The following is a 72,089-nucleotide window of genomic DNA, read 5'->3' as shown; positions in this document are numbered from 1 at the left end:
TTTAGTACCCAAGAAGAGGTGGGAGATCAAGCAATAAGGAAGAAAAGGTCTTGTTATTTTGGTAGGTTGATCTGAAAAGAAAACTGCCAGGGTGGTAGCTTCTTATCTCTCAATCAAAATCCCAGGGAAAGAGAAAATTTCCCACCTATAGGGACTAAGAGCAAGAGATAAGTAAGTATGGCCTCAGAAAAGTGAAGGTCATGAGCCTAATGCGTTCATAACCAATGTTGCTATATTAGTCATAATAATATGACTAAAATGTCATGTGATGGAGAATGTATGACAAAGAAGACAGGTGTGATGACTAATTTTATGTGTCAACTTTATTGGGCCAAAGGATGCCTAGATTAAATATTATTTATGGGTGTGTCTGTGAGGGTGTTTCTGGATGTATTAGCATTTAGATCAGTGGACTCAGTAAAGTAAATTGCCCTTCTCAGTGTGGGTGGGCATCATCCGGTCCACTGAGGTCTTGAATAGGTCATTTTCTTCTGTACTTGGACTAGGATTTGCACCATTGACTTCCCTGATTCTCAGGGCTTTGGTCTTGGACTAAAATGACACCATCACTTTTCCTGGGTCTGTAGCTTTCAGATGGCAGATTTTGGGACTTATTTCCCATAGTCACATGCATCAGTTACTCATAATAAATGTCTTCCTATATATATAAATCGTATTGGTTCTGTTTCTCTGGAGAATGCTAATACACTGGGTAAACATGGCACTATTCTTAAAATCACTGGTTAGTCTGAGCTCTGCCCTTTGGAGCAGGTGGCTGAAGAGACAGTACAACCTTAAGCCTGGATGTAGAAGCTGCATAGGAAGAACTTAGGGCTTTTGTGTTCTTTGTTTCTGTTGCTTGGGATATTCTTCTTCCAGGCCTTTACATTTCTGGCTCCTTCTCATCATTCAGGTCTTCCCCAAAATGTCATCTCCTCAGAGGAGACTCTACTAATCTCTCAGCTTACAGGCGCAAGTCACTATCACATCACTCTGTTTTACTTACACCCCATCACTTCTCACTGATACTTTTCTTATTGGTTTATTTATTTATCATTTGTCTCCCCTTAGCAAGTGTCATGGGAGCAGAGATCTTAGTACATTCAACAAGAAACTCCCAGTGCCCAGCACAGTCTCAGACATCTAATAGAAGCTCAATAAGTATTTCAGAATGATTACTACATGGTTGAATTACTCAATGAATAACAAGTGCAACAGAAACTAATATAGCTTATACAGTGAAATATGCAGAAGATGGACAGAGAGAAACCCTAGGATGGTAGTATGTAACTAATAGCAGCAGGCAAAAGTAAAGAAGCATTCACTCTATGTCTATACATGGCCTAGGACAGGACCACAATTCAGGGTTTCTGGGTTGCTTTACTCTAGAAAGTACTCTTTCTACCTAACTCTATTAAGACTGGGTTTGTAGAACCTACTGGGTGCTTCCACATCCCCCATGGGTTAACTCTAGAAAAGTGCTTATAATTTAGGATTGTGATTGTTTTTTAACTTACCTACCTTGATAACTAACCCACAGACTCCCAAGAAAGACTGTCTTATTCATGACAGCGTTCAGCACATAGTGAGAATATTTAACAAAAATTTGTAGAGTGGGTAAAGAAGTAAATAATTAGACAGATAATCCCTTTATCACTCTAGCCCAATTGTTTACTCTCATAAGAATGTATACTACTTGCAGCTTGAATCTACCCCAGACTTTGGGTCCATCATAACAAATAGATTTCATCTCAATATACCATACTGGCTACTCTTAGTGGCTATTTACAGGACTTGAGAAGAATCTCAAGGCTGGTTCTAGTGTCAAGTGGGTATGGGTACCATGATTGATCAGTAATGTTTGCACCAGAAAAGGGACAGAGGGCTGGTATGAGTTCCATGTATTTTCTTTTTCTTTTTTCTTTTTTTTTATTTCCAGCATAACAGTATTCCATGTATTTTCTAATCCAAACTTGTAACCTCCTCATTAGTAAACAGTGACTACAACTTGACTCCACCTTGTGCAACCATCTCTTTGTAGTGAAACATATAGTCAAATGTTTCAACCAAATGCATACATCGTAGTTGCTGGTTTTCAAATTTTCCTCCCTTAATTATCTTCATTACTAAGGGGTATTTAACATTTTAAACCACAGGGACAACAGACATGCAGAAGAAAGAGGCATAGGGAGGAATGAAAAAGGGACAAATGACAGGAGGAGAAAGTAGATGCAAAGGGGAAAGAATAGGACAAGAGAAAAAAAAAGGACAAGAGAAAAAAGAGAACTCTCGAATGTTTCTAAGTTGTAAGGAGCACAACACAGGAGAGAAAGAGAAGGGAGTATAGATTAAGAGAATGGCCAAAGAAAAAGAAAGAATGGAAATAAATTCTTGGGTGCTAGTTCCAAACATGAAACTATAAAATAGGCCTAATAATACCCAGCCCCTCTGAAATGTGTTGCTGAAAACAAATGCTCAATTGAGATTGTGTTGGCTTCATAGGTTAATCAGTCTCTGGATTAATTTTTCTTTTTCTTGATTCTTATTTCCTCTCCTTTTCTGTTCTCTCCTCCTATTTCTTATTTTCTCTCTGTCCCTTTCCCCATCTTCTTCTTCCTTCATGCCTGCCTTCTTTTTTTCCTTTTCTTCCTTCTCTTCTTTTCTTCTCATCCTCTTTCTTCCCTCCCTCTGTCTGTTTTTCTACCTCCTTCTCATCCTTTCTTCCTTCCTCCCTTCTTTTTAAAATTTCTTTTCTTGATTCATCCATCTTATGAGAAGAATACTGTTCCATTGCTGAAAATAATATAGAAGAACAAGAAATCAATTTCTTAACTTCCACTAGTTCTCAGTTCCCTTGGGGGGACTTGATTAGAAGCAGTCTATAGCATAGAGCTTTAAGTGTTTTGGGGGTTAAAGAGACATTTTTAGCCCTGCTTCTGCCACTGGTTGTTTTGTGACTTTTTCATGAACCTTAGTTTCTTTATCTATAGGACAAGGGATAATAATAGTACCTTCTCCATGAGATAGCTGTGAGGAATGTATGAGATAATGTTATATATAAAATCTTAATGAATAAAAGGCAGTTATATTATTAAGTATTATAAAATGAAAACTTCTGGATGTCCACTACTAGAATGAGATGTTTCATCTTATGTCTGTTTAGAATACTCAGCTCATCCTCTTTACCTCTGCCACAACATCACATTAAAAAATAAAAAAAAAATTATTTTTAGATATTTATTTAAAATCAATTAATTAACATATAGCGTATTATTAGTTTCAGAGGTAGAGTTTAGTGATTTATCAGTTGCATATAATACCCAAGGCTTATTCCATCAAGTGCCCTCCTGAATGCCCATCACCCTGTTACCCCATCCACCACCCCCACCCCTCCAGCAACCCTCAGTTTGTTTCCTATGATTGAGTCTCTTATGTTTGTCTCCCACTCTGACTTCATCTTATTTTACTTTTCCTCCTTCCCCTATGTTCATCTATTTTGTTTCTTAAATTCCACATATGAGTGAAATAATATGACATTTTTCTTTCTCTGACTTATTTTGTTTAGCATAATACCCTCTCCTTTCAGCCATGTCATTGCAAATGGCAAGATTACAACATCACATTTTATCCTTGTATTCTCTTTTCCTGTATGTGCAATGAGTTATATTCTGCTTTAAGGAGACAATGTTTCATAATCATGTATTGATTAGGATACTCTTGGCTATAAAGTAAAAATAAAAATTCAAATGAAAGTAGTTTAAACATTGGTAAAGCGTCATTGTCCAACATAAAGAAGAGTTAGAAGGTACGAGTTTCCAGTTGCGTTAATCCAGTGGTGCAAGGTGTCAGTATGGACATAGATATTCCCATCACTTCTTGCCATTTGCAGCCTGTTGGCATCACCCAGGACATGTCCCTCATGATATCAAGATGGCTGCTATAATGCCAGGCCTCAAATTTTCATACAAGTGTTTCAAGAAGAAAACAAGTTTATTCTTACCTATCACTTTTTAAAGAAAGGAAAACCTTTTATAGAAACCTCCAATGGATTTCCCATTTTTGCCTCATGGGTCAGGTTTGCATATCCTTGCTTAAATCAAGGCTGGCAAAAGAATCGAATTGCCTCTATTGGCTTGGACTGATCAATATTCATTCCTTGGGCCTTGCCTGGAGCCATCTTCCTTGAGCACATTAGAAGATTAACATGAAAAAAAAAATCAGGAATTTCCCATTAATGATGAAGGAAACAGTGTTGGGGGGTTAGTTGTGCAATCAAGAATGCCTTCTATAATTCACATATATATCTCAAACTCCAGCAGACCACCAACCACTTAATAGGGCTTTTGAAATAGTTGTGGTAAGAAAACCTCATTATTTCTTGTACTTCCAGCTGCCTAGTCAGTACCTCCACTTGGATTTCCACCAAACAACCAAGAGCTAGGGAAGAGACATAGCACAGATTCTTCTTCAAAACTCTCATAAGGAAGCAACTCTACAGAAACCTGGATCCCATACTTCCTGCCTCCAGAGCTGTGAGACAATACATTTCTGCTGTTTAAGCCACTGGCTTGTGGTGCATTGTTGGAGTAATCCTAGCAAACTAACATACTTCCCATTGCTTACTAGGTAAAATACCTGTTCCTTATCATGATGTACAAGGTCATCCACGACCCAGTTCTGACCTGTTTTCAAGCATCTCCCACCATTCTGTTCTCTAGAGATACCTTATATAAGATCTAGACCCTTCTCAGAGTTCTTGGAATATGATTTTGGGTGTTGCATGTATTCCTTCATTTCTGGTTACATCACATTCTCCCTTTGAGAGTCAGCTCAACTGTCATCTTTTTGGAGAGGCCTTAGCAATCCTGTCTCTTAGAGGGAGTTTCCTCTCTTCTGTTTCCCCTTCATATTGTGTGCAAGACTGCACTAAAGCACTATTTCCATTGGATTATTTTGTCTTTGTTTTATGGCTGCGTCTCTCTGTCTAGATTGAAAGGACATTCAGAGAGGAAATGGCTTCCTATTCCCTTTTTTCCTTTGAGTTTCAAGCCCAGGGATGTGGCTTATGTGACCCAACAATCCTTGCTAGGATGTTACAAATCAACCGAGGACTTGAGTATGGCCCAGTGGAAAGTGGCTGGACCAGGGTTAGTAAGAACTTGGTTTTGTCTTTACTTCACTGCTTACTTGCTGGACTATCTTGGGCAGATTCCTTAACCATTCTGGGCCTCTGGATTCCTACCTTCAAAGTGAAGTGATTGGTTGGATACCCTCTAAGGAGTCCTTAATGGTGTCCCATGGGAATCTCCTCCCAAAGATATTCTTTTGTGGGATTCTCAAAAGGAAGCCAAATTGAAATTGTAAATGTTAAATGAAAGAATGTCAGGCAGATTTAAGTCAAAGAGCAATGTTTCCTAACTCAAGTATTTGCTCAAGTCTCCCACTTGTCCCCATGGAGCTATCCCCTTCTTTTGCCTCCTGGCAAGTCTGACTGTAACCCAAGGCCACAATGGTTGGGAATTAAGTTACAGGTATAGTTTTAAAAGGAAAGGCCATTAACTTGTGGTGACCAGACTTTTTAGGACCACCTTCCCTCTTTCTGGCTGGGATTTCAGAGGCAGTTAAAACGAGATTGCTTGGGGCGCCTGGGTGGCTCAGTGGGTTGGGCCGCTGCCTTCGGCTCAGGTCATGATCTCAGGGTCCTGGGATCGAGTCCCGCATCAGGCTCTCTGATCAGCAGGGAGCCTGCTTCCCTCTTTCTCTCTCTCTGCCTGCCTCTCCATCTACTTGTGATTTCTCTCTGTCAAATGGATAAATAAAATCTTAAAAAAAAATTAAAAAACAAACAAACAAACAAACAAACAAACAAAAAAACGAGATTGCTTAAGGAAATACACCGGCTTCCAAGGACTTACTGCAAGACCTGAATGGGAAAATGCCCCCAGGGTAGAAGGTGGAGATTCCAAGTGCACTCTGGTCCCTCCTCCTCTTTTCTCAGCATGTGAAATCTCTCCTGGAGCATTAAAAGGCTCATTTGAAGAGACAGAGGATCTAGTCATGGTGGAACAACCTGACCTGTCGTTCTCTAGTGGAGAAACAGGGTTGGACTGTTGGTGAGCTTAATTTTATGATAGAAAAAGACAAAAATCCTCTCCTCCTCCTCCTCCTCTTCCTCCTCCTTCTTTCTTCTTCTTCTTCTTCTTCTTCTTCTTCTTCTTCTTCTTCTTCTTCTTCTTCTTCTTCTTCTTCTCCTTTGCAATGGCACCAATTGTGCTAGTTACTGATTAGTTCGCAGATGGGAAATTCTTGGCTGGTTTTGACTTTTCTGAAAGCTCCCTTCATTTCAACACAATTCTTTGAGAGATCCCTATCTTCACATCCTGGAGTAGCTGTAGAAAATGTTCCCATGGTCTTTGTAACTAATTTGTCTGAGATATTTTGTATAATATTTGACTCACAACTTGTTACCTTGTACAAATTGCTAGGCCCCCATGGTACATGGTAGTCTTTCTATAAAATGGGTATAACCGTGCCTTTATTTCCTCCTGCATTTTATTTCTAAAAAAAGCATTCATTTATCTCATGTAAAGTCATAAGTCAGTGATGTTACCCCCAGTTTTAAGATAGACAATTTGTTCTCTTCGACATCGGCCACAGCAACTTCTCTCAAGATATGTCTCCAAAGATAAAGAAAACAAAAGTGAAAATGAACTTTTGGGACTTCATCAAGATCAAAAGCTTCTGCACAGCAAAGGAAACAGTCAAAAAAACAAAGAGGCAACCCACGTAATGGGAGAAGATATTCACAAATGACACTATAGACAAAGGGCAGTTATCCAAGATCTATGAAGAACTTCTCAAACTCAACATGCACAAAACAGATAATCATGTAAAAAAATGGACACAACACAGGAACAGACACTTCTCCAATAAACACATACAAATGGCTATCAGACACATGAAAAAATGTTCATCATCACTAGCCATTAGGGAGATTCAAATAAAAACCACAATGAGATACCACCTTACACCAGTTAGAATGGCCAAAATTAACAAGACAGTAAACAACAAGTGTTGGAGAGGATGTGGAAAAAGGGGAATCCTCTTATACTGTTGGTGGGAATGCAAATTTGTGAGCTACTTTGGAAAACAGTGTGGAGATTCCTCAAGAAATTAAAAATAGAGCTTCCTTCCCTGCAATTGCACTACTGGGTATTTACCCCAAAGATGCAGATGTAGTGAAAAGAAGGGCCATCTGTACCCCAATGTTCATAGCAGCAATGGCCACAGTCACCAAACTGTGGAAAGAACCAAGATATCCTTCAATGGAAGAATGGATAAAGAAGATGTGGTCCATATACGCTATGGAGTATTATGCCTCCATCAGAAAGGATGAATACCCAACTTTTGTATCAACATGGGCTGGACTGGAGGGGAGTGAAATAAGTCAAGCAGAGAGTCAATTATCATATGGTCTTGCTTATTTGTGGAGCATAAGGAGTAACACGGAGGACATGGGGAGATGAAAAGAAGAAGGGAGTTGGGGGAAATTGGAGGGGGAGATGAACCATGAGAGACTGTGGACTCTGAGGAACTAAATGAGGATTTTAGAGGGGAGGGGAGTGGGAGGTCAGGTGAGCCTACTGGTTGGTATTATGGAGGGCATGTATTGCATGGAGCACTGGGTGTGGTGCATAAACAATGAATTCTGGAACACTGAAAAGAAATTAAAAACATAAATAAAAATTAAAAATTAAATAAAATGTCACTTTAGTTTTGCAAAAGAACACTTACTTAGTTGACTTCAGAAGAGGAAAGGAAATCCTTATTGAATTCTGCATTGTCATAGGTTTGGTACTGACAGCCTTGGGTTCTTCAAAGGCTCTGGTATGAATAATTCTAGTGACATTTCTTTCTCAGCTGTACCACTGCATTTTTTCCCTTTATATTTGCGATTTCATTCCCAACTCCCAATAACCAAGGAAGCTGATGTTATCATGTCTACCTACCGGATAAGAGAATTGTAAGTGGAGGAGAGCAGTGGTTCCTAGAGCATTGTCACCTAATGGCAAGAAGCAATCAATACCTAGAACTAAATCTTCTCACTTCACCTTCAGTGCTCTTCCCACCACAAAGATTAGTCATGTCTTGGAGTTATTTAATGCTTTACCTTAACCCAAAGTGAAAAAGCATATTAGGTGTCTGCTATTAACAGGCTTTCTGATAAAAGTTGTTTAACTCCCAATCCTTGTCTAAAAGCTCACAATTGAGTAGTCAAGATTGCTACACTAATAGGCCCACAGGAAAGCAGAATGTGGATTGCCCAGGAGTGAGAAAGTGCTCAGCTCTTGGAGGACATTTGAATATGTAGCTAAGGAGTTTTGAATTTATTGATAGGCCATGGGGAACCACAGAAAGTCTTTGTTGAGTGTGCTGTGTTCAATAAGCTCTTCTTAAACACAAAACAACAAAACAGGACAACAACAACAATAACATGGAAAGAATTTAGAGCAAGAATTTGCATTTCTACTCCTCCCATTTCTTAAACACAGCAGAACAAAACACAACAACAACAACAATGTAGGAAGAATTTAGAGCAAGAATTTGCATCTCCACTCCTCCCCACTGGAAGAAAAAGAGAGCAGGACAAGCAAGGGGCAAAGGTCTGTTTAAGTCACAATGAATGAGAGAGAACTGGGACTCCCAACCAGGTCACTCCTCTACCATGTCCTTTCCTTAATTTCTATCGCACAGATATAGTAGAAGTTGGCTGGGTAGGAAGAGCTGGTAGACCACAGGGATTGCCCTAGCTTTCATCCTCTTCTCTGGGCCACTACATTCAAGTCTGTTGGCTCTTAATAGCTATTTTAATCTTGCCTCTTTTCTGCATGGCCCTTTGAGAGCTGCCTTATCCCCATGACATTTTTAGGTGGTTAGCAGACCTGATACACATAGTGTCTTGAAATGGCCTTCCATTCTGGGCTTTGCTCTCTCATCCCTCATTGTCACCATGTGAGCATGTTCAGGTTAGCTCCAAGTGAGACAGAACCACAAAGCTGAAATTCAGAGAGTTGGTACAGGGTAGGGGGAGAACTGGGACTGTCATTGCAACTCACCAGCATTCATCTACCCCCTCACTTACTTTTCACACAATACCACACTCTACCTATAGCACCTATGCTGAATCCCATCCATGTCATTCAGGGCTACATGAATGAGTTGACCAACCCCTTGATCCAGTTGTCCTTCCTTTAAGTGTTGTCCTGATAACACCTCTTTCAGGAGACCCTGAGCACTTCTAAACATACTAGTGTTGTTGTCTCCCCCCCCCCCCCCCACCGCCGCCGCCGGGTACCTAGAGTAAATAAAAATTAGGAGTCTGATGAATACACTGTCTTTTGATAGACTGTTTTATTTGAATGCCCCCTTCAAGGAAATATATAGCAGACATGGATTCTTGGGTAGAGGCAGAAAGACATTTGGGGTCCCCAGTAGCCAAAAATTCCTAAGGTAGAGAAGAATCCCCACAGACACCTAGAACATCTCTAAAGTTGGCTTCTTAGAAACTTCAGGGAAAGCTCTTATCCAGACAGGCAGCATGGAAATCAGGCCTGGGAGCCTCATGTACAGGCTGGAGGATGAGAGAGGCAATTGTGGGTAGATATTTGGTGAATGGGAACTTGAATTTGTGGGCAACCAGGGCACTGTGTCATTATCAAAACTGTAATATGTGCAGTTCCTCTTTACTTGTTATCTGCTTTGCGCCTTCCCAGTGGATGCTATAATTCCCATTTAACAGAAGAGGAAACAGACCTAGGAAAGGGAGTGATTTACCTAAGATCAAACAGCTGGTAAGCAGAAGAAATACAGTTCAAACCCAGGCCTGCTTAGCCCAGAGCCCAGCACTTTTCTGCCCTGCCTCTTCCAAGCTGTGTCAGTACAATTGTCATTTCCAGCCATGAAACTATCTCATCTAATTAGCCTAGGCTCTCCTCCATGGGGCCAAACCATTGGTGGGAAAGGTAGTTGTGGAGAAGGGTCCTCAGGGACCTTGTCTCTAATCTTGTGGAGAGAAGAGTACCTGTTTCCATATGTCTCACTTTCTACATCTCCCACCTGTCCCAGCTGGCTGGAGCATTGGGTGCTGGAACACAGTGGTACTTACTGGGGAAGAAGGAACTGAGATTCTAGCCCTGGCTCTGCTGTGTGACTCTAAACAAGTCACAAAATTACCTTGGTTAGAGTTACTTTGGCTATAAAATGAGGGATTTGGTCAATAATTAGTCCAAAATACAACTATTTGGCATCTACTGGGGCTAGTGGATGAATCAGAGTAAAGAGAGACACAGAGAAGGGTGAGTCCCAGCCTCCAAGGAAAACAAAAACCATGCAGTTTCCTTTGACACAAGTCAGGCTATAGCAAGAACTAGGGCAGAGGTGTGGTCAAACTGTGGGGACAACAAAGAAGGAGAGACCTGCAGGGAGGGTGGGAGGGGAAGATCGTCCCAGAAGGGGACAGACAGGAAGCTTCAGGAATGAGTGTGGGTCTTTTTTTTTTTTTTTTTTTAAAGGAATAGATAAGGGTCTCATTTCATCTGAGGATGTCTAATATCTGTCAAAGTGCCCATGACATTGTGGGTCTTGATGCCTGTTTACTGACTAAATGAAAGGAGGTTGAATAAATGAATGACCATTTTGGCCATAGACATGGTCATTTCCTTCGTTTATATGCTCAGCAGGACAGCAAAAAATAGTTTTTTGGTATTTTATAATCTGGCCAAACAATCTGCCATCATGGAAAAAACACCGTACTTTTTTTTTTTTTTTTTTTTTTTTAGTTTAAGAACAATGACATATCAGATAAAGGACTAGTGTCCAGAATCTATAAAGAACTTAGCAAACTCAACACCCAAAGAACAAATAATCCAATCAAGAAATGGGCAGAGGACATGAACAGACATTTCTGCAAAGAAGACATCCAGATGGCCAACAAACATATGAAAAAGTGCTCCATATCACTCGGCATCAGGGAAATACAAATCAAAACCACAATGAGATATCACCTCACACCAGTCAGAATGGCTAAAATAAACAAGTCAGGAAATGACAGATGCTGGCGAGGATGCGGAGAAAGGGGAACCCTCCTACACTGTTGGTGGGAATGCAAGCTGGTGCAGCCACTCTGGAAAACAGCATGGAGGTTCCTCAAAATGTTGAAAATAGAACTGCCCTATGACCCAGCAATTGCACTATTGGGTATTTACCCTAAAGATACAAACGTAGTGATCCAAAGGGGCACGTGCACCCGAATGTTTATAGCAGCAATGTCCACAATAGCCAAACTATGGAAAGAACCTAGATGTCCATCAACAGATGAATGGATCAAGAAGATGTGGTATATATACACAATGGAATACTATGCAGCCATCAAAAGAAATGAAATCTTGCCATTTGCGACAACATGGATGGAACTAGAGCGTATCATGCTTAGCGAAATAAGTCAAGCAGAGAAAGACAACTATCATATGATCTCCTTGATATGAGGAAGTGGTGATGCAACATGGGGGCTTAAGTGGGTAGGAGAAGAATAAATGAAACAAGATGGGATTGGGAGGGAGACAAACCATAAGTGACTTTTAATCTCACAAAACAAACTGAGGGTTGCTGGGGGGAGGGGGTTTGGGAGAAGGGGGTGGGATTATGGACATTGGGGAGGGTATGTGCTTTGGTGAGTGCTGTGAAGTGTGTAAACCTGGTGATTCACAGACCTGTACCCCTGGGGATAGAGTATTATGCCTCCATCAGAAAGGATGAATACCCAACTTTTGTAGCAACATGGACGGGACTGGAAGAGATTATGCTGAGTGAAATAAGTCAAGCAGAGAGAGTCAATTATCATATGGTTTCACTTATTTGTGGAGCATAACAAATAGCATGGAGGACATGGGGACTTAGAGTGGAGAAGGGAGTTGGGGGAAATTGGAAGGGGAGGTGAACCATGAGAGACTATGGACTCTGAAAAACAATCTGAGGGTTTTGAAGGGACGGGGGGTGGGAGGTTGGGGTACCAGGTGGTGGGTATTATAGAGGGCACGGATTGCATGGAGCACGGGGTGTGGTGCAAAAATAATGAATACTGTTATGCTGGAAAAAATAAATAAATAAATAAATAAATAAAACTACATCTATGAAAAAAAAAGAAAAAAAAAAAGAACAACGATTATTATAAACATTTGGAATGTGGGGGGATATTATAAAGGTTTGGCTAATCTTATTACCCAAGGATGATCAGTCTTAACATTTGGTATATATTCTCCCAATCCTTTCTCAGTTTGTACACACACACACACACACACATACACACACACACACACTCTGACATTTTTTTAAAAATCCATACATAGAATGTAAATATGTTCAGACAGGAAACAAAATGAGAGAATGTATATTGAATAGTCCTGTGATTTTTTATATGAAATGGAACCCATGGTAAAATCAAAAATGCGTCATCTAGCATTTTAGCTAATACTCAAATATGAAAATCATTTCCTTTTTCCTTAATATACCCTTTAGTTTCTTTGCAAAACAATGATGATATTAGTGAAAGTGATAGTAATCACCATTCACTAACCATCTCCCACCACAAGCCAGGCAGTGTGCAAAGTACTTCACACATTTTCAAAAAAAGATTTTATTTATTTATTTATTTATTTATTTATTTATTTAACACACACACACACACACACACACACACACACACACACAGAATACAAGCAGAGGGAGAGGGAGAAGCAGGCTCTCTGCTGAGGACGGAGCCTAATGCAGGGCTCAATTCCAGGACCCTGGGATCATGACCTGAGCTGAAGGCAGATGCTTAAGCAACTGAGCCATCCAGGAGCCTCAATACTTCACACTTTATTAACCTTTTTTCATATCACCATAACTTTGCAAGTTGGATAATGCTGTCTCCATTTTAAAGAGGATATTTTGAGGGCACATATTGCATGGAGCACGGGTATGGTGCATAAATAATGAATTTTCGAACACTGAAAAAAAGAAAATTAAATCTTTTTTTAAAAAAGGAGAAATTTAGAAGGCTTCCATATTTACTCAACTGGGAACACAGTCTTGTTCAACTCAAAGCCAAATGCTTGAAAGCCAAGGATGTCAGAAGCGGTATTCCAGAGGTTTCTATACAGGAGTGAGCAGCAGACTTTGAAATGTCATAGGATCCTTCCCTAAGTTTGCGTAGACTTTGTAATGGAGCTGGCTGTTGTTCCATCCAGGTGTTGGCTGCTGTGCCTATTAAAGTCCCTAGGCTTACTTCTCCTACAGTATTGACTATCTGAGTTGCTGACTGTCCTGGTCAACAGTCTCTCTGATCTCCTTGCCAATAGCCTGTATCATTGCCAGCTATGTGAATAACCCATCTTGGATCTACAACTCAGACAAGATTTTTGATCAGTATAGGCCAACTACCAATGGACTGTTGTCACTCAGAGACTGCGAAACTCAATGGGAGAATGAACCAGCTGAGCCCAGTCAACTCATAGGACCATGAGAGATAATAATAATTTACACCTTTATTTGGGGGATATTTCATTACACAGCAATAGATAATTATAGCAGTGACATTGAGTTGGGTGGAAATTCAGACCTAAAGGAAGTTTTCCAGGAAATTTTTTCCAGTAAGTGGATTTTTGGCTTTAAAATAAATTCATATGTGGGAAAGGTTGTTTTTGACTATTATACAACTGGTCACTTCCATTAAATGTTGGCAGTGAGGGATTTTTATGTATCTATATTGGCAAGAATCTCTGTGCAGAAAGACATTTCAATAGATTATGGTTTGGTAAAACAATTAGTGTATTTAAAAAATGAAAAAACATAGTGTTCCGAGCCAAATAACTTATAAAGATTACTGAAAAAATCATGAAAAAGTATTTATAAGTTTTTCTAAGAGTAGATTAGGCTACTGAATAACTGCAATACAGGGTTTTAATAGACAGACCTTGTTGATCTATTCTAACTTTCTTATATGGTAACATTCTAGGCCCGTAGATTGCATTTCTGAGCTAATTTGCACTTGGCCATGATATATTACTCTTTTAAAGGACCATGGTAAAGCAACCTAATGCCTTACCTAGAGTTTATATGGATACTCTTCACTGAAATTCTGTAATTTTTTTTACTTTTTTTTTCAGGTTCTGATAGTAATTTATTAACTCCATGAAGGGATTTTTAAGTTTGTTTTAATGATCTGAGATATTTTAAACAGTCTTTGAAGGCTTGTTAGAATTTTCTTGTGAAACTCAGCCTAGAGATGGGTGTGTGTGTGTGTGTGTGTCAGGGGGGCATGAAGGAGAAGAGGAGTTGGTGATGACTTCTAGAATTCTAGCTTACACATTTGTTTGAATAGTGCTATTGCCTAAAACAGGGAGCTCTAGAAGAAGGTCAGAATTAAGTGAAAATCTCATGAATTTCATTTTAAAGCTTTGTTCACTTTCAGATTTTGGCTGAATAGACTACGGGTGGTCATATACTTGCCTAAAAGGATGCCTAGGAAATGTGTATAAAGCTGTATTAATTTACCTGGGCTTCTATAACAAAGTACCACACACTAGGTTGTTTAAACAATGGATATTTATTATCTCATAGTTCTGGAGGTTAGCAGTCTGAATTTAAGGTATTGGCTGAGTTGATTCCTTCAGATAGCTCTAAGGGAGAATCTTTTACAGACTCTTCTCCGGACTTCTGGTAGTTCCTTGGCTTATAGTACCATAAATCCAGTCTTCCCACGTCAGACTTCCTGCATGTGTCTGTGTGTTCTTATGAGGCTGCCACTTATACTGCTTTAGAACTCACTCCAATGACCTAATTTTAATTTTATACCTCTATAAAGACCCTTCCTCCAAATGAACTCATTTCTGGGTTATTGGGGTTTAGGACTTCAATATATGAATTTTGAAGGGAGGAGTGCAATTCAATCCATAACAAATATCAAGCATGCTATTCTAACTTAGATTTTATGTTTATTTGAGAGTAGTTTATGGGGTAGGGTTAATAAAGATCAAATGCAGAAATGTGCTCCCCCTCAGCCATTCCTGTTGACATTAATTTGCTCACTAAATATGAGTCTGAGGTGACTTCAAGATAGTCAAAAGGACATTTAGATTTTATGTATTTATGAGTTCACATAAGACTACATAGTGGATGACTCCATTTATATTAAGTTTATGAATGGGCAAATCCATAGAGACAAATTAGTCATTGTCTAGGACTGAGGCTGGGAGTAGGTCACAGACTGACTGCAAATGAGTACAGGATTTCTTCTTGGGGTGACCAAAATATTCTAAAATTTGATTATGGTGACTGACACACACACGACTCTGTGAGTATTCTAAAAACCATTGAGTTGTAACTCTAAATGAGTGAATTGTATGTTTTCTGACTCATCTCTCAATAAAGCTGTTTAAAAAAAGCAAATGTTAAGTCAATATTGGATGTAAGGGTGTTGGGTGGATTTCAAAGTCGTAAGATTTTCAGTCATGAGATTCTAAGACCCTATCTCCCTTTAACTTTCTCGATCTGCTTTATCCTTTGTAAAATGAGGATACTGGAGTCTATCATAGATGATCCCTCTATGATCCCTCTATAATAGATGATCCCTCTATGATTCAACTACAAGCATTACCTGACCCTTATTTTACCTATAGACTAGCAGACTAGACTAGAGCAGACTAGTTTTTAGAGCATGGACTTTGGAGCAACAGATCTCAATTTGCATCCACGTCTTCCATCTGCTAACTCTGCAACTTGGGGCAAATTATCATACCTATCTGAAGGGTGATCTCCAAATAGGGCTATGGAATGGAAATAGTATAGTAATTCTCTCCTCATGGGACTCTCAAAAGGGTTTAATATGATAATATTCCAAAGGGATTAACAAGCATCTGGCACGTGGTCACTCAATAAAAGGCAATAGACAGGTATTATTATCAACATGAATTTCCTAGGATCAAGACTAATGACTTTACCAAAATTGGCCAGATGATTCTTTTCTAACAGGAGTTGAGTTGTCCTTTCAAGTTTGATGCTCCATCAGTTACACATCCTACACAATTTTTAATTTTTAAATAATTTGACACAGTAGCATCTGTGTTAGTCCAGAACATATTTTTTCCTCACACTCCTCCCACAGTCTGGTAAGATCTTTGTGTTATCAAATAATGAGTTTGCCTCTGTTTTCAAGAGGCACCAAATGTCATGTAGAATGTGACAAATTTGTGATCATTAATAGCAATCTTGATTGAAGAAAATATATCTATTGGTATTTATTGAGCACCTATTTTGTTCAAAACAATATGCCGAGCACAGAGAGGGGCACAAAGATGACCAATACAAGGATGCCACTCTCATGAATCCTGTGGTTTCATGGGGGAGATACTCCTATGTATCCAGTCATGCATCAAGTATTTTCTGAGCTCACAAGGCAGATGGGAAGATATACCTGTAATTAACAGATGTATGAACCAAGGGCTGATGACACTGTTAGAAGGGAGTGATTAACTCAACGTGGAGACGACATGCATGCCAGATCGTCAGGTGGAAGAGTGGCATTCTGGACTAAAATTGAGAAACACAATGAACTTCTCACTATTCTACATGCCCATTTATGACTTGCATTTCCAACTCAGAGTCCGGGACAGGATTCATGTGCAGGTAGAGGTGCTTCTGCAGGATTTGGAGATTTAGTGCAGGGATCAGGGAGGCTGACTACAGGAAGGGATTGAGGTTGGGTTATAAAAGAACTTCATGCTAAGAGAAGACAAGAAAAACTCTTTTTTAAAAAAAAATTATTTGTTTGACAGGGATCACAAGTAGGCAGAGGGGCAGGCAGAGAGAAAGAGAGGGGGAAGCAGGCCCTTTGCCAAAGAAGAAGCCTGATGTGGGGCTCCATCCCAGGACCGTGGGATCATGACCTGAGCTGAAGGCAGAGGCTTAACCCACTGAGCCACCTAGGCACCCCAAGATAAGAAAAACTCCTAAAAGGGAATGACAAGCCCAGAATTATGCATAAGAATAAGCGTGTGTCTATACGTGTGCATGTGTGTATATGTATATACTGGAACTATAAGAGGTTGCCCTTTTCCTACTTTTTACTTAGTGTTTTCAATGCCAGATTTTGTATGCATTGATCAAGAAATTGCTTCTTTTTTCAGTATTTGAGCAATAGACAGCGTGTAGTTTCAACATCAAGCTCTCTGCTGACTCATTTGTCTCTTGGCAACTGAGATTTTTTTCATTGTCAATAACATTAATTACACCCATCATTCATTCTAAAATGACCTTTATTACCCACCCCCCGCCCTTATAACATTCTGTCCTTGCTGTTTACAAAAAAATTCTTCATTTCAAAGGGTTGAGGCGAGGTTTGTAGAAAAGGAGAGAGCTGGAAGAAACAAACCTTATACTATCATTGAACCAGAACCTGGACCTTGGGTTCCAAAGACCCATATCTAAATCCCAGGTCTGCCACCTACTTGCTGGGTAACTTGGGCAAATCACTCTTCAGCTCTGAGTCTGAACTTCCTTCTCCTCTACAAAATTAGGATGGTAATATTTACAAGTTGCAGAAGGTTGAACATGAGGTTCTGTATATAAAGCAGACTTTCTAGACTCTGGCTCAAGGTTGATCTCTATTCTAAATGTCCCAAGAGAAATGGCAGACTTTAGAAAGTCAGTGTATAAAGAGAGATAAAGAGTAAAGTCCACCCTTGAAGACTGAACTAGGATAGCCTATATGGTTTTATACAGATATGAAGATTTCTTCTGGTTAGTGGACAAGATAAACAAAAGAAAAGGTAAATAAACATCTATTTGTATGTTGCAATCATATTTATCATAGAACAACATGTTCATTGTATTGGAAGTACATCAGGGGCACCTGGGTGACTCAGTTATCAAGCGTCTGCCTTTGGCTCAGGTCATGATCCCAGAGTCCTTGGATGGAGCCCCGCATCGGGCTCCCTGTTCCATGGGAAGCCTGCTTCTCCCTCTCCCACCACCCCCCTGCTTGCATTCCCTCTCTTGCTGTGCCTCTCTCTGTCAAATAAATATATAGAATCTTAAAAAAAATAGAAGTACATCAGTACCAAGAACCACTGAGAGGATAGGAATGCACCCATCTCCAGGGCTGGCTTTCTTGGTATGCATCCTGTATAGTTATGCAGAGTCTCCTGCTGGAAGGCTCAGGGCTCTGTTGTTACCATCTTAAAAACCCTAATTTTTAAACAAGGGGACTCTCAATTTTATTTTTCTCTAGACCCCACAAATTATGGAGTCACTTCTGATAATATCTTTTCATTATCACTTCCCATACTCCTTCTGAATTCCATCTGGTATAGTTGAATTCACAGAAGATAAATTTTTACATGATATGTCACTGCCTGAATAACTATTAGATGCAGTACCTTAGTGCAGTCTCAAGTGCATCCTGGGAGGTTGGTATAACTGTCCCCATTGGATACATGTGTAATTTGCTCAAGGTCACACCATCAGTAAGGGTGCCGATCATGACTGGTATGTCTGTCTACTCTTGCTACTCTATCATGATGGATGAGAAAACACACACACACACACACACACAGAAAGTAATTCCAGTTCAAAAATAACACAGAGTGGCAAAACCCCATAGAAGGATGTTTGGACTAAACTGATGTGCCAGCCCACATAATTAATAACATAATTTATTTATGTTACATTTCCCCAGTTATGTGCTTGCATCCTGACACAGAATCTGTGGAACTTTACTCATCACTGTAGTCCCAGCATACATGGCATACATTGGCATGTAGAAGATGCTCAATAAATATTTGCTGAATGAATAATATGCCTGCTGAGTTCTTCACTCAGCATTTATTTCGACTTCTTTTTTGCAGGTTCATAACTTTGTCCTCTTTTCTGAGACCTGTTTGACACAAGAAGGTTCTTTAGCAACTTAATGTCTGATATATGAAGGAAAAGCCTCAAAATCATAACAAACAAAAACTTGAATGACAACTCTTCCTGTAAAACTTTGCTGTTTTATAATGTATTTTAATACTGTTGGAACTTTCCAGGTACCAATTTTATTCTCCACTGTCTGAGAGTGTCTCAGAAAAGGCCTTAGGAGGGAAGACTTCTTTCCCAATATGTATATATATTTAGAACTACATTATTGAAACATAATTGCCATGCAAAAAGCTGTACATACTTAATGTATACAACTGGTAGACTGGAGCTAGGTATCCACCCATGAAACTATCATCACAGTCTATGCAATAAACATCCAATTCCCTAAAGTATTTCCCCTTACCGTCTTTATTTGTTATTATTATTATTATTATTATTATTATTTTGTGATAGGAACCCCACATAAGATCTATCCTCTTAACAAATCTTGAAGTACGTAACACAGTATTGTTAACTATAGACACTATTTTTCACCCAAGTTATCAACATCTCCCCACACCACCTGGGGACTAACATACTCCCTCAGTGTCATTCTTCACTCATAGCTTTCTCCTCCCCTTGGTCAATATGTCAGATTATTTTTCCTAAATATCTCAACACTACTCTTCCTCACCATAACCTCCCACTTCTCCAGCTAGGATCTCACTTATCTCCTTCCTGGATTGATCCAATGTCTTTCTGGCAGGTCTCTTTGCCTCCTTGCAGTGTAGCTACTATATGGCAGCTGGAGAGCCCTTGCCAACACAGGTCTCTAACCTCAGCACCCTCAGCTTAAAAGGCCTTCCTGGTTTCTAACTGCCTGCAGGAAGAGTTGACCCTACTTGGCCTAGCATTAGAGGTCCTCACCTTCCAGCTGCAAACTCACTTTCTTGTTGGTTACCATGTGTAAACCCACTATGGTAGCCTTACCCAGGTACACTCTGATACAGAATTCAGTGCTCAGGTGAGATCAACACCTTTGGGAGTGTGGGGAGGGAGCAGTTAAGCTGTGATGGTGCAGGGCTCTACTGGGAGCACTTGTGGCCTCTGTTAACCTTACCAGGAGCACTGCTGGTCTCTGATGGTCCCACTGGGAGCTAAAAAGCTGCCAGAATTGTCCCTTGCTGGTCCAAATAGCAGCCTTTATACCCCTTTCCCAGCAAGTCCTTGGAAGAATGACTGTGGGCCAGGCAGCTCTCCAAAGCAGAGATCACCCCAAAGGAGGTGACAGCTGGAGGTGTATTTCAAGAAAGTTGGAGGTATATTTACTCAGTACACCCCGTAGCTGGGGCAGTGAGTACTTCCCTTCCAGAGGGAGGATTGGGAGCACACCTCTACCTGTCCTTCATTTACCCTCCTTTTGCTCTGCAGAACTTTTGCTCCTTTTTTTTTCACTTCATGTTTTGTCTTCTGTCTTCTGTTGGAAATGCCCTTTGCCTACTATTTTCTCCCCTTGATCTGTTACTTTCAGGTTCCCTTTGTGACTGATGTCAATTGCTGACTCCTCTGGAAGCCCCCACTCACTCTTCCAGGCAGAGTCAGTTGGTATTTTGTGTGCTCAATGAGGATGTTTTCCCTCTTTTGTGGCCTGGCAGTACTTAATTCATTATTTTATTATAGCATTTACCATGTTGCATATTTATTCACCTACTTGATCATTCAAGTAGGGGATGGCCAGGAGAAGTGAGGATTGTGATACAGCCTAGAGAAGGAAGAGAGGAGAAGCCTTTTGGATGGATAGTCCAGAATGCACAAGCCCGGTGGAAAGAGAGGAATGAGAAGACAAGAATAACTTTGGTGAGGCTGGAGTTCACAGGACCAAGAGAACAGTAGACACGATGCTATTGTGATTGGTAATGATAGGGCAAAAATTTTTTGCCTGCCTTCAATGCTTAGTGGGAGTCATAAGAAGGTTTTTTTTTTTTAATTTTTTAAAATTTATTTTCAGCATAACAGTATTCATTGTTTTTGCACCACACCCCGTGCTCCATGCAATCCGTGCCCTCTATAATACCCACCATCTGGTACCCTGACCTCCCACCCCCCGCCCCTTCAAAACCCTCAGATTGTTTTTCAGAGTCCATAGTCTCTCATGGTTCACCTCCCCTTCCAATTTCCCCCAACTCCCTTCTCCTCTCTATCTCCCCATGTCCTCCATGCTATTTGTTTTTGTGGAGCATAAGAAGGTTTTGAGCAAAGGATTGAAGGGATTATATTACATATTTGAAAACACATGCCTGGCTTCCCTCTGGAGCAGTTTGGAAGAAGGTGAGGAGGCAAGGGAAGACTATGAAGAGGCTGTTTTTAGTCAAACATTGGGGTAGTGCAACTTGGGGCAAGTCCTCTTGTCCCCTCGGAAGGGGACAGATCTAGAGCAGTTCAAGAGAAAAACTGGTAAGACTTGGTGATTGGTTTGCATGTGGCTGGGGATGATTGAAAGGGAGATGTTAGAGCTACCTTTGGATTCCCATTGATCTCTAACTTTTTGAGTTCAGAATCCCATGAGAATGACAGACCACTCAGGAGAGTGGTCTCTATATGTATGCATATATACATATACAGCATTTTGCCTATCACTCCAGAGAGATACATAGAACTTCTAAAGCTCATTCATGAGTGCCAGCTTGGAAAAGAAATTATATCTTATCCCTTTCTAAATAAACCTCTAGATTCTACTCTAAAAAACAGCATAGAGTCTGGCACTTGGTACTTGTTTGTTGAAGTAATTAGTAAGGGTAAGAAAAGATGGAGGGTACTGAGAGGCTCCTGATGGTTAATTCCCTGCTTCTTCTGCTGCAATGTGGATGCAGATTTAATAGAAGAGCTGCAACTTCCCTGTCTATGAACCAACTGTTCATTAGCTTGCAAGGCAGCATTAGGTGGAAAAGTCCACAAATGGACTCATGAGCCTCCAGGTGGTAGAGAGGAATAAATTTTAAAGTATTAAAGCTCCAAAGACCCAAGATTTGTCTGCAGCAGATGTCTCTCCACAATACTAAGTGCTTTGGACTGAAGAATAAAACTGTCTGCTTTTATTTTATGTGGGGGAGTGCATCATTTGTAGATGAAGCCAGTCTGCGTATGGCTGGGTGGATAAGTTAAGTTAATGTCTTGCATCTCATGATTCATTTTTACCTTGTGGAAGAAGCAGAAATGGTAATTGTGTTCATAGACAAAGATTTAGAGCAGAATCATGCCTTTGCAGATAAGGCATTTCAGGAGGTCAATAAAGATAAGCAGGAAGGAGATGCATAGGGGAAGTTTTAAGAAAGATTTACCTTATACATATTAACCTAGGCTGGGCTGGAGTTTTCTATTTGTGTCTTGGGTGGCCACATACTTGGGGTAGGGAGAACTGCCATCTGAGCCATGGACTCTTCAAGGGGTCTTAATCGTCACCTGGTTCAACCTTGTATAATCAGGAATTCCCTCCCCAGTGTCCTTTGCAGATAGTCTGTTTCCTCTTGCAGCTGCCCTAATGACATTCCCTTGTTAATAACTGATATAAAGTTCCTGCCCTGAAATTTCAGTGGATACCAGGAGTGGCACATAGGCTTAAATTTGTATAATAGTTCTAATTACTTGACAGTGCCTGCCTAGATTGGGAAGATTCCAAGGCTGAGTCTGGATTAAAGAAAACAGCAACAACAACAACCAGTAATTGATTATTCATGTCTGTGACAAGGGAAGGAGGATGAGGAGTGGTACCCTCAAGCCAAGAATGTTCTGAACTTGTCATCCTTGGGTTTGATTCTTCAGCTACTTAAGTTAACTTTTATTTATTGAGCATCTACTATGTACCAGTTGTGGTCCTAGGATCTGGGGGTATGAATGCAGTGCTTATTTCTCAATCCTCATTTTTTTCTGCCCTCTCTTCAAAATGAGCCAGAGCTGGCCACTTTTTCATTCTTCTCCCGCCTTGGTCTGGCTTCCCGAAAACCATATTCTCTTTCCTCCCTTCTCACAGGCTATATTGCTCAGTTTTCTCCTCTTCTTCTCTATCTTAAAATGGTGAAAGACCACACGATTTGGTCCCAAATCTCCTTTCTCACTCTACTTAGTACAGTCCCATCCATGTCTCTAAATGCCTAGTGTATGCTAATGACAGTCAGGTTTATGAAGGGCAGCACTATTGATTTCCCCTATTGTCTCCGACCTTCCCCGACCCAAAGATAACTTCATTCACTTGCCAGTCTTTGCATCTCAGGAATTGCCTCTGTTTCAACACTTCTCACCAGTCTCTCCTTACCTGCAAGTGCAATTCTCTTCCATGGTCCTGAAGACAGTGGCTTATCATCTGCAGGTAACTTGAGTGGAGACACTTTGTCCTCAAAGTATGATCTGAAGTTTGAATTTAATATTTAAAATGGATTCCTTGCTTCACAGGTTACGTTGCCCTCCTTTGCTGAGCTGTGGAATGCCTCTGATTTTTTTCACATGGTGCTTCTCCACCTGTATTCTCTGCCTCCCTTTCTTCTAGATAGCCTCTCCTCCTTCTCTCTGACACCGTTAGGAAGGCACCACCTTCACTGGAAATGCTTATTTGAGTCTTTCCTTACCTGAATTTCCTTTACTGGGCTTATGAAAGTGTGTAGGGCTGTTTGGTTTTGTTGCTGTCTGTTTTCTGGTTTCTTTTCTGATGGCTGTCTTAGAAGCAGGGATTTGTATGTATAGCCTTATCTTTATCCCCAGCACCTAGGACAGAACTTTGCACCATTATAAGCATTACATAAAGCTTTCCTGACAGGATTTCTGGAAGGCAGCAGTGAGATAGCTTTCTGGTGGGTGGATCATAGCCAGTGTTATACCCAACTCAGAATTCATGAGTTCTAAGTGAGGGCTGACCTCTGGGGATAGAATGAATGATGTCATCCTCAGGGAGATGTTGCTAGAGAATACATTGTGGAGAATCAAATTTGGCTCTCTTGGTACAGTTCAGCTATGAGTTTTGCATCCTGCAGCAGTTCAGTTTCCAGTATTTGATACAGGGGCCTAGGAAAGGACAGCATCAGTAGAAGGTGGAAATGAGTTGGAAGGACAGGAGAGGCTCAGGGCCCCCAGGAAGTATTGTGTCCAGACCTGGTATGGCTGCCGCCTTCTCTGGGATTTACCTTTCACAGGCAATGGAGTCTAACTGGCCATGTTTCTATTTTAGTGAACCTGCCCATCCAGCCATACCTGATTTTGTCAGGAATACAAATTCAATGCCACCTTGACCAATGGGATTCTCCGTCTTCTAGAATTTAATATTTAAAATGGAAAAACAGAGTCTGGAAGATGGTACTGACTCAGGCTAATGGCAACATCCTAGAAAGAAAAGCTACAAACTCCTGCTGTTGGGATATGTCCATTTTCTTTCCCTTCCTGAGTCAGATCTTCTTGATTCTGTGATCTAGCCCAGTAAATAGATGGGGGATATGGAGTTGGGTTGAGAGAGACCAGATACTTCCTGGAGAGTGGGCCAGTCTTCCAGGAGTGAAGGACGCAATGAGAAAAGAGCCAGGAGTAGATCTCAGCTTACCATTTTGAACAGAGCAAGTGTCTATTCCCTATGGCAAAATTAAGGACTTCCAGAAAGGCAGAGCTGGAGGTGTTTTACTCATGAGGACATTGTGACCCAGAACAGTGTCCTGACTTGCTGAAGCTCCTATAATCAGTTAATGGTTAGGTCAGATCCCAGCCCAGTGCTCTTCCCACTATTTCAGTTATCTTCAGTCTGTTGAGCTGGGCTTAGCTCATCTGTCCACATGGATTCCTTGTGCTCCCTTTCTTCGTCAGCTGCAGGTGATTACCTGTAGGGTCCAGGAGCTCACAGTTAACCCTGGCTGTGTGGTTACAAGGAGAGTAGTTTTATCTAGGGCATCTGTTAACCTAAGGATCCAAGGTACCATCCCTTAAGATTGTGGGGCTGAGAACTATAAAATGATAATCACATGGCAGGACACTGGAATGGAGGAACATCCATCATAATAACATGATGTGATGTGAGCAGCGTGGGGGTGGTACCTGCAAGCTGCCCCACCCACACACACCCTGCTAGGCCTGCAGCATTCTAGCATAGCTGCATTCCTGGCCTCAGACGTAACACTGGTTATATTGCTTCCAAATTTGGTTGGATGCACTAATTGTATTCTTCTTTCCAACCAAGTCAGTTTGTCGAAGATGGGAGGATGTCTATTCTCTCGCATCAGGCAGATTCCCATGGAGACCTTTAAACAGGCAGTGCTCCTGTTTGACTTCCACAGTTGGTGTGAAGTCATTGTCCTCAAAGTATGATCTGAAGTATGCTTGAATCAGAATCTCTTGGTGTGATTATGAGAATGTGGATAATTAGGCCTCTTGCAGACCTTCTGAATCATCACCTCTGCATTATTAAAGGTTCCTCGGATGATGAGGGCTGCTGGTCTCAGGAGTTCACTGGGGTTGGGAAAAGTCGTGAGTTTAGGCTGGGGAGATAGTAGTTTCCTGCCCTTGCCGCAGCACTTCCTAGCTGGGTAATTTTCACATGTCACTCACCATCTCTGAGTATCCTTTGAAAGGAAGGAATGTGTCTTATTTATATTTACCTCTATTCAGTACCCAGGACATAGGTGACCCTTAACTAGTATTGAATGAATGCATGCATGAGTGAAGATCTTAACCCACCCTGCACCTGTTGAGTGAACTAACTTAGAGAAGACACCTGTGCAGAGTCCTATATCCAGCAGGTGCTCAGCAAGTGCAATTCTCTTCCACGGTCCTGAAGACAGTGGCTTATCATCTGCAGGTAACTTGAGTGGAGACACAGTAGAAGTGTGGAGGAGATGACAGGTGCTTAGAGACCTTTCTGAGACTCAGAGGTGATAGGTGCTTCCCAGGAAAATCCATACTTCCCTTCTTATTCTGATCCCTGTGGCCCTCTGTCCACTGTCCTGGGAATCACCAAACCAGTGAAGTTTGACCAAGGCCCATCACCAAGGAGAGGGCCATAGCTGCCAATGTGTCATCTTGGGACTGGGGAGGCTACCCAGTGGATGCCAGGTTTGTGTCCAAAGGTAGAAGAGCATTGTGGTTGTAGTCAGTTGCTCAGGGTAGTGGGCATTTAGACGGATGATTCAGTTGGTGATTTGAGGTCCTAGGAATAAATAAATCAACCCTGGTCTTAACAGGTGATATCATTAGGAAAAACAACTGATTTCTTCTAGACTCAGTGAGTTTATCTGATTATATGTTATATGTTATAGGTTATAATGTACCTTCCCTAAGTACTTCCAGCATTTTTGTGAGAATCAAATGAGGTAATGAAGATATAATTATTGTCTTCATATAGACCATATAGTCATGCTTTCTCCTCAAAGTGTTGTTCCCAGACCGGCAGTATTGGCCTCATTCAGGAGCTTATTAGACATGCACAATCCTAGGCTCTACCCCAGACTTACTGAATCAGAATCTCATTTTTATATGATCCCTAGGTGATTTTAAATACGCATTGATGCATAAGAAGCAAAAAGTAAATGATTTTAAGAAAGTTTGAGTTCTCCAAACACTTTTTTTTTTTTTTTTTAAAGAGAGATCCTCTGGAGAAAGGGAATGTGTCTTATTTATCTCTGTTTAGTACCTAGAATATGATTGACCAGGGTCAAATAAATGAATAAATGAATAAAAGAATAAATGAATGAATGAATGAAGATCTTACTCTCACCCACTACCTGGAGCTCTTTACCCAATATTTCTCTTGCTGTAATAGCAAGACCTGTACACCGTGAATGTAGCTGCCTTACAACCACGGATGCCAACCACAGATGCAGGCATTTAGTATGTGATTAAGGACAGAGTAATCCACTCAATGTGGGTTATGGGAGATATTTGGCAGGAACCAAGGGACAGGGGTTGGATTTTAGTTTCCAAAGATAATGTCTTTCCCAATTATTTAAAGCCCTCAGTTCCTTGGATCACACCCAGACAGAAATAAGTCTTCTTAACTCAGGATTGTGTAAACAGCTCTCTTGCTCACATTTTCAGCAGAATCTTGACTCTAGTGGTCTGTTCAGGTGCTTATGTAACAGGACACTGTGGGGTTGTCCAGCTGGATCTTTGTTGAGTAGAGACCAACTAAACTTACCATCTAGTATGGTAATGGAGAAATGCTTTTCATTTACTAGATTTTGCCACCAGCTAAGTTAATTAAAGGATTAATCTATCCCATCATTCCACAAATGTGCTTGGCTTGGGGTTACCATAGTGCTAGCAATCCTTGCTTCTGTCAAGTCATTGCTGCATAGTGAGGTTGGAATGTGAAGCATAGTGAGGTTTCAGGAAGTACAGACTGATATGGGAGAGTGTGGCAGGTGAACTTAGCCTAGAGGAGTAGAGGTGATGGACAGAAGTGACCTATATGTTGATACCCAGGGGATGAGCAGGAGCTAAACATTTGGGATAGGAAGGAAGAAATGAAGCTGACACAAAGAACAGCATGGATCAAGGCCTAGAAGCAAGAGAGAATATGCTTTACTGAAGGAAGAGAAGAAGCGAGTGTTTGGATAGGTGGAGTGCCTTTGTGGGCTGCTTGTGGATATATACGTGGGATGGAGTGTGATGGGAAATGGGGCTAAAGAGGCAAGCAAGGGTGGAACCCCCATAGGGGGTTGTGAATCCTTCTAGGAAATTTGCATTTATCCCCAGGTCACTTGAGGAAGTCTTTGAAAGTATTGGTGGGTCTGATACATTTTCTAGTTTCCTTCTCTCATAGACCAGTGAACTCCCTCATCACTATGTGTGTGCCTTATCCTGACCTAGCATGTCTCTGAGCAAAGTGCCTGCTTCTTACTTTGTATCCTTTGATGCTAACCACAGGAGGGTCTTAAGTGTTGTTTTATGTACTTCTTCAAAGAATAGTATTTTTCTACCAAAACTTCATCAGCTAAACTCTTCCGGTCACTCTGCTTCAAACCTCATGCAAGGGTGTACTCATTATAGTCTCTCCATCTGGGTTCTTCCTGCCTAGAGCCACAAATACAGCCTGAGCTGAGAATAGCTGCCCTGCTGGGCCTCACCAATGGTATCACTGTGACAACCACCCCAGCAGCCATGGGTCAAGCCATTGTTATGCACTTGTTCTATTCCCATTAGTATATTGGCTACATTTATACCTCATTGCCAAGGCTCTTACCCTGAGCTGTCACTCGGAAGGCTTTTGAGGGGCAGTGTGGCCAGAACATGGGACTGAGGGTCAAAGGAGCTGGTCTGAATCATGGTCCCTTCCTGCCCTCTTTCTGTGACCTTGGGTGAGTCACCCGAATCTTAGTTTCCACAGCTGTAAATGAGGACAAACAAGAGCATCTGCCCTGTCTGTTTTCAGGGCGGTGGTAGGATCAAAGAAGATCATGCGTGGGAAAGTGCTTTGTAAAGTTCTATGAAAGAGTGGGTTTACATTGGCACTCTGGGCATTGCTGGCCTCATCGCTGGCTACGCCGCCCCTTTCTGGCACATCTGGCTCAGGAGTTGTGCATTTCTCACCTTCCACAGCTAATCACTGCCTTCCTGTCTGAGGCTTGCAAATTAGGTTTCATTTTTCTCGTGACTTCTGCACCCAAACACTAATGGATAACCCAATTAGAAACCATTCGTCCCAATGTAAATATTATTTTAGGTCAAAATTGTTGAGAGCAAATAACTTTGTCGACACAATCCACTTTAAAACACTTTCTGGTGGACCTGTGGTATACACACCCGATCTGCTTCCCTTGTATGTAATTATGTTCTCAAGCTTCTGTTGGCATTTTCTGAAATGTTAATGGAATGATATTGAATTCTGGTTCCTGTTTTCCTCTAAAAAGTTTTTGTCAGGAAATCTTTAAAAATAGATGGATGGGGGTGCCTGGGTGGCTCAGTAGGTTAAGCCGCTGCTTTCGGCTCAGGTCATGATCCCAGGGTCCTGGATCGAGCCCCGCATCGGGCTCTCTGCTCAGCAGGGAGCCTGCTTCCTCCTCTCTCTCTGCTGCCTCTCTGCCTACTTGTGATCTCTGTCTGTCAAATAAATAAAATCTTTTAAAAAAAATAGATGGATGGATGGATAGATAGATAGAGATAGATAGATAGAGATTGAGAGAAGAAGAAAGATTGTCCCTCTTCAAATAATTGCCCTCTAAAATCCAAAACACTGACACGACAGCACAAAGGGGAGATTAAAGGTTTGAAACATTAGGATAAACATGAAACGTAGAGATTTTTCATCCTCGAATCTTATTCTCAGAAGGGATTCTCACTGCATCCTATTCCCATCCATTATACATGCTGGGAGTTCCTCTCCTGGCAACAATGGACCATACTAGAATGTCCAGGCATTTCTATCTAGGTCACCCTAAAGAGAGCATAAAGGACCCTCCAGAAGAGATGGAACCCTCACAGGGCATGTCCTCCCTAAAATATTCCTCGAGCTGCAGATGGTTCTTCTCTCTCCTTGTTTCCAAGGGGTCCCTATTTCTTTTCCCATTATTCTGCTTTGACTGCACATCCTTAGTTTTCTCTCTGCCTTCCCACAGTAGACTGTAGCTTCCGGCAGTCAGGGACTAGGATTCATTCACCTCACACACTGAATGACTAACTTCTGGATAGAATGCATTTCACAAGCCATGCAGAGCCACCACCTCAGACACTCAGCAGCCCTCACGAGGGTGACTCTAATGGTCTTCTAACTTATTTTTCTGACTTTACCTAATCTCTACATCATTCTCCCCATGGGAGCCAGGGAAGATTTAAGATGTAAATCAGATCAGTCCTGCCCCTGCTTAAAACCCTTCCATGAGTACTCTTGTCCTCCTGGTTCATCCATACTCCTTCACCTGGCTTAGGGGGCCTTTCAACACCTGGGCTAGCTTAACTCTCCAACCTTATCTGCACAACTTCTCTGCTCCACTCACAAAGAAATCTCCACCTGCCACTGAACTGCAGTAACTCCCTGAAACATCCCACCCTCTCACATGATTACAGTAACTGATATTTACTGAACATTTGCTATGCCAGGTACTTTCTCTTTGCTTAATCTGCATTCCTTTTTTTTTCTTTTAAATTAAGATTTTTACTTTAAAGTAATCTCTGCACCCAACATGGAGCTTGAACTCATAACCCCAAGATCAAGAATCACATGTTTCACCGACTGAGCCACCCAGGAGCCCCTCAATCTGCATTCTTTTTTTTTTTTTTTTTTGTGCTACTATAGCTTTTATTTACTTATTTTTATTTTTAAATATTTTTTTATTTCTTTTCAGCGTAACAGTATTCATTGTTTTTGCACCACACCCAGTGCTCCATGCAAGCCGTGCCCTCCTTAATACCCACCACCTGTCTCCCCCAACCTCCTCCCCCCCCACCGCCCCTTCAAAACCCTCAGGTTGTTTTTCAGAGTCCATAGTCTCTCATGGTTCACCTCCCCTTCCAATTTCCCTCAACTCCCTTCTCCTCTCCATCTCCCCATGTCCTCCATGCTATTTGTTATGCTCCACAAATAAGTGAAACCGTATGATAATTGACTCTCTCTGCTTGACTTATTTCACTCAGCATAATCTCTTCCAGTCCCGTCCATGTTGCTACAAAAGTTGGGTATTCATCCTTTCTGATGGAGGCATAATACTCCATAGTGTATATGGACCACATCTTCCTTATCCATTCGTCCGTTGAAGGGCATTCTTAATAAACTCCATAGTAACCCCATATCATAGTTATTATTATGCCCCTTTTGCAGATAAGAAAACTGAGACCTGGAAAGGAAAGGAAATTAGCTCCAGGCCGGACAATAAAAGGCAGTTAAAGGGTTAGAATTAGGTCTGTGACTCCGGGGTCTGAGATTTTGCCTACCATGTTTTGTCAAAGATGTGGTTCTTAGGCGGAAAGATCTTGTATCTCCCTGAGATGTGATTGTGCCCAGAGAGATGAGTGTCTGCTGAAGAGAGATCTGCTAAGTGTCCTATCCAAAGTAAATTTCAAAGGTGCTGTAGGAAGTCAGAAACAGCACAGCAATTTTAATTTCAAGCGTCCAAGAAGGCTTCACTGTTACATTTCAGAGGATAAAAAAAGATTGCACCTAGAGAGAGGAGAGCCTGTTCTGAGTAAGGGCATCACTAGAGTAGGGTTGGCAGAAGGGAAGGCCTCAGGTATGTCAGCAGGGGAGAAAAAGCCTCCCTCTGGCTCTGGTGGAGGAAAAGAATCTGGGGGGAGGCCTGTTGGAAGAATGTGCAAAGGGCTGGGAATGTTGGGGGGAGGTCAGTTACAAGAGGCTCTCCAAAGCCAGGCTGAGAAGCATCTGGAGGATGGTCTGAGAGACACTGATCACCTTCCAGCAAAGAGCTGGTCTGATTCCATGTTCTTTGTGGGAGAAAAAAAATACAAAATTTGGGGTGGGTGACTGGGGAGAAGGAACACCCAGTGAGGATACTTTTACAAAAATTCTGACTTGGGACAGGAGCAGGGTCAGTGTAATTTTAAAGCAAAGGCCTGGTCCCACAGGTATTTAAAGCCACCTTGGGCTATAATTCGCATTTTAATGACATTGCTGATTCTGCTGTTAACTGATGTCTGGGGACCTCAGAGGCACTTCCCAGTGCCTGGGTGACCAGAGGGATCTGTGGTACTTAAAGAGCCCTCTGTTAGGCTCAGGAACCTCAGGTCTCAGACCAGGCCTTGCCCCACTGGTGGGATAGCAGTGGGAATCTCTTGCAGCTTCCTGGGGCAGCTTTCTGCCTGGGCTTTTTTCTGTTTGTCATACCCAATGACTGGCTCATGGAACCCACACAATCAAACAAGAGTTTTAATAGCATGGAAATACTCTTTGAGGACATTTGAGTGCCTACCATATACACAGTGCTGTGGGTAACAGTGGGGTAAGATCATGGGCACCTGGGTGGCTCATGGGTTAAGCGTGTTTCTTTGGCTTGGGTCATGATCTTGGCATCCTGGGATTGAGCCCCTCACTGGGCTCTCTGCTTGGCAGAGAGCCTGCTTCTCCCTGTCCCTCTGCCTGCTGCTCCTCCTGCTGTGGTCCCTCTCTTACTCTCTCTCTCTCTGTCAAATAAATGAATAAAATCTTAAAACAACAACAACAACAACAACAACAACAACAAAACACTGGGGTAAGATCATGCCACTAATCGCTGCTCCCACTGGATTTAGAGTGGTGTGCATGTGTAGTAAAGGCTTTACTTAAAAGCAGAGAGGAGAAAGAGGGGCATCTGATGAGCATCCTGGCCAACAGCAGGGGTGAGTCTGTTTTCATAACAGCACCTGAAAGAAAAAGCCCTCTCGTTGCTCTTCAGGTCCTTTGTACCAGTACACTCCACCTGTTCAAAACCAGGGTTGCTGGGGGGAGGGGGTTTGGGAGAAGGGGGTGGGATTATGGACATTGGGGAGGGTATGTGCTTTGGTGAGTGCTGTGAAGTGTGTAAACCTGGTGATTCACAGACCTGTACCCCTGGGGATAAAAATATATGTTTATAAAAAATAAAAAATTAATTAAAAAAAAAAACAAAAAACAAGTCAGGGGCTTCCATAGCCTTTAGCCAGGAAGAGAAGGAATTAGAATCTTCCATGGGAGGATTTGATCTAAGTGGATCTGACAGCACAAAACAAACACATAGTAGGACTTCACCAAATGAATCTGGGAAAATGCAGCTATTTTTTCTTTTCTTAACTTTCATTCACTTAGCCACTCCCAATGTGGGTTTACTTGATTGTTGAATTGAACAGACTTTCAGCTCCTTGGGAAGACATAGATCTGGTTTATCCATGGATCAGTAGGGCTGCCCTAAGCAGTGGTGCAGGCTGAAGGAGGAGAGCATGTGCAGTTGAATGAGTCAGGGCTGAAATCCAGCCTCTGCTTTGCTGGTCCAGAGCGGCTTGAACCTAGAGGACTTTGTCCTTAAAAAGCACAAAGGTCCTGTCTATGTGTGAAGTTGTAGCCCAGTGAACTGTGTGTTCCCAGAGGAAGCCTGTTTTCTAATTATGCAGGTCAGAGGAACAGTATTCTATGCTATATGCTCTTAAAAAAAAAAAAAGAAGAAGTAAAAGATGTATTTGTTATTAGAGAGAGAGTGAGGGGAAGGGGCAGAAGGAGAGAGAGCATCTCAAGCAGACTCTCCACTGAACACAGAGCCTGACACAGGGCTCGATCTCACGACCCTGAGCTCATGACCTGAGCCAAAATCACGAGTCAGATGCTCAACTGACTGAGCCACCCAGGGGCTGCACTTGTGTGTTCTTTTTTTTTCCTTTTAAGATTTTATTTATTTATTTAACAGAGAGAGATCACAAGTAGGCAGAGAGGCAGAGAGAGAGGGGGAAGCAGGCATCCCACTGAACAGAGAGCCTGATGTGAGGCTTCATCCCAGGACCCCAGGATCATGACCTGTGCCAAAGGCAGAGGCTTAATCCTCTGAGCCACCTAGATGCTCCATGTGTATTCTTTCTGCTATCAGGAGCCATGTGTGTTATGGGTTGGATGTGGCATTACTCTAGCACTGTTTTTTATGTTGTTTTTGAAGAAGAAGACATTTAACAGGTGCTGCATACTGGGTGTACTATTCAGTTCTTCCCCATCACTGAAAGATAAATAGGGCAAAATGCTGACTCCCAGTCTCCATTTAGGTAAATGTATTTTAAAGACACATGTGCAGAGAGAAGGGACGTGTCCTCCATGCAGGGTAGTGAGGGAAGGCTTCCAGGAAGCAACTCCTGAAGTTTTGAAAGATGAGTAGGGTTTGCCCAGAAGTGGAAGCGTGGGAACATATTCCAGCTCAGGACTAGAAACCTGCCTGGACATGATGGAAGCTGGGGAACTGGAGGACGTGTGGGCGTGAGAGGAGCCTGAGCCCATAGACATCTAGATGCAGGTGAGATGCATCTTTCCTCTGGAGGTCTTCCAGAATCCTGGCTGAAGATGGGATTTGTGATTTCTTCTTTACTGCCTCTGGACCTGTGATCAGTTCCCACTGTTGTATTTGCCACACAACACAGCACACACTTCTAATTCAGGACTTGCCCCATCCGTGGGGAACACACCCCCAAATCCCCTGTGGATGTCTGAAACTGCAGGTGGTACCAAACACTACATATACTATATTTGTTCCCATACATACAGACCTAGGATCAAGTTTAATTCAAACATTAGGCACAGTAAGAAATTAACAATAACTAATAATAAAATAGAACAATTATAATGATGTACTGTAATAAAAGGTATGTGAATATGATCACTGTCTTAAAATAGCATCCTTCTTGTGATGATGTGAGATGATAAAATACCATGCATGTTGAAATGAAAGTTTTGCAGGTGCTGTGAGGTAGTGGTAGGGTTACTATTCTTCTTACATTAATTATGTCAGGAGGATCATCTGCTTCCTGGCAGCAGCTGACTGTGGGGACCTGAAACCTCTGGTTATGGGGGCTACTGTATAAACAATTCCATGATAGACCAGAAGCTTGCTAAGACCAGAGAGCCTGTGTCTTCTTCATTTTTGCTTCCACAGTAAATAGTATAAATGGAATAGCATAGATGCTTAAAGCATATTTGCTCAAGTGAGTTCACACATGGAGAAGGTGCCTACATCCTTAGAACTGATCTTGGGGACTAATTATATCTATTACATTGATTCATTATTATCTTTTAAAAAGATCTTATTTATTTATTTGTCAGAGAGAGAGAGAGAGAGGGAGAGAGAGAACAAGCAAGGGGAGCAGCAGAGGCAGAGGGATAAGTAGTCTCCCTGCTGAACAAGGAGCCCGACGTGAGACTTGATCCCAGGACCCCAGCATCACGACCTGAGCCAAAGGCAGACACCCAACCGACTGAGCCACCCAGGTATCCTGATATATCTATTACATTTAAGTGGCCTCTAAAAACTTTCTTGAATTTTCTCATAAAGACATTTGTACCTAATCATATGATCATGTATAGATGTATAGATATATGTGTGTACATATATACATATATATGTAGGTATACATATACTGGAAGAATTCATATTAATGACTTCTGGGGAGTGGATTCAGAAGTGTATAGGGATGCTATTTCAGGATTATTGAATATGGCTGTCCATGTTGTGCACTGAACAATTCTAGGGGACCATTCATTTAGATGTGAATCTATACTTTATAAATTTAAATGAAGAGTAACAAAGATGGAGAAATTATGACACTGTAAGTGATATTTTCTTTCTTTTCAGGATTTTTCTGCATTTTGCCAATATGTTCAAAATGGGTGGGCATGGCTTTCATATTCAAATATTGCTAAAACTATTGGGCTGTGGACAATTTCAAATGCTGAAAGTATAAAGAAGAAAATAAAAATAAGCCACATTTGCCAACCAGAGGGAGCTACAGTTAACATTTTACTTCATAAAGTTTTATTATATAATTTTTTAAAATTTTAAGGTGGTGTTTGTTCTTTGAATAATTTTGGATAATTCAGAAATGTACAAAGAAGAAAGTTAAAATCATTTCTACCTCATCACCCAGAGATGATCCCTTATTAACATTTTGTGTGTTTTCTTCCACCATTTTTCTTTCTTCCTTTTTTTTTTTAAGATTTTATTTATTTATTTGACGGAGAAAGAGACATCGAGAGAGGGAACACACGGGAGAGGGAGAAGCAGGTGTCCTGCCAATGTGGGGTTCAATTCCAGGACCCTGGGATCATAACCTGAGATGAAGGCAGATGCTTAACCGACTGAGCCACCCAGGTGCCCCATATTTTACCATTTTGTGACTGATACAATCATAACTCCCATTTGGTGTTTGAGCCAAGCAATGTGCTAAGTGGTTGGCAGACATTATCTCATTTAATTTCGACATAAACCTGAGGTGGGAATTGACAGCTTCATCTCACAGAAGATATAAACCAAAGGTTAAGAAACTTGGATCAGTTGTAATTTGAACCTAATGTTGCTTGACTCCAAAGCAAACATTCTTCACGATTCTCTCTTTTCTTTCAAAGTCATGTGTGTAGTTACATACTCACACACTCGTGCGGGTGTATACATATACAGCCCTACATATACATGCTATACTCACAGACACATACAAGTTGTGATTACACTGTGTCTTCCATTTTGGTGTCTTTTATTTATTTATTTGTTTGTTTGTTTGTTTATTTATTTATTTTAAAGATTTTATTTATTTATTTGACAGACAGAGATCACAAGCAGGCAGAGAGGCAGGCAGAGAGAGAGGAGGAAGCAGGCTCCCTGTGGAGCAGAGATTCCGATGCAGGGCTTGATCCCAGGACCCCGGGATCATGAAATGAACCGAAGACAGAGGCTTTAACCCACTGACCCACCCAGGCGCCCCTATTTTTTTATTTAATTTTATATGGTGAGCATTTTATGATGTTAGTAAAAATGTTTTAGAAAGTATTTGATAAACTTTGCTTTTTTTTTTTTAAGTTAAATCTTAAGCAAATCAGTCTTGAAACTCCATTTTCACTGACTGCTGGCCTTTGTCATCTGGCCTCCAGACCACCTCCCTGTGCAGTCCTCATGGACTCATGGAGAAGTCCACTGGGACTTATCCTTTAGTTTTTCCTCATCCATTTCTTCCTCATTAATCTGGGAGTAGAGGAATCTAGGTAAACTGTGGTCACTGGGCTCAGAAGCTGCAGAAGAAACAAAGTGTCACAATGCCTCATTTCATGATGGAACCTCATACAAGCATTACTCCACAGTCTGAGAGTCTTCCTTGCATGTATGTGTGTGTGTGTGTGTGTGTGTGCGCGCACGTGTGCGTGTGTGGTTTCATGGGAATAACTGTCTGGCTGAGAGGCATTTTTCAAATCAAGAAATTTATGGACAGGTTAAGCAATCGGGATAATATAAAATCTTCAGTGAGGGTTGCAACAAAAACTAGGGCATAAAGCACCAAACTTTTAGTAGAGTGCAAACTGTTCACATCTAAAGTGGAACAGATCACTGCAGGCTTCCGCAGCTCCGATATGCTAATGATATATTGGCATTCCCAGGGGGATGCCGAGTATGGAGTGATTCTCACCACTGGAATAAGTGGAATTCTTATTCCACTGAGAACCTGTTGGTGTGGAGGCAGCCTCTTTAGCTGAGTCGTGTTCTGTGCTACAGTTTGGGAAATACTATTTTATAGGGTTTTTTTGGTGCAATGTTAATTGGGTAATTTACTGTCATTCAATAACTAACTAGTTCCTTGCTACATAAAGTATCGTGCATGGACTGGTGGCATCAACTTCTAGGCAAGACTTAGGAATACAGACTCTGCACTCCTCTGCTCCTCCCCTCACCCCAATCCACAGATTTGGAATCTGCCCTGTGATAAGATTCCCAGGTCATACACAAGAGTATTCAAGTTTGAGATAGATGCCCTGCTATGAAGGACACTAAGTTCTTAATGAAAGGGAAGTCGCCTTACAGAGTTTCTCTCATGTCATAAAGTGCGTTTTATGGACGCGTTAATTTAAGGTGCGTGAACACAGGAAGTGGAACATGTAATTGAATACTGCCGGGAACAAAGCATGGCCTTGGCAGGCATGTGCTGATGCCCTTTTAACAAGGACCCCAAACAACTGTGAGCCCCCTGGTTTCTAAGCCCTTTTTTTTTTTCCTTTTTAGGAGAGCATGCATCCATCCCCTAGCATGTCCACATTTGGAATCAGAGTGATCCATGCAGCCACATCCCATTTAGCTAATAGCAAGGCCCCTAGAGAGGGTTTCAGCTGGGAACATACAGCTAAAGCCCCTTTAATGGCCCAGTCAGCTGTCAGGGCTGTAAACACATTTCTTCCCATTCAGAGCCATTTGCCCCTCTCTGTGACCTCTTGTGGCTCTCAGACCCTGGCCACGTGGCCCAGATGGCATAATCCGTCAGGCCAAAGCAGGTGACAGTGGGGCTTGCTGTTAGGTAATCAGTGACTATAATTAGCTGGGTGGAAGCGATAATGGGACCAACTGCAGGCTGGGGCCAGGGGAGCCCTGGGTGGGTGGAGTAGCGCAGAGAGAAAGGCTTGCTTGCTCCACTCCCCTGTCTTCCTTTCCCCCTCCAGATGATGTTTACAGCACATGGAGTGGGTGCATATTTGGGGGAGGCAGACACTTCATCCTCAATGACGAAGGTCAGGGCTGAGCGCTAGCAATTTAGTAAGTGAGTGGTCTGGCAGCTGATCAATTTTATTTCAAAGAAGCCATTTCAGAAATCTGTGTTTCAGTTTGATAATTACTTGGCTACAAGGACCTTGTGGGACCAAGGGCAGGAGAGGTTTGTCGAGGGGAGCATGAGTCTTGGGGGTCAGACACAGGCATTCTGATCCTACTTAGCCACCCACCAGCTGGGGAGCCTCAGGCTGGTCAACCCGCCTCTCTCTGCCTCCAACAGAGCAGGTCACACCAATCCCCTCGTGGGTCCTTTGTTGGGGTTAAGTAAATATCACTGTCAACACAATATGGTCTGAAACACACCTGACACATCACCTGACACATCACCTGACACGTGGTTGGCACTCTGAAAATAGTTTTCTTCTCCTCTCCTTCTCAATAGGTATGACTGTGTACGTGATGTCAGTAAAATAGAACCAACCAACTAAAAAAAAAAAATCACTCATAACAAGCCAAATAAAGTCCCTTTGATAATAGATGACATTTAGTTATGTTTATCAAAAAAGCAACTGATAAGTGAAGTTGACTTTGGTTAGAACTTCTATCAGGAGAACAGTCCCTGCATTTTGTAAATCAAAATGAAAGAGATGGGGGAGGGCGGTCAACTAAGAAACACTGAAGCATTGTTTGTTGTTTGCCATTGTGTTGCTGGTAGCTGGTGGCTGCTTTCTGACACAGCACATCTTGTGGGGTTTACCGGAAACTAAAACATCCTGGAAGCTTCTTCATTTTGGGTTAGTTGAAGTCATAAAATAAAATGTCTCCATCTGTCATCTATCCTACCCCTTCCCCCAGAATTATTGTTTTCTTCTTTTCCCTTCCTTTATTAAAAGAAAACATATATATATATATATATATATATATATATCCCCAGAGAGGCAAAAAGGAAATAAAACCACTATAATTCCAGAAATGACCAGTTAATCATTTGGATATCTATTCTTCTACATCCCTCTAAACACATATACACATATATCATTTTTTTCATCAAAATAGGTCACCTGGTCTCCTGGGACATGTTTTTTTCCTCCCGACTTGATATTTTGAATCTTAATCTATAAGTATAGTTATTAATCTATGTCAATAAGCATAGTTCTAGAACATAATTTTTTCCCAGATTTTCTATTAGTGACTCAATTAGGAAAGAATTCTACTCATCTTTTTCTATTACCTTTTTTTTTTTAATTGGGATAATTCACATACTATGAAATTCACCCTTTTAAAGTGTACAATTAATTCAGTGGTTTTTAGCGACAAGTTTGGACAATTTTCACTGTTTCTGATTCAAGAACACTTCCATCACCCCCAAAAGAACTCTCCTTATTTGTTTGCAGTGACTCCCTGTGCCCTCCTTCCTCTAGCCCCTGGCTGGTAGTAACTAGTACTGTAGAGATGGCATAAGTGATTGAACCACTTCCTCACCATTGCATTTATACATTGCTTATGACTACATATGACTTCAGACAATACTGTAATGATCACTCTGGAAATTTCGGTCCAATTAAATTATATTTCTGAGCTATGTTAGAAGTAATATACAAACACTGTTTTAATTTGAAAATGAGTGTTACATTTTTGGATGATGTGGTTTTGGGAAAATTTAGAATTAAATCTCAAAATGTGCCGAATTTATAAACTTTCTTTGGGGATTTCCCGAGTGTGGTCATTGCAAAACTGCTTTTGCAAATACTGCCTGCGGAGTTTGCCAGTCCTTGGAAGTTGTGAAATTCTATTACTCCGCAGTTTCACAGCAGAGGCTGATTCCTTGACTCCCCCTCCTAGAGTGACAAAGCTGTATTTTGTTTTGTGTCTCTCTGAGCAGCATTAGGACCTTGTAGAAAGAGGGCAGGCAGAAGAGCATGGGCTGGAACCAAGTCTATTCTCAGTTTCTAGGAGGGATTTTTAAAATTTGATTTCAAAAAGTAGAACTTAATCTGATATAAAAGGAATTTGGTAACTATATTTTAAAAACCTTACATACATTTGTATATGTAGACCATATTTAAAAATTCAAAATTCATTCCAGTAACAATAATGATAAATATTATAATGACTCCCATGAATTAGGAAGTCGTGCGTCTTTGAGGACCAGGGGCGGTGCTAAGTATTTCATATTCATTATTTCATTCAACAACTTGTGAAATCATCCATAGGATTGTTTAAAAAATGGAGGTTGGAAGTATTACACAACCTAATGATGGTCAAGCAACAAGTTATTCTGGAATCAGTTTGGCCAGTCCATTGTCCCTCAGTAATTTATCCCTTCCCAGAGCTTGACTCACTCCCTGCACACCCTGCCCCACCCTGTCTCAATGCCAAAGCCAAGTTCTGCAGATCTTTCCTGAGATCCTACTCTCAGAAACAACCAGGGGAGTCCTGTGCCTTAGTGGAGAGAATGTGGTTTGGATCTTGGTTCTGCCACTTACCTTGCCACTATGGGCAAGTTACTTAACCACTCTGTGGCTCAGTTTCCCCATTGCATGAAGTATGAAATGAAACTGTTAAGTGTGCTTATGTGCTTTAAGATTGCCATGGAAGAAGAGTTGGTTCAGCCTTGAGATGACAGCACTGAGCCTGTCCCCTGAGGTCTTTACAGAAGAGGCAGTGGTGTTCAGCTAAACCTACCCCATTATTTTACATTGGGGAAAACAGAGGACTAGAAAGAGGAAACACATGCCAGCAACAGAATCTTTATAGTAATTTTACAAAATGATCTGTTTGGTTTCTGGTTGTTTTCCCAAAGCAGAGACTATGATGGTGTAGTAAGCAAGCCTCCAAGCCTCTATTCCCGCTGTCCGTGCTCACCGGATTCCTTTATTTAGTCCTTGGTCTTATCCATAGCACGGGAATTACTGGGATCCACTGCGTGTTTGAGCCCCAGCTCCTCAGGCACTGTATTCTCAGTACGTTCTGAAAATTGTCTTGCAAGGGATACCGACTCTTACTCATTCTACAGAGGTGGAGAGTGAGACAGTAAAAAAGAAGCCATGCCAAAATCCAGACATATATGATGCGACAGAATTGAGGAAAGTTGCATCATGGTCAAGAGTTCCGCCATTAGCTCATTGCGTAGCCTTGGGCCTGTTCCTTAACCTCCTCCTGTCTCTATTACTCCAAAATGGAGTAATGACAGGAACTACCCTAAAAGGATGTGGCAAGAGTTATTAATGCTTGTAAAGTGCTTCAGAGAATGTCTGGCACATAGTATAAGCTCAATAAATGTCAGCCTTACACAAAACTAAACAAAACACGGTATGGTTTCATCAGCTTCCAAACCTTGTGTTCTCTGCTACTCCCAGATGCATCAAAAGAAACTGGGGGAATTGAATTCATACTAAGAAACCCCAAAACGATTCAGGATTGCAGGGCATTCGAAAGTGTGGCCTAGTTAGAAAGCACACTCACCCACATATACACACACAGTTACTTTTAATAGCTGGTAAGAGCCAGAGAAAATCCAATTACAGATGAATCAATCGATTAAAAAGAAAAGGGGCTGAAGAAAGCAAAGAATGCTGGAGAGACACAGAGCCAAATTACAGCTGGGTAATAGAATTACGGGTCTGTAGAAGGAACTGGGAGAAATCACAAAGGCATAAGGGCTGAGGACTCCTCCACAGCTCTGTAATGATTTCATTCTTTCTGGGCCCCTTGACTCCAAAGATCCCTGACTGGGCCAGCGCCCCCAACAATGAAGCGCATAGGAAATGACCAGAATTGTATTTGGCAAATCATATTTTTGCAAAGAAATAAACCGTGTGTGGCCTCTGGAACAAGAGGATTATGTTTGGGTTAAACAGATGTTCAGGGTTAAGGATGAAAGCACAGAACCCAGATATCACAGTCCTGGGAGGGGAAGGTGAGAGCTGTGTCTTTGGTTTGGTAAAGATGTAGCCTTAGCTCCTGATTTTCTGTTTCCTAAGAAATTTTGTTTTTGCTCTCAAAGAAACATCTCGTTGTTAACAGAATTTCCCTCTTGCATGCAAACACTTAAAAAAAAAAAAAAAAGAATCCCACGTGCATTTTAAACTTTATTTTCTATTTTGGTGAAAGGGGGTGCAGAGAGGGAGGTGGGGCTGTTAATCCAGCAACAATCTCTACAGCTGTGTCTATTATTGGTGGGTTCTAGAATAACATCCGTTTCTATGTATTTATGGAAAGGCGTCCTTAACTAGGCCACATAAAGAGCCAACGCATCTATAAATAAATTAAGGCTGCTGCAAGGCGCAGGCGGCTGCCCCTCTGGATGTGGCCTCTTTGGCCCTGGCGCGCAGCTGTCGCCTTTGTGCCCGGCCAGGCTTGTCCCACCAGGATGGGATGCGCTCACCCCGGGGTGGGCGGGGCCGCGCGTGCGGGGCGGGGCGCACTTTCCCAGGCCCGCCTCAGGCTTGACACCAGTGCGGAGGGTGGGCTTCTGGTGGCCGAGGGTTGGCCACACTGGCTCCGGAGTCTCTGGTTCCGCTAGGCCAACCAGCGCGGGCGACCAGGCCGCAGTCCGTTCATGGGAGCAAGGTGCACCCAGCGCCGGGCTCAGGCTGTATTTAACAGCCTGCAAACACTGCCTGCGGAGTTTGCCAATCCTTGGAAGTTGTATTTAACAGATGGTGGTGTTGAGACAGTGGGTGGGGCTAAGGGCTGGGGATGGTACAAAACAACTCAACTCCAACCACAAAATAACCCCGGATTTGTAAAATTAAATGGTGGGAGGAGTCATGGGAATGAGGAAAACTTTTTCCAGAATTTGACAGCCCCATCCTTTCTTCCTACCCTAGGATGCGTGCTCCTATCAGGCTACTCCCTCCCAACAGTCATGAAGAACATAGAGTTATAGGGGCAGGTCTTTCCTGTGCACTTACTTCGAGATTGGAAAAGAAGAAGAAAGCAATCCTTATCACAAGAGAAATGAAAAAAAGAGCTTCTATTTACTTGGTAATCCTTTGTGGATTTCCTGGGAATCTTGTGCTGGGAGTGACCTCACCAAAAGCACCAGTCCTTGGATCTGGAACACAGTAACTCCTGTTCAAAAAGCAGAATCTCAGGTTCTCCAGCTCCACTGAATCAGAAGCTGTTGCAGGTCAGGATTCCCAAGGGGTTATATGCACAGGCCATTTGAAAAGCTGTGGTCCACTGGTTCTTACCCCTGGCTGTGCATTAGAATCACCTGGAGTTATGGGTTGAATTTTGTCCTGGAAAAAGATGTTGAAAGTCCAACCCCCAGTACCTGTGACTGAGAATTTGTTTGGAGATAGGGTCTTTGCACATGATCAGTGTCATTAGGGTGGGCATTAATCTAATACGACTTATAAAAAGGGGGCATTTGGACACAGAGGCAGACATGCATACAGGCATAATGCTGTGCAATGATGAAGGCAGAGACTGGAGTGATACATCTATAAGAAAAGGCATGACAAATATTGTCAGTAAACCATTAGAAGTTCAGAGAAAGCCATGAAGATTCACCCTAACACCCTCAGTAGAAACCAACCTTACTAATACCTCCATCTCAGATTTCTGGGGTCCAGAAATGGGAGACAATGAGTTTCTTTTCGGTTAACCCATACAGTTTGTGTTACTTTGTTATGGCAGCCCTAGCAAACGGACATACCTGAATACTTGTAAGACAAATCCAGGTTTCTGAGCTATATCTGACATGTTTGCAGTCAGAATACCCAGGGGTGGAGCTAAGGGACCTGCATTTTTCTTTCTTTCTTTTTTTTTTTTCCAAGATTTTATTTATTTATTTGACAGAGACAGAGATCACAAGTAGGCAGAGGCAGGCAGAGAGAGAGGAGGAAGCAGGCTCCCTGCTGAGCAGATCCCAGGGTCCTGGGATCATGACTTGAGCTGAAGACAGAGGCTTTAACTCACTGAGCCACCCAGGTGCCCACGGACCTGCATTTTTCAAACGTCCCTTGGATAATTCTGATGTAGTTGGTAGTGTGGGAATGAGTGGGCGTGCCCACATATCATATCTTGTAATAGTTGCTTCATTCTTATAGCATCCTTCCCAAGAGTAGATGCTTGTGTGTACCAGTCTGCTTATAAACTTCTGGTGGTGGGGAGCTTATTACCTGACAGGGAAGGCTGATCCATCATGGAAAGTTTCAGTTGTTCAGAGAAATCTTTAAAGAGAGCTAAAATCTCCTCTGATTTTCTCTATTATAAAACCTGAATGGAACCCCTGAGAGATTGAGTAACTTGCCCAAGGCCATACAATCAGTATGGGCCTATGTGGATTTGAATCTAAGCAGTTACCAGAGTTCATCCTTCTGTGATCACTTCAGTGACTCAGATGGCCCAAAGGCTTATGAAGGGCCATGACAGCTGTGGTGGTAGCAAGACCTCCGCCAACCCTGAGAGACTCAGAGACCCGTGTCCCTCCCTGATCCTTACACCTAAGATGGGAAGGTGGGGTATGAGGTTAGAGGAGGGAACCAGCTTATGGGATTTGCTGTATGTATATCCAGAACCTAGGTGAATTGAGTGAGGAGGCCAGGGTGGGGATTTCATTCTTATGTCAGGGCCTACTTCTGATCCTAACTCCCTGCATGACCTTGGGCATGTCTAGTGCTCTCTGCTCCTTAGTGTTCACATCTGTGAAATGGGGATAATAGATGATGCCTTTCCTGCTTTGAAGCAGCCTTGAGGGGTTCCAGTGGGATCACACACAGGAAAATGCCTTATGAAGCACAGATGTGATTATTATTAGCATGAGAAGAGAAGTTAGGTGTTTTCATGAAAGACTCTTCTCACTAGGGCAACTTTGGCTCTTCTTAATCAACCATTTGACTTCTGCTCAGTTTCTAACAAGCCATATCTAGGCTTGAGTGAAAGTGTGTGTAGGGAGGATTATTCAAAGCTGAGGCCTTGTAGAGAGCCATAAGTCTGGCCATATATTTCCCTCTTCCTGGACGTATCCCATAATGGACCCATTTTCCAAAACCAAGAATGGCATCTCCTTCCCTTTTGAAGACATTGCAACTGAGTGGCATTTTCTTGGGGTCAGGGCTGCCTGCCTCTTTCCCTAGAAATCTGGATTACCCCCACTGTCTGGACCTGGCTCATTCATCATGGTTCGGAAGTCTTGATACTGTTATTTTTCTCATCCCCAGTTTTTCTCATCGATTTCTTTATCAGTTGTTTCTGCAAATATTCCCTTAGTGGTTACTTTGGCCCAGACTTGCTGCACTGGGAATATGGAATGGATTAAGATGAGTTCTGTGTTCCAGGAACTCAAAAACAATCCCATCTAAGGTCTGTATGTGGTTCGGCTTCCCAAAGCTGTTCACAGGCCTCACAGTGAGCCTGCCCCTCCTTCTCCAATTCCTTTGCAATATGGTGGACCAGGAAGAGATCACTGCTGAGGCAACTCTGTGACTTTGGGCAAGTCACAACTTCTGCAAACCTGTTTGGTCTTCTGTAAAATGAGTTCAACAATAGCAAAGTGAAATAAGATTCAGTGAGAATTTATTATGAGTCAGAGACCATTCTAAGTACTTAACTTATATCAACAATTAACAACTGTAAGAGGTAAATGTTATTGGTGTCCTTATTTTTCACATGGGGCCACGGAGGCAGAAAAAAACTTTACTAATTTCCTAGGTCAAAAAACTAATTCTTTGCAGAACCAAGAGACAAGTACAGGTTCTCTGGTTCAGGAGGTCGAGTTCTTAACCACTGTCCTATCCTGTCTCCCTAAGCTGACCATCATCAGACTTTGCCTGAGGGAGCATGTGAACAGGCATAGCACTCTGTAAAGTGCTACCCAAATGAACACAGGATGAGGTGAAGGTGAAGAAGATGACTATGATGATGAAGAAGATGATGATGATGGAGAGAAATAGACTTCTTCTTCAGTGAGGGAATGAAATTTCTTACAGGGTCTTATCTATCCACAGATGGATTGAGGGAGGGAGAGAGAAAATTACACACAGATGACATAGTCCTGTATAACACAAATTGATATCCCAGTACAAAGTTGAGGAAATGATGCTGCCATGTCTGTTTTCACCCCAGCAAAAGTCTAAGGTTTTATTCTCTGGAGAGGTCTCTGAACTTCAGCATATCAGACACATACCCTAACCTTAGCCCTAACACGGACTCTAACCCTAGATCTAAGAGGAAAAAAGGTTGATGTGGCATGCATATGTATAATGGGATGTTGGAATATTCCTCAGTCATATAAAACTGAAATCTTGCCATTTGCCATGACATGGGTGGGGCTAGAGAGTATTATATTAAGTGAAATAAGTCAGTCAGAGAAAGAAAAATACCACATGATTTCACTCATATGTGGAAATTAAGAAACAAAACAAATGAGCAAAGGGACAAAAACAGGGAGAGAGAGAGGCAAACCAAGAAATTGACTCTTAACTCTTTTGTTGTTGTTGTTAAAGATTTTATTTATTTATTTGAGAAAGAGAGGGAGCATGAAAGGAGAGAGGTCAGCGAGAGAAGCAGACTCCCTGCTGATCAGGGAGCCCGATGTGGGACTCAATCCTGGGACTCCAGGATCATGACCCAAGCCAAAGGCAGTCACTTAACCAATTGAGCCACCCAGGCACCCAAACCCAACGGTTAACTCTTGAGAACTCACTGCTGGTTACCAGAGGGGAGGCGGGTGGGGGGTGGGGGGTGGGGGAAATAGGTGAAGGGGTTTAAGGAGGGCACTTGTGATGAGTACCGGCTGATACATGGAAGTGTTGAATCACTATGTTGCACACTCAAAACTCATACTACACCGTACACTGTAGGTTAACTAGCTGGAATTTAAATAAAAGTTAAAAAAAAAAAAAAAAGGTGAGGGAATGTAGGCTCCAAGAGGTAATGTGCCTTGTCCAAGGTCAGTCAGTGATAGAGCTTGGATTTCACCCAAGGGCTGTCTGATTTTGAAGCCAGTGCTCTTCTGACATCTCTCTACTCCAGGGCAGACAGAAGTCAGCAGTTCTGGTCTTTAGTTGAAATTCAGTCCTCTTTCCTGTTCCTGCCTCCATTTGTCAGCTAATTAATTGTGAAGCAATTTCTATACTCAGGGAGAATTCAGCAAGAACAAGGCCATAATTCTTGCCTTTGGGAGCTGAAGCCTTTAAGTATTATATAATCTTATCTCCTGTGAGGAACAAGACTTACCTAAGGAGTCCCCACTTCCAATGAGAAGAAGAAGCTTCTCCCCTCTTCCCCCCTCCCACTCTCCTGTTCGCTAGAATCCAGATTTAAGGGTGGCTTCCACCGAATGGACTTGATCTGTACAACTCGAAGGTCAGTTTAGCAAAGCCAGACAGGCTGTCTCCTTTCAACCTCAAGGTCTCAGAGGAATAGGTAAAGTAAACATAATGTTATTCCCAATTTCTTTGTTGCTGAAGCAGATTGGCTTTACACTATTATGTCCTGGGCTAGTTCTAAGACATCACATGTTACAAATCAGAATCAGTTAGGCTGGTGTGTGTGAAGTGAATGACGGTGGAAAAAAAAAATGCACATCAAACAAGTCAGTATAATAGTGATCAAAATAAAAGGGATTTTTTTCCCCCCAAGGGGGACATGTACAGATTTAACTAAACTCAAGCAAATATGTCCAGGGAAAATTTAGGGCTCAAGATAGTCAGACAAGCTTCATTAGAGAGTAAAAGGAAAACAGGACCTATTCATCCCTATGTTGTGCTAGGCAGTGAGGCTAGACCCTGCTCCTGCATTATCTCACTTAATCCTCCTGGCAACCCGAAAATGAATGTATTATTATAAAACAGAGATGAAGATTATTTGAGAGGATGTAAGTAAGACACCTGGTCCATTGCCTGCTCAAGCCCATTACTTGTTCAGCAGTGATGGGTGCTATTACTTCTGCTTAAATTCATTTGACAGACAAGGAAGCTAAGTCTTGGAGAGATTTGGAAAATTGTCTGTAAAATTATGAGGGTAAGGAGTGGCAGGCAGGAGTCCGATACAGACTTATCCGGTCCCAAGGACCACTCCAACTCTTCCTGCAGTGCATGGTGCCACCAAGCTGCATTTTTTTGGAGGAAGGACAAAAACAAGATATTTCTTTTATTAACTTTTCTAAAAAAAGACCTGCAGTTCTGATTCACATGGTCTAGCTCTGTTCCTGACCTGTGTTTTTCTTTTCTCCTCTGATTATCTAGTATCAATTAGAAGCCATCATATAGTTTCTTTTGTGATCCCTGGTTAGCTCCAGTCTTAAAGGAAACCAGAAGGCCCCATCACTATCAACCATTGTCATTGTCATCTGCTACATGGCTTTCTCAATCCCCAAGCTAAGCGGGTCCTTCATGCCATTGTGACTCATACCTATCACCAGTCCCTCGCCCTGGGGCCAAACAGGGTTATGAATCATTCTGGCTTCTGACAGTCTCGAAAGAACTATAAATTTAAGTCCAATACTTCAAGGTCAAGGAGCATCATACTTCTTTAAGCCACACCATTGTGGTTGGCACACGCCTTCTCCTTTAGCCAAGGAGAGCTCCATGCCTCTATGGGTTTTTCCTTTTTAGCTAATTGCTCCCTCTTTGTCCCACCCTGAGCGAATCCTCAGTCAGTCAAAGGAACACTCCTGGATCAGAGGTCAGGTCACAGATGTTCTAGGGCTGAGATCACAGGTGTTTTCTGGGTGTTGGAGGATTAGAGACTGGAAACCAAGTCCTGTGTCAAGTGCAGCTTATTAGGAGTACCAGCAGAAGCAGGGACTACCTTAGTGCTGGCTCATTACAGGCCATTGGCCCTGTGGCTTCACAGACAGGTTATAATTAGCAGACAGCTCATCCTGGAGGGAAGCAGAGAATGAGCCTCAGAACCAGTCCTCCAGCCTCTGGTTTGGCATCCCTCCAGCCTGCCCCATTGTCATGTCACTCTCATGCTTAGGATCTTTAATAACTTCCCTTTAACATCTATTTAACAAGAGGAAGAATATTTTTATGGTTTAAATGGAATGGAAAACGCATACACACACACACACCTTCTTTCCCCCTCTGCCTTCCTGCTTCATCTGACCCACTTCTCTTGGTCTCTAAGGTTCAGTTCTGCTGTTGCCTCTTCTGATTTCCCAGGCTGAGCTAGGCATCTGCTCTGTGTATTCCTCATGCACCCTGGGCTTCCTGGTAGCCCAGTCCTCCCTGTACTTCCTTGTACTCTGCTTTTCTACTTAATCATCTATCTTCTCAACATTGCAGTAGGCTTTTCAAAGGACAAGACTCTGCACAAACCACAATAGTAGGTGTTAGAAATGATGGGTGATATCACATAGTAGGATGATGGAGAAAGTTACCTGTGTTTCTTTTTATGCCACTGTAGATTTCATTAGAAATGAAGGAAAGATGTCCCTTTCTGTGTTATTGAAGATCTGAATTTTCTTTACCCTTAATGAAGGTAATAAATAGTTTTTTTTGGGCTTCAGGGCTAAAAAATAATAAAGTGGGTATGCCCTTCTTTAACTCAGTGTCATGAAATTTAGTTGAAGGTACAGACCCATTGAAATATAGTCTAAAGTGGAGAAGGACTTCTTCAAGGTTCGAAGAGAGTGGAAGCCCAATCAATGTGATGGTTTTGTCTTCTCAGATATTGTCAAGGCCAGAGTTGTGGGAATGTTCAGTGAGTTGCTCCAACTAAAAGACAGTTGATGGCCTTCATGGTGATCTGAGGCCTGAACATTAAGAGCAGTGGTCTCAGGAGCCCTGGCAATATTCCTTGTGATTGGGGTGGTATAGAGGGAGAGTGGCTATTTGCACAACCACCACTTTCTGGTGGGTCTATGATAGTTGGTCAAGGAGTTACAAATAGTAGCATTAGAGATTGGAAATGAAGCTGTGGTCTCCTTACCAGCCCACTCTCTGCCCACCATTTTCTTGGGTCTACTAAGCTCATTATCCAAATGAAAGGGAATGATTGAAGGTGTGGGGATGACTGAGGTTGAATTTCTTTGAAAAGTAAGGGTTTTTATGGGGATATTTTTGCATCACAAAGAATCCTCATGAACAAAGAAATTGAACCACTAGTCTTGCAAATGAATCAGCTGGAACGATCCAGTCCAGTAGGCATATATGGAACTCTGGCTTTAGGTTTGGGGCTAGGAATATCATGGTGGATTAAACCATGGCCCTTTTTCATGGTGTTCACTTACAGTCTATGGAGTAGACTAGATGGCCACACAATCGGGGATTTCACTATAACTTGGTCTAAGTTGAGGAAGAGAGAAGCACTGACGTGAGGAAGGCTTATCCTAGGCTAAAGGAGCAAGGAAGGTTTTCTGGAGTGTATGGTATTTGAACTGATCCTCTGAGGTAAAAATGAACTAAATTTGTGATAAAAAATAAGGAGGGTATTCCAGGCATCAGGGTGACAGAAAGAGACGGAAATGTGAGTGAACTATCCTCATTATGAGGAGATCTATATATAGTTGGATGTTGCTGGAAGATGAGATGTGTGAGCTTAATGGTGAAAGATGAGATTAGAAAGTTGACAGGTCCTGAGTCAGATAACCCTGTACTAGATCCCAAGGATGATGAGCAGAAATCACAGAGGGTTTTAAGCAGGTCACATTTCAGCTTTAGAAAGATAGATTAATTAATGCAGTGCTGTGTTCTATTACAGATAAATCCTAAAACCTCAGTGGTTTAATACAATACAAGACTATTTCTCAGAAGTGTGTAAGCCAATTGGTGGCAGTAAGGAGTCTGCTAAGGGTCTCAGGTTGACACTGAATCTGCCCTTCTTAACAGAAGTGTCCCAAAGCCATTAATGATGGCTTCCAAGCCATTAACATCATTCCCAGCAGACTGAGGAAGGAAGCTGAGAAGGTTTTTGCAGAAAGTTTTTAAGGATTAGGCCAGGCATCACTCCCGTCCATATCTCACTCTTCAGCACCCAGTTAGCTCAGTCGCATCTCAGCAGCTCACAACAAGGCAGCCTGGCAGGTGTGACCAAGGTTTTGCCCTGGAGGAAGGGATACCAGTTTGGTGAACAACTAGTCCATCTCTGCTCTAAAGCATCTCTTTGGATCAGCAGAAAAATTGACTTAAAGGACACCAAACAAAGACTGTTGCATTCACCCTTGCTACAGAGGATTTTAGAGGGGTAGAAATAGAGATTAGAGAGATGGTATAAGAATCCTTATAGAGTCAGAGCTGCCAGGCCTGGAAGTGTGGACTGGGGAGGAAGGATGAGAAAGAGGAAGGAGGTGACTCTGGGGTTTCTGGTCTGGTTGATGATGCATTCTGGAAAGACCCAGAGTTACAGGAGGTGTGGAAGTGGGCGGAGGGATGGAAGTGAGTGGAGATGGCAAATACGGTTTTAGGCATGTTGAGTATGTATAGCTCATGGAATATGTAAGTGGCCTTCTGAATGGCAAGCTGGGCTCAGAGAAAAGACCAGATTAGGGAGAGGAAGAGTAGGAAAGGTTAACATATACAAAGTCAAATTAATATGGGTTCCTTCACTAAGGCAGGGAAGAGACAAAAAGAAATGGCAGACAGGGAGATGAACAGAAGAACGGATTCTCCAGAAGATCTAAACCATATAAACACTCTAAACAATGTCACATGTATTTCTCCTATAGAGTGTCTTTACTTGAGTACATGTGTGTTAGTCCTCGCCAGGGGCCAGGAGCTATGCTTTGTGCTCTCAAGGAGCTCAAAATTTGCGGAAGGCAAATGGTTGGTCTCTCATAGATGGATCATCCCCACAAATAAGGAAAAGTTTCCTATCCAAGGTGAACTATGGGTCACCAAAGGGACATTTCCTTAGTGTCTGGAATCCCACCATAGCAAACTCACACTTTTTGAATAAGCTGTTTGCCTTTTCTTTTGGGGAGCCACATGATGTAGTAGAAAGAAGACAGGCTTCAGAGACAAGAAGTAAAATATGCTACGTAATAGTGATAGGTCTTGGGTGATAACAATGGATTCTCTGAGTTTTGCTTCTTTATTTATTAAACAAGAACAATAACAGTAACATTGGGTACACTAGGGGTAACCTGCAATAATGGGAGTTACTGATATTAAATATGCAGTGTTCCATAATAATGGTAAGATGATGATGATGGTGATGATGATGATGATGATGATGGCAGCTAACAGTGGCTACTATGTGTTAGGACTATCTAAACGCTTTACAAATACTCTGTTAATCGTCTTAACAACCCTATGAGATAGAATTACTATTATTTTTTTCTTTTGACAAGTAAGAAAACTGAAGCAGAAGAGGCATCAGGCTTGAAGATATAACTGCTGCTGGATGGGAAATATTGAACACATCTCTGAGAATAAACAACTGTAGGGGGTGGGGGGTGGATCAGAAAGCACTGGGAAGGAGCCTGGAAACAGAAAATGATGTGAGTTGTTAAAGTGTGTGGAAATGGGTGGGAGAGAAGTGGGAAACAAATGTCACTACTCAATATTTGGTCAGGGATGGCACAGACACCAAATGGCTCATGTGTTCATTCAGCTATTCACTGTCCTCTTATTGATCATAACTCTGTGGCAGGCCATGGGTTGGGCTCAAGAATGCCCCTCCTTGACTTCCAGAAGCTTCTAGTTGATTCCAAGAAGAGCAGAGTGATGGGTGGGCAGAAATCTATAAGAGCTTTTCTTTTCTTTCTATCCACTGTATAATGGATGTGTAAGTAGTTTTTGTTTGTTTGTTTGTCCAACATCCATTTTCTTTCTTTTGATTTTTAAAAAATATTTTATTTATTTATTTGACAGAGAGAGCGAGAGTGCACAAGCAGGTAGAGCAGCAGAGGGAGAGGGAGAAGCAGGCTGCCCACTCAACAGGGAGCCCGATGTGGGGCTCGATCCCAGGGTCCTGGGATCATGACCTGAGCCAAAGGCAGTCACCCAATGAGCTGAATCACCCAGGTGCCCCTTGATTTTTCTTTGGGGAATTACTCCTCAGCCATGCTGTGTAGACTCATAGGGTTGGCCAGATAACTCTCTCTAAAATTTGCTTTTGAATGGAGTGACATGGTGATGAGATGTGTCTGCACCTCCTTCATCTAGACTCCAGCACTTTGAAGAGACTTTCCTTTTGTTCTTGGAGCTTCAAGGCCCTGGAACTGCCCACTTTCCTTTCTTCATTGTGTGTTTAGCCGTATCACATCTCTATGTATACAGGTAGATGTAACATACACATAGACACACATTTTTTTCCCTTATATTGGACAATTGCTTTCTATTGCTTACAACCAAAGACATTTAACTAATACATACCCTTTTCTGACCATCTTTCAGCCTCGGTTTTCCACCTATAAAATAGGAATGGTGAAACTTGCTACTTACCCTCTGGAGGTTGTATAGATTAAAGGTGTATGTCAATAAAATGCTTTCAGATGCTTGGATAAAAGTTGCTGGAGAACTACAAAGTCTCCATTCCCATTTTAGCTGTACTTTGAAACGGTGACTTTCTTTATACATCATAAGACAGCTTTTACCCCGAGAGGATATGTTCCTCATTTTACTGTCTCTGTAAACAGTTCAAGGATTGCTCCATACTTGCTGCATTTCCAAAGCTACCACTGGAGATGAAAGCCCAGCTTTATTGAGCGTGAGAGGTTGCTATATGCTATGGGGAGGAAATGTTTTCATTATTGCTATTGTATTAGTGATAAGGAAGTTGGCTCAAATTTTCAGGTTGTTGCTCTGCTAGTTCTTTAGGGTAAATATTTACATTCTTTCTTCAAAGTAAAAAAATGTAAAAACCCCACCAATTTTAGAACAGAAGGAGCTGTATCATCTTAGAGTACTTGACAATTCTGAAAGTATATAACATTATACAAAACCATAACACCTTATAGGTCCTATGATATTTTATGATTTTCAAAACACTTATACTTTCCCTTGGACAGGTCTTGTTTCTAGAGTATCCAACAGATGCCAACTACACATAAGACTTCTGAGTAGTTAGTTTTAAGTGAACCATTTTTACAACATGCCAACATGAAAGTTGTACATTCTCATCAGAAAAAATTTGGAAATGCTCAAAGGTAGAAAGATAAAGAAAAATATATCAATATTTCAGTGAGTTTGCTGCCCTAAAACAACCATTCATTAAATTTTCTTGTGTACCATTTTCCTTTTTTTTGTCATAATTATTTTATAAGTATTTCATGTTAGTTGAAAAATTTGATATTCTGTGGATTTTTTTTCCTTTTATATGACATTATATCTCTAGCAGTTATCTATTGCCACCCCAAGACTCATCAGATTCAAATAAGAACCGTCTATGATTGCTAATGAGTTCAGAGGTTAGCTGGAAGGCTCTTCAGGTCTGCTTGCACCTGGACTTACCCATAGGTCTGTCATCAGGAGTAATCTAACCTCTTTGGGGGTTCACAGCTACCTTACACTTGGTCTGCCATCCTGTAGGAGGCCAGGCTAGATTTGGTTGTGTGGTAGTGGCAAGATTCCAGAGAAAGAGAGAGAGACAGAAAGAGAACAGAAGCGTGAGAGGTAGGTACAGTTTGTTGCTGCTGACATAAGTCATGAGGCCAGCCTGGATTCAGAAGCAGGGAAGAAAGCCCCTGCTTCTAAGGGGATCCCTTGCCATTTGCAATGAATGGTCAGAGATACAGGAGGTGCTGAAGAACTGTATCGAGAGTTTGTAGTCAATCCCTGTAATAACAGAAGCATACTTCTATATTACTTCATAGACTTTTTAATCACTTTGTAACATTACAAATGCCATCTGTGATGGCACCATCAGAGATAATTTGAACATTTCCATAGTTTAAGACATTTTGGACTTATTATTTTGTTTTCCAGGATACAACACACAGGTTTGTAGAGAGAAAAGCTTTTCCACTTGAGCTTATTAATTAAAAAACAATCTCAATATAGAATCATAGAAATTAAGATATTGTTTAAGAGTTTATAAATATTTTTATCCCTTTTTCCTTCATTATTGCAAAACATTTTTTGAGGGGCTCATACACATTACAGTCCACATCAGTAGTATACAAGTGCTCATTTCCCTGGCCGTCCACCAGGATTGAATACTTAAACCAAAAAAACTCCGCTAAAACAAATAAAGAACTTCTCTACCCCCAGCATTTTATTGATGTAGTTGGCATTTATTTAATTGCTAATAAAAAAAGAGGAGGAGAGCCCGAGAGAGAGAGAGAGAGAAAGAGAGAGAAACAGATTTCTCTACTTAAACAAGCTTAGGAAATGCTGTTTTGTGCTCCCATCTTCATTATTCACAGTGGATACGCTCTGAAGATTCCCACAGTAAAATCTCATGTTCAACTTTCATGTCTAGTCACTGTTTTCCTAATTATGTTGATCACAGAACATTCATTTTTTGCATAGCTGCAACCAGCCCTTTGGAAAAACCTTTGGGGGGATATTTCCTGAAGAAATGTTGCCTTAATAAAATAGAGTAAGTTTTCCTCACGGTGGGAGTTTGAGAGACCATGGAAAAGCAGGAGTGGTACTAGACACCAGCTTTTGGTCACTTCTACAATCATGCTAAACTTCACGAAAGAGAAATGAAACTTGTCAACAAAAATATTCAGCTTCTCCTTCCTCCTGCTTGTTCTTTTTAACCCACTGAGCCACCCAGGCGCCCCCTGCTTGTTCTTTTTGCAGTGATAACCTCAAGAGCTTTCAGGCTTTGTTTTAAGGGATGCATTCTTTTCTGGAAATAGCAGGCTGGCATTTTTCTCCTCTTCACATTTCTACAGCTGGACGTATCTGACAAGTGGTGCAGAGCCTAAGGACCTGGTTCTTTTCTGGGACTTCGGTGCTCCAGGTGTGGTCTGCAGAGAGGAACAGCCTCTGCACCACTTGGAAGCTTGGTAAAAATGTAGGATCTCAGGCCCCACTCTGATCTCCTGCATCAGAGGCAAAACAAAGAGAAAGGAAGGAAGGGAGGAAGGGAGGAAAGGAAAAAAAAGAAAAGAAAAGGATTAAACCACGTGTGGGAGGTATGATGCTGTTTCCTGCTCCTGTTCCAACCCTTGTCCTTGTCTTGGGTTCCAGATTCCCAAACCTTGATCCATCCCTAATTCTGCCTTGGGAGTCTCGCCCTCTAGTCCCAAATGGCTGGTATAGCAGCCCAGGCTCCTTTCGTGTCCTGGTCACCTCTTTTTTCCTGACTCTTTGGTCCTATTGCTTCCTGGAGAGAACCATCTCACAGTATACTGGCACCTGCCCCCCTTTGCCCTAAAAGAGGGAGACACACCTGAAATGTCTTGGTCATTTTGTGGTCCAGAACCAGAGACCTATGTACCCCAGGACAGGAGACTATCCCAGGCTCTGTCTGCTTTCTCATTTCTTGTCTCTTTCCCAGAATATTCCTGTCAGGTATTCCCTCCCCCTGCTGTCCTTTAAAAAGAGACTGTGCCTCAGTCCAACTTACAGAGCAGTGACTTTATTGTGCCAGGTCCCTTGCTCTAATCATAGTATGACAAAGGCACTGTATTCAAGAATCATATGCATTTACAACATGGGGTGATTTCTTAATAGCTTCTGGGCTATTAGCCTGAGGATGGCAGGATATGGAAGCAAGTCAGATTTATAAAGTACCAACTAATGGATTTTAAGTGAATTATCTCACTAACGTACCATCCAGAAGTAGTTAAAAGCATAGGTCATTGTTCTGACACTAACTAGCTATGTGACCTTGGGGAAGTTACTGAACCTTTCTGTGCCATAATTTCTTCCTCTGTAAAAGGAGGATAAAGGTAATTCCCACTTCTTAGAGACAGCATTGGCTGCAAAGTTTGTAGGACCTAGTACTAATTGAAAATGTTGGACCCCTTGTTCAAAAGTTGTTGAGAATTTCAAGATGGCCCTTCTGCGTGCAGGGACCTAGGCAAGTTGAGGCTGTCCCTCCTCAAATTATTAGCATAATTGCTGTGCCCAGTATATAGTAAGAATTCAGTGAGCTCCAGTTATCAATAAAGCTTTGAGAAACATATATTACTTGCCCTATTTTACAATTGAAAGAACGGAGGCTCTGGATAGTGAAACAACTTACCGGACAAGATCAGACAGCCCAGTGCTGAGCTGAAACTCACCTGGGGTCTGCTTTCAAAAGGAATGAGCAGGAATCCCTGTGAGGAATCTCCAGTGCTGGAGAGGAAGAGTGCCCGGGGCCCAGGAACCCACCCACTGCCCTCAGTGTCAAAAGGAAAGAGAGTTACATATTTTACTTCTATAGCACCTGGGCACTCTTACTAATCAAAAGGAGGGCTGAGAGCCTTTGACCCAGGTTGGGCTGTTTATGACATCCCAGCAGAACTTTTAGATTATGTTGGTCAGAAACTGAAGACCAAGCACCATTTCTCAGGCCTGTGGTTTCCTAAGTCCTTGAATGAGACCATCCTACGTAGAGAACCAGGTTTGTTCCCCCACCTCCCCCATTAGGTAGGAATGTTTCCTGTCTTTGAACTGCAATAGTTCCTGGCCTCCAAAATGGGAAGAATAACCTGAAAAACACCCTTGAGCTCAGGATTCCAGAAATCTGGCTGGTTAGCCTGGTCAAGAATTATTGTGTGTCCAACCAGGAGCCCTAGTGTAGGTGATATATACTGAGCCAGCACATGGGGGTGTCTCGTATGATTTCTCTCTGCTTGGTGGGAGTGCATTCACCAATAGAAGTTGATTGTTTGCTCTGGCCCAGAAAATGTGTTCAGCACTTTACACATGAGCTCTTTTAATTTATCTGCTAGGCTTGAGGGGCAGGCATGACCATTCTCACTTTATAGATGAAGACACCACAGGCAGAGAGTATGGCCACATGTCTTAGTCCCACGACCTAGGAAGGGGTAGAGTCAAGTTTGCATGTGGGTCTCTCTGGTCAGACCATACCATACGATACCATTCTATACCATACTTCCACTTTTAACCAGTGTACAGTGAGATTTTACAATTAGGATGGTTAATTTTATGTGTCATTTTGACTTGACTGTGGAGTACCCAGATGTTTGATCAAATATGATTCTTGATGTTTTTGTGAGGATGTTTTTCAATGAGTTTAACATTTAACTCAGTGACCTGAATAGAGCAGGTTGCCCTTTCCCATGTGGGTGTGTCTCACCGAAAGATTTGAAGGCTGGAGTAGAGGAAAACGCCTGACCCTCCTCAAATAAAAGATAATTTTTCCTGCCTATAGGCATAAAATGAAACATTGGCTATTCCTGGGTCTTCAGCCTGGTGGCCTTTAGACTGAAACTGAAACTTTAGCTCCCCTGGGTCTTCTGTTTTCTGACTCACCCCATATATCCTGAGACTTGCCAGTCTCCATAATTATGAAAGCCAGTTCTTCCTTACAATGTATAAATCTATATCCTACTGGTTCTGTTTCTCTTATTCTTTCATACAATAATATTGGGATTGTAGGAACTGTGCTCAGCACTTTGGAAATACAGGGGCACAGCAAAGACAAGAAGACAGAGTTCCTATTTTCAAGGCACTAGGGTTAACAGCCCAGCCAATAGATGTATTGCTGTTGGGCAATGAGAAGAAGTTGGTGGAGCAGTGGAGCTAGGAGATGGGGTTTTAGGCAGAAGTACCAATGAGGTTAAAGGAAACAAGGCAAAAGGGCACAATCGGGTTGGGGGCATTTTTGAAAAATTCTGGAAGACTGAAATTGATAGTATCCATCAGGTTCCAGTCAGGAAAACAGAAATCACATTCATTATTTTAACAGCAAGCCTCCACCTAGGAAGACTGGTTGAAGCAGGCATTGGAGGGCTAACAAAGTAAAACCAAAGCCCTGAGGTAGCAGAGATAGTTAAGTATGGGAAGCAGCAACCACCTCTCTGGCTTGGGGGGCAAGGGTGGAATTTGGGATAACCAGAAGTTAGAAGCTTAAAGATGTTTCTTTAAGGCTCCTGGGTGGCTCAGTCAGTTGAGCATCTGAATCTTGATTTCTGTTTGGACTCAAGAAACAATGGCAGAAAAACATGGGGACCCAGACTTCTGATCTTTAGGAAGCACTTTTGCATAGGGGAGGTTAAGAATTCTGGCCTTAAAATAGTCCAAAGGGGCCAGGGTTCAGATGTTGACTTTGCCAGCTACTTTAAGAACTGTGACCTTGAGTAAGACATTTAAGCTCTCTGCTTTACTTCCTTCCTTTATGTAATCAGGATAATCATGATATCCAGTAGAAAGGGTTAAATGTGAAAAATGGCTATATGATAAATATCTTGGGGCACCTGTGTAGCTCAATCAGCTAAGTGTCTGGATTCTGCTCAAGTCATGATCTCAGGGTCGTGGGATGAAGGCCCATGTGAACTCCATGCTGAACAAGGAGTCTGCTTGTCCCTCTGCCCCTCCCTCTGCTAGTGCACTCTTTCTCTCTCTCTCAAATAAATAAATAAAATCTTAAAAAGAAAAAATAGAAATCCTTACCTTCTCTATCAAATTTTTGCTTAGGTATCCACCTCTCAGTGCAGATTTTCCTGATTACTATTTCAGATTGTACCCTCTTCATCCCTGCACTCACCATTCATTTTTCCCCTCACATACCTTTTTCTTCTCTAAACTTTATCATCTTAAAACTTACAATTGAACTTTTCTTGTTTATTGTCGATCTCCCTAACTGGAAAGCGAGCTCCCTGAGAACTGAACATTTGTTCTGATTTGCTGTCTAATGCATAATTGTTATTCAATAAATATTTATTGTGTGAATGAAAAACCTTGCCTAGCAAATAGTAAACACAAAGAAATGTTTGCAATCACTAATAAGATGATCATTATTTTACTAGCGTTTTGGCCTCCCATAAACACACTGCCACCACAGGACTGAACTTGGTTCTATAAAAGTGAGATGTTAAGCTACTTTGAAAGTCTCTCAAGAGAACTAACTGAACTAGAGTTCCAGGACCTCAATAATAGCTTGAAAATTTTAGTTTTTGGACATGTATTAGGACATTTCTCAAAACTAGCCAGTGGGGGAGTGGAGCCTGGATGGCTCAGCGGGTTAAGCATCCGACTCCTGATTTCAGCTCAGATCATGATCTCTGGGTCTGGGATCAAGACCTGCAAGGGCCCCATGCTCAGTGTGGGAGTCTGCTTGTCTTTCTTCTTCTGGTTATCCCCCTGCTCATATGCTCTCTCTCTTTCTTATTCAGATAAACAAACAAACAAATAAATAAAATCTTAAAAAATAAAAACAAAACCCCCCCGTAAGACAAAACCAAAAAACTGGCCAGTTGGGTTGACTCTGTGGCTGTGACTGAGGTAAAAACATCCTTCTTGGCCCACTTTCCTTTCAGTTATGATAAAAAAGAACCAGAAAAAGAACTTTCATGGCTAGATCATGCCAAAAAGTCACTAGTAACATGCTAACACCTCCAGATGAAACTTCTTCATTTGCCCTCCTGTAACTGCCAGGTAGCTGATTAAAATCTCAGCATTCCAGAGAGAAATTGTAGTACCTTATTATATGGTACATTAATAAAAATACTACTAACTGCTACTTCTACATGCTTTAATGGATAAAACTGATTATTTATTTATTTATTTATTTATTTATTTAACTTAATGAAGAAACCGACCACTTCCCTACCTTGAACTGATTGTGTGTATTTCTTTTTTTCTCTCAGTGTGGCCAGTGTGAAGCATCTTGATATGTGTTGGCTATATGGTCAAGGTTAAACATACCCTCATAGTAGAGAACATTTGGCATTCCCAGTGTCAACCACCTGGGTTGGCTTCTTAGTCACAAACTAAGAAAGAGGTGGGTGGCTTGCATGGACAATGTGTTTACTCTTGTTTCCATTTATGACCTATATGAGAGGCATCCAGCTACCTAGGAGGTCACTCTCAAGTAATGGGAGTTAAAGACAGGCTCTGTCACCTGGGACTGGTGGGTACTAATAGTGGTGGTGGCCACACTGATTGAACATGCCCTGTATGCTCAGGCATTCTGTCGATGAGTGGTCTCAGCTTTCACAGTAACTCCAAAAGATCAGTAGGTGCCACAGTTACCTTATCTTGCAGATAAGGAAGTTGAGGCTTAGAAGAATTAAATGAGTTTCCCAAGATTGCACATCTAGTAAGTAAAGCTACTGGGATTTGAATTGTGGTTCTGACCCCAAAATCATACTCTTGGTCGTCTTTAAACAAGCCAGAGTATTAGAATCTGTATCTTGCTGAGGCTAATTTTCCTTTGGTAAAGTCTTTTTGGAGGAACATTTGAGTCCTTTATCAAATGTACAAATAGAGGAAAACGGGCCCTCTGCTCTTCCAAGGGTCACAGCAAGAAAAAAGGGCAGGGTCCCCTGAAACTAAGTATAGGGATGGCAGGGTATTAGTGATCTCTTTCTGGGGTAGGCAACCCACGGACAAGTTACTTAGCTTCTCAGTTCCCCTTTTTTCTCATCTCTGAAGCATAATAATAGCCAACTCATGGGGATATTATAACAATTAAATGAGATAATATGTGCAAATAACTTAGCACAATGCCTGGAATGTGGTGAGCCTTACTAAACTTTTACATGTTACCAAGGAAGTGGTAACAAGGCGTTTTCTTTTGCATAAGTTACTTCCCTTTCAGTGAGACTTCAATCTTTAAGATATCATAAACATCTTAGACAATCTCCTACAATCACATTTCCCCAAATGGGTTTGTTCCTTGTATCTTGGAGCCAAAACACTCTGCTCTGAATGAGTTCTAGGATCAGTTGTGTTTTGGAAATACATTTAAAATTCCTTCCTTTTTGAAAATTAAATGCTCTGAGAGTTTTATAATAAAAAATTTGTTAAATTTGGTTTCACACAGCATCTTCTCAATGCTTCTTTTAAAGAACAACTAACTAAAATATTTTTAAGACTTTATTTTTCTTCTTTAGGGCAGTTTTAGGTTCACAGTGAAATTAAGAGGGAGGCACAGAAATTTCTTATACCCTCCCCCCCTCATCAACATCCTCCATCAGATTAGTGCAGTTGTCACAATTGGTAAATCTATATTAACATATCATAAACACCCAAAGTCTGTAGTTGACCTTTGGGTTCACTCTTGCTATTGTATGTTCTGTGGGTTTGGAATAAATGTACAATGACATTCATCCATCATTATAGCATGTATGATAGTACTTTCACTATCCTAAAAATCCTCTGTGCTTCACTTATTTCTCCCTCTTCCCCACCCCCCTACAATCACTGGAAACCAGTGCTTTTTTTTTTTTTATTGTTTCCATACTTTGCCTTTTTCAATGTCACATAGTTGAAATCATACAGTATTTCAGGTGTTCAAATTGCCTTCTTTTCCTTAGTAATAATCATTTAAGTTTCCTCCATGTGTTTTGGTGTCTTAATAACTTATTTCTTTTTAGTACTGAATAACTTTCCACTGTCTGGATGTACCATAGTTTATTTATCCATTTACCTACTGAAGGACATCTTGGTTGCTTCCACATCTTAGTAATTATGCATAAAGCTGCTATAAACAGCTGTGTGCAGGTTTTTGTGTGGACATAGTTTTCGACTCCTTTGGGTAAAGACCAAGAAGTGATATGGTAAGAGTATGCTTAATTTTATAAGAAACTGCCACACCCTTCCAGAGTGACTGTTCCATCTTGTCTTTCTATCAGACATGAATGGGGAGTTCCTGTTGCTTCACATCCTCACTAGCATTTGGATTTGGTTATTTAAATATCTCATTGCTGCTTTAATTTTCATTTCTCTCATGACATAAGATATGAAACGTCTTTTTCATATGCGTATTTGCCATCTGTATATTTTTTTAATGAGGTGTCTAAGGTCTTTGGCCAACTTTCAATTTTTTAAAATTGAGTTTTAAGAGTTCTTAGTGTAAATTTTAGATAGTGGTTCTTTATCAGATGTGTCTTTTCCAAGTGTTCTCTCCCAGTCTGTGGCTTGTTTTCTCATTCTTTTAACACTGTCTTTCCTGGAGCAAATTTTTTCAATTATAATGAGGTCCAGCTTGTCAGTGATTTCTTTCATGGACTGTGCCTTTGGTGTGGTATCTAGAAAGACATCACCACACCAAGGTCATCTAGATTTGCTTCTACATTATCTTCTAGGAGTTTTAGAACTCCAACTTTGTTCTTCAGCCTCAATACTGTATCAACTATTCTGAGTCTTTTCCCTCTCCATATAAACTTTAGAATCAGGTTGTTAATAGTCACAAAATAACTTACCGGAATTATAATTTCTGAAGGCTTTTCATAATTAAAAATTTTTTTAAAAAAAGATTTTATTTATTTTTTTGACACAGAGAGAGATCACAAGTAGACAGAGCAGCAGGCAGAGAGAAAAGGGGAAGCAGGCTCCCTGATGAGCAGACAGCTTGATACAGGGTTCAATCCCAGGGCCCTGAGATATGCCTTGAGCCGAAGGCAGCCGAAGCTTAACCCACTGAGCCCCCAGTCACCCCTCTGAATGTTTTTGATATAGAAGTTCCTTTTTTCATCTGGTAGTTACTAAAATTCTTTGAATATACTTTTGAAATGGCACTGTATGTAATTTCCTAGTTATTTGTGAATGAGCCTCTTCAGCTAATTTTCAAGTTTCGGTTAATTTTCAAGTTTCTTTCTTTTATATAAAGATTTTATTTATTTATTTGATGGGTGGGAGCACAAGCAGGGGCAGCATCAGGCAGAGAGAGGGAGAAGCAGAAGCAGGTTCCCTACTGAGTAAGGAGCCTGATGTGGGGCTCAATCCTAGGACCCTGGGATAGTGACCTGAGCTGAAGGCAGACGCTTAACCGATTGAGCCACCCAGGTACCACAGTTATCAAGTTTCTTGATCATACTGTATATGACTCTTAATATCCACCATAGAACTGGGCACATAGTACGTTCTCAACAAAACAAACATTGCTCAGGCAATTCACTGAATTCTGTGTTCTATTTCACAGAGAGAGCCCTTCAGCCTAGCCTTTTGTGAAATGACCCCACCTTTAGGCAGGCAATGTAATGTCATGGAACAGTGGATCAAAAATCTCTGGCTTTCTTTCCTTATTTATAACTTTGGTGTCTCAAGTTCAAAAGCTTCTGCGTTATTTGCTACCTTTAAATTCTTTGTAATCATGAATTAGTGACATTAAAGTTGGTGAAGTTCTACCATACAAATATGCAAAATAAAAAGAGGGGATATAATCTTGTTGAAATATATGAAGTTTAACAAAATGAGAAAAACAAAGACTTGTTATAGAAAGGGGATCAGACACCATCAGTTGTGTCTTGGAAGACTCAAAGGCAGCCAAAGTGGAAAAGCTTTAGAGTAGAAAGCAGAGAAAACTTCAGGTATGTCCTGATTGGAGGGTTTGGCATGGGAGAACTTTAAAGTGGATAACTACAAGGGGAACATCCCATGCGATGGGTTAGGGTTCATATTTGGCTTTTTCTGGTGGGTCCTAAGTTAGTAACAGGGACAAAAATTAGGTAAGCTATCAGCTATTAATCAAATCCTAGCCATTTTGGGTTGGTTGTTACAGTGGTATGGTTTGGCTTCCTGGAGTGTTGCTAGAGATAGTAATCTGACGTCCTACAAGTGTGACTTAGAGTAGGCTGGCCTCCTGGACTGGTTACCATAGATAAGGATTTGTTTTCCCAGGCTAGTCACTGAAGGTTTGGGGTCAGAGTTCTATTTTTGGTCTGGTCTGGTCCTCATTAATTGTGTAAAATTCTCAATTCAACCCAACTCAAAAGTAAGTCAAGAGACTGTACCCAGAATTATGGTTTGTGTTGTTAATAAAGACAACAATAGATAAACTACAGGTATTTCCAGATTTATTTTCTGGTAGTTCATGAGTATTACAAACCATTTGTGGGATGCAGTAGTTAGCATTTTCTGATTCTAGAAAATATGTCCTCTAAACCCTTACAAGAGTTGTGAGTTTCCAAAGATAAAAAGGACATTTTGGTGTCCGTGGCCTCAGAATTCTTGGGTACTCTCTATCATTCCTGTGGGAACTGGAATTCACAGAGATTTAACTCTTGGTGCTGATTTTTTTTCAGAATATCAATTAAGATTGGACTAGGCTTGGTATAACATTTCTCAGAAATTTTGAAATAATTCTTAGGATCTCTGCTTATTATATTTTCTTTAATATGAAAAGAAAGAAGTTACTGTCCAAGAGTCCACACTCTCTGGCCTATGGCCTTTTTTATACAGCTTGAGCTAAGAAGCTTCCCTGCTGCCCTACTGCATTTTTAAATAAACAAACACAAACCAGAAAAAAAAAAAAAACACAAAAAAACAAAAAACAAAGAAGAGTATGGGATAGGAACTATAGGTAACCTGCAAAGTCTAAAATATTTACTTTCTGTTCTTTTAGAGAAAATGTTTGCCAACTCTGATCTTGGTCAATTAATAGAAAGCCTTTGTTGGATTTTAGAAGTAGGGTCCTTTTTATTTTTACTGCAGTAGGGGTGGTGAAGTTGTGAGTGCTGTCTGACATGTCCATACCGTGGCTGTAGAGGAAACACCAGTCTTACCTGTCAGGCTGGACAAGGATGGAGCAGCTGGAGGTGTTCTCAGAGGATCTGAGATCAGCTGACTCCCAGGAACTGTTGACCTGAGAGTTTCCCTTTGTGTTTTAATTTTCCCATTGTGCCTCCTCCCATGTAACCTCTGCTTGGGCTGGTCCTGCTGCTTTTTCAGGCCTAGCCCTTGCCCTAGCTGGAGAGGAGTCAAGAATTTTAACGTTTCAGGGGGTTCTTATCCCAGAATCCCAGAGCCCAGTCCTTCTGTGTAAAACCCAAAGCATGTTTTTCTTACCTTTTCCGTTTCTGCGTGGTTCAGGGAAAGAAAGAAAAAAAAAAGCTGAATTGACTTTCTGAGAAAATGATAGAGTGTAGTCATCAGACATGTGGGGACAATGTATAATAACAACCTCAAAAATGCTTACAGCATTACAGTAAGTGAAAATGTTGGACACAAATGTGGATAAACGGCATAGTCCTACCTATTTAAAACAAATAATAGACAACCAACAAAATATGCTTCAAAACAAGGTATCAGGAAGGAAATACTTCAAAGTTAATGATGATTGCTACAAGGAATTGGATTTTTATGTTATGTTTATTTTTCTTTAAGTTTTTCTATACTTGCAAATTTTCCCACCAAAAACATGGATAGTTTTAAAATCAGATTTATATAAAAAATAGTTTGACCTAGCACTACTTGGGTGTATTCTAATCAGAAGAAAATCTATACATTTATACTCAAATGTCTTCCTGGGAGCAGATGGAAAGTAGATCCATAAAGATGTAATTTGGATCAAATTGTCAAAGTCACCAAAAACTGACAGAAATGAAAACAAAACCAAAAACAAAAATAGTATTAGGGAGCCTGGAATATTTGGGTAACTGCTTCCATTCTCATTTTACTTGATAGGTGGAGATCTTTATTCTTGCTTTAAATGTTTTGATGTTGGAGCTACTAAGAATTATAGTTGGCCAATCCCTTAATATATTCAATTTTAAAATATGGAACTTCAAGTAGAAATAAAAATCCTGAATGTAGTTGAAACTTGCTGATGCTTTCTTTTTTACATAGGACAAATCCATTGCTTCTCATATTTATTTTAATTGCTTCTATAAATCGATTAGAACAATAAAAACCCAGAAGCCTGAATATCAGGAAGGAAAGGAGACTTGGTTACAACCTGTTGATAAGTCTTTGAAATACATGTTTATTTTGAGCCACAAAAGTGCTGTGTCTCAGCATCCTTTTCTCCTTAATAATGGAGAGCATTGTCTTTTCAGATAGATGGCCTATGAGTTGGCAATATGGCGGCCCTGCACCTTTTCAGGGCACTGTCACCACTTTATTTTCACAGATCTTGTTTTTGTTGTAGCTTACTCCTCTTCCCTCCTTGGGCCATGTTTAGAAGTGTGAGCTATCAGAGTATATCACTCTGCATTTACTGCCCTCAAGCTCAGCAGGGCTCTCCCATTTTTGGCTGCTCCCTGCCAGACCCTATAAGCCTGTCCTTTACTCATCCACTCTCTTGCTGACTTAAAGATTGTAAGCTCTTTGAGGGCAGGGACCACACCCTATTCTTTATATTCTGAGCAGCCACTTCAGAGCCTAGAATGTAGGCTTTGATATCGTTTCTTAATTGAATGAGTATAGTGAAACCAGATTAAGTAATAAGAGTACTTACTCTGTTTCAAACACTGTTTTAAGTACGGCGTCTGCATTAATTCATGTAACCCTCATAAAATAAAGTCTGAAAACTCTATTCTTATTCCATTTACATGTAAATGAGATGAAAGTACAGTCATGATCATAGACCCTCTTTGTTTAGAGCAGAGGCTGTTAAAAGCTGCATTTTTCTTAATACTTTCCTCATAGATCCACTGATGATGATGGAGGAAATTACCCCATGGAATGCCCTTTACCTTAACCCCAGGCAAGGTAAGGCAGTGTTTGAGCACAATCATGAGTCTAAACAGAGATCTTCCCTCTGCTAACCTCACCTAAACTATTCCTCATTTCTCAGCCTGTTTGTGTGTGAGGATGCCTGGTACCCATCCAGAACCTTAGCAGTCATACCAGGCTGGTCCCCCATGTATGTTGTGAACAGGCCCATGCATGCAGGCTGCTGGAGTTTAGACTGTCTTTAGGCATTTGTCTTGAACCCTATCGCTTCCCCACCCCTGATCTCTCTCCTTCCTTTCTTCCAACCTCTGGTTTCCTGCTCTCTTTCCCTCTTGGCTTTGTTTTCAGCTTCAGCACCTCCAGCTTTTTGGAATTTTGCAGTGGACCCTTGGCTTCCCAGGCTGAGTCTCACTGCATGTAGCCAGTACTCACCCTGGGCTTTTCTGTTCCTGGAAGCTTCTGGCAAAGGTCCTACCAAACCAAATTCCAACTTGAGTCCCAACCCCCAGTGCTGCTGTGTCCCTGAAGGCAAGGATGGAATTCCCCTAGAGCTTTTCACATGGCTAAACAGATAAATTGTGTGATGGGTTTATACATCTCTAGTTCCAGAGTGGGAGTAGGAGAGGGTGGCCATAAAGCTTTCACGATCAGACTTGTCCACATCACCCCATACCTATCAGTGCTCTTCTTTTTTCACCAGAACGCCCATTTGTCTTGTCTCAGGGCCTTTGTACACCCATTCCCACTGCACAGACTTTTTAGCCCCATTCTAACCCCCAGCTCTGACTTCTGCTCATCTTTCAGGCTTCAGTTTTGAGGATGCCTCCCTTGGGGAGTCTTCACTCCTTACAACCCCCCACCCTGGCCTGGATCATGTGGGTGTCTTTTCTTTTTTTCTCTGTCATCTTTTGGTGCATCTCCATCATCATCATCATCATCACAGCCCATGTTCGCAGGGGCTTCATCTGGCCAGACAAAGCTTGAGGACTTTTACAGGGATTAACTCGGTGGATCTTCCTCAACAACCCTGATGACGAATACCATTTTTACCTCTGTTTTACAGATGAGGACTCTGCCTCAGAGAAGCTAAATGACTTGTCTATTGTATGGGTAATCAGGTGTAGTCAGGGTTTGAACTGGGTTGTCTGGCTCTGCACCACTTGGTATAGCTACTGTCATATGTCTCTTGTGTGCGGCATTTCTCATACTGTCTTGCATTGTCTGGTTACTCCTCTTTTATCCACAGGTACATCCTAGCATGTAGGGACACCTGGGTGGCTCAGTGGGTTAAGCCGCTGCCTTCAGCTCAGGTCATGATCCCAGGGTCCCGGAATCTAGTCCCACATCAGGCTCTCTGCTTAGTAGGGAGCCTGCTTCCCCCCTCCTCTCTGCCTGCCTCTCTGTCTACTTGTGATCTTTGTCAAATTAATAAATAAAATCTTTAAAACAAACAAACAAATAAACAAACAAAAAAACCCACAAAACATTCCCGATTCTTGATTTAATGAGATCAATTGTAACCAAGCAAGGATAGCCAAGCAACTGGTTTGTTGTTCTTGGGTTCCTTAATGATTTCTGTGTTAATTGATCTTATTCAATACAAACAATTTGAGCTCAAGGGAAAGTGCTGTCTATCCCAGCCCAACCCCTGTGTTTTACACAGTAGGAGACTGGGGTTAGAGTGTTTAAGTGACTAGTCCTTGGTCACACAGGAAGCCAGTGGCAAACAGGATGCCATGTCTGCTGGTTCCAGTCCTGTGTCTTTTCTCTGTGCCTGGTCAAACAGAAATTACAGTCACATGAGGGCACGCAGTTAAAACAAACACCAAGTCTGCAACTGATTTGATTATGACCATAAACAACATGGGAAGCATGTGGCTCCAGTGCTCTCTGGGACTGTTATCAGCCCAGAGTAAACACAGGGCTTCTGACAAGGAGGCATGCTTGGCCCAGAAAGGGCCCAAATACTTCGAAGCTCTAAGAGTGTTTTGTTTACAGTTTTTTTTTTGTTGTTGTTGTTGTTGTTGTTGTTTTCCCCCCTGTGTTACCTTGGGTGCACAGCTTGCTTCTGTGGTTTCCTTGCTAATATGGCAGGGGATTATGTACTAAATGTTTGTGCACTCTAACACCTGCCCAGATTCACATATTGAGGCCATAACCCAGAGCGTGATGATATTTGTGGGTGGGACATTAAGAGGTAATTAGGTTTAGATGAGGTCAAGAGGGTAGAGTCCCCATGATGTAATTAATGTCTTCAGGAGAAAAAGAAAAGAAGCAAAGAAACTAGAGCTGTCTGTCTCTCTCTCTCTACCAGAACACAGTGAGAAGGCAGGAAGCAAGTTCTTACCAGGAGCAGACTCTGCCAGCACCTTGATTTTGGACTTCCAGCTTGTAGAACTGAGAGAAATAAATGTCTACTACTTAAGCACCAGAGTTTCTGGTATTTTGATATAGGAGCCCAAGCTGATTAAGACACAAGAATTTTATGAGCTTGATCTTGAACTCTCCTTCTGGCTCTGAAATTCTCACGATCTTTTTCAAGTCTCCCTCCGTTATTGGCTGTGTTTATTCCTGCCACTCTGCTGTCCCCCAAACCATTGCTCCTTTCTGGTATGTTTTCTCCAACTCTTTGCCATTATTCAGTCTTCTGCTAACTTGAAGACTGAGTATAAGTCTCATCCACAGTGTGGAGGAAAAACAATTCAATGAAGAGAAGACACTTCTCTTCATTTCTATGTGACCTTCAGCTCAATGAAAATAGAAAGATAAAGAGCCAGAAGAGGAGGAAGAAAGTGCCTACCGTGTTAATGTGCCAGGTCGGAAATTATTTAACTGCTCCATGCCTCTATCTCCAAAGTGGAGTTAATCAAACCTATAGGATAAGAGTTGTTGTGACTATTACATGGAATTGAATATGGAAAGTTCCCAGAAAGACTGAAGTCCAGCAGAATTTTCCTATCAAAGGACAGACAGTAAATAATTAAGGCTTGTGGTGCATACAGTCTCTCAGCTTTGCCGTTGAAGGGCAAAAATGGCCATGGATGATATGTCAATGAATGGATGTGGCTACGTTCCAATAAAGCTTTATCTATAAAAACAGGTGGCAGACTGGATTTGCATCTCCTACCTGCAGCACTACACTTTTCAGTTCCTTGTATGTCATAGATTACGATTCTCACTACCTTTTTAATCCAGTCTTCAGGCTGTCTTAAACTGTCTCTGTCTTTCTGTGAGGCCCCTCCTTACCTTCTTGCCTCACCCTTCCTTTCCCAGATAGTGGGTATTTTGAAGTCAGTGTTTTCTTTGGCTTCTCCTCATCCAGAGTTCCAAATGCAAGCACTAGTAGATGGACTGTATTTGTTGAAATGAAATGAGAAAGAGTCCCCCTTATTCCAGGTTTAGAATCCAGTATCTGAGGGCCCCAAATGCAGTGGCGTGGGCCTGGTGCCACGGGAGAAGAAAGCCTTTCTGAGGTCTAAGGGGGTCTGCAGACTGGGCGGGGCTTTGCTTTATAAAGAGGTGCTGTGCTTTGACATTAGTGAAAAGCCCCAGCTGGCACACTGGGGAGCTGGCCAGCGGCAGGAGCTGGCGTGTGGGTGCACTGCAGAGGTTTCCTTGTCCTGCTAGCGCGCCTCCGGCTCTGCTGATAGGGGGCCATTGTTCCTTGTCCATTGTGTGGAGTGCAGGGTGTTTGGGGCTATGGGCAGGGTTGGGAGCAGCCACTCATTTCACAGAGCTCAGCTCAATGAAAACAGAAAGATAAAGAGCCAGAAGAGGAGGAAGAAAGTGCCTACCGTGTTAATGTGCCAGGTCGGAAATTGAAGTGACCTGCCGGGTGAGCGTTCTCAGAGCAAGGATGACATTTGCTGCGAGGGGCTCTGGGCTTGTAATGGGAAATGGGGTTTTAGATGTTGGTAATTGGAATGCACAGAAATTCAGTAACCCATCTGGCAGTTATTCTGCTAATCTCAGTATCCTGGCCAGGGGCCAAGCAGGAACAAAATTGTGTTCTCTTCTCTTAATCCCCATTGTAGTTCCCACTGGACTCTGCAGGTCCCAGACCTGCAGATTTGTCAGGGATACTCTGCAGGGCTCAATGGCTCAGGGAAGGCCCTAGAAATGCCACTAGCTATCCCTAGAGCCTCAGACACAGCCAGATACCAGGAAGGGACAGGAATGAGTATGGAGGGATGGAGGACCCAGGCTTTCAGAGTTATTTGGGCTTGGGTTGAATCTTGGTTCTACATGGTCAAGGTATAGAACTTTGTCTCCTTTGAGTTGAGAGATGGTTTCTGGGGACCAACTTCCAGGATTCACATTTGAAATCTGTCACTTACTGGTCCTGTGATTTGAATACATTACTTAATATTCTGTGCCTCAGTTTCCTTAGGTGTAAAGGGAACAATACTGTACCTCCTCAAAGTGTTGTTATGAGCATCCAGTGAGCAAATGAGTACACACACACACACACACACACACACACACGAAGAGAACTTGTTGCACGTAGTGCACATTTGTATGGATTTATGACTTTGGTTGTTAGTTCCTCACACATATATGGGGGTAATGCCATCCACTTTTAGGTGTGTTGTAAGGATATGATGAAATCGTGAATGTGAGGTCCTCTCCCCTGCATCTGGTGCATAGT

General features: G+C 41.7%; 1 long non-coding RNA gene across 1 annotated transcript; it reads right to left on the bottom strand.

Annotated features, from left to right (window-relative positions):
- Window positions 1-34,100: 34,100 nt before the first annotated feature.
- Window positions 34,101-53,080, bottom strand: LOC116584897. Its single transcript, XR_004283370.1, has 3 exons — window positions 53,070-53,080; window positions 47,043-47,051; window positions 34,101-34,218 (listed from the first exon to the last, which is right to left on the bottom strand). It is a non-coding gene; the product is annotated as an uncharacterized LOC116584897 (long non-coding RNA).
- Window positions 53,081-72,089: the final 19,009 nt, after the last annotated feature.

The sequence above is a fragment of the Mustela erminea genome, chromosome 2 (assembly GCF_009829155.1).
Source record: "Mustela erminea isolate mMusErm1 chromosome 2, mMusErm1.Pri, whole genome shotgun sequence".
Lineage (NCBI taxonomy): Eukaryota > Metazoa > Chordata > Mammalia > Carnivora > Mustelidae > Mustela > Mustela erminea.
This window is presented reverse-complemented; position numbering and strand designations above follow the sequence as displayed.